The sequence below is a fragment of the Varroa jacobsoni genome, unplaced genomic scaffold (assembly GCF_002532875.2).
Source record: "Varroa jacobsoni isolate VJ856 unplaced genomic scaffold, vjacob_1.0 scaffold_1237, whole genome shotgun sequence".
In the NCBI taxonomy this organism is placed as follows: domain Eukaryota; kingdom Metazoa; phylum Arthropoda; class Arachnida; order Mesostigmata; family Varroidae; genus Varroa; species Varroa jacobsoni.
Window position 1 is genome coordinate 236486 of NW_019214139.1, and position 66923 is coordinate 303408.

The 66923-nt window shown below is 42.1% G+C and overlaps 1 protein-coding gene and 2 long non-coding RNA genes across 12 annotated transcripts; 1 reads left to right on the forward strand and 2 right to left on the reverse strand.

Moving 5' to 3' along the window:
• Window positions 1–9572: 9572 nt before the first annotated feature.
• LOC111267899 (uncharacterized) lies at window positions 9573–15809 on the reverse strand. 4 transcript variants are annotated; one of them, XR_002684903.2, is made up of 4 exons: window positions 14537–15809; window positions 13765–13857; window positions 10945–10987; window positions 9573–10034 (listed from the first exon to the last, which is right to left on the reverse strand). It is a non-coding gene; the product is annotated as an uncharacterized LOC111267899 (long non-coding RNA). The 4 variants fall into 4 exon arrangements; XR_002684904.2 differs by having other exon boundaries at window positions 13765–13840; window positions 14537–15799; XR_002684902.2 differs by having other exon boundaries at window positions 14042–15799.
• A 909-nt stretch (window positions 15810–16718) lies between these two features.
• LOC111267897 (calmodulin) lies at window positions 16719–59394 on the forward strand. Of its 7 annotated transcripts, XM_086971492.1 has the most exons (6): window positions 16741–16874; window positions 32508–32620; window positions 33400–33574; window positions 42571–42688; window positions 51380–51504; window positions 54540–59394. In XM_086971492.1, the coding sequence occupies exons 3-6, from the start codon at window positions 33505–33507 to the stop codon at window positions 54566–54568; spliced, it is 342 nt and encodes a 113-aa protein (XP_086827618.1). In that variant the 5' UTR covers window positions 16741–16874; window positions 32508–32620; window positions 33400–33504; the 3' UTR covers window positions 54569–59394. The 7 variants fall into 7 exon arrangements, with proteins under 7 accessions (XP_022702203.1, XP_086827618.1, XP_086827619.1 ...); XM_022846468.2 differs by lacking the exon at window positions 32508–32620 and having other exon boundaries at window positions 16719–16874; XM_086971493.1 differs by lacking the exons at window positions 16741–16874; window positions 32508–32620 and adding an exon at window positions 25425–25442.
• On the reverse strand, window positions 43318–44487 carry LOC147752473 (uncharacterized). Its single transcript, XR_015313994.1, has 2 exons — window positions 43767–44487; window positions 43318–43528 (listed from the first exon to the last, which is right to left on the reverse strand). It is a non-coding gene; the product is annotated as an uncharacterized LOC147752473 (long non-coding RNA).
• Window positions 59395–66923: the final 7529 nt, after the last annotated feature.

Consider the following 66923-nt stretch of genomic DNA (forward strand, 5'->3'; position numbering starts at 1 on the left):
CTCCGCAGTCACCAAGTGATCCGTTTGGATACTGGCGCCATACCTCACCGAGGTGCTCAGGTCCCTTGCGTCTGTTATCCTTGACAGCGATCCACCGAGTGAGGCGACACCTGGCGGATGTGTAAACACACTCAGGAATCTTGAGGTTTTGCTCAATCGCTCGAGAAGTTAGCTGGAACGCGACGTGTTCGCGGACGGGCCGTTAAGCTAGAGGCACGCACGATGCGTATCCTATCTTTGGTAGAGTCCTGTCCAAACGGTTGGTAGGCTCAAGAGGCGTGCATATTAATTGGGGAAAAAAAATTAACAGAGAAAAAAGAGGTGGAGTATTGGGGCAGGTAGTAGATAATTAGAGATAGTAACTGAACAAGTCGTTCAACCGATTATTTGATGATTATTAGATAGGGCGGTCGGTGTACGAAAGAAATGTTGCATCAGCTGTATATAATACAAGGCCCATGGGCACCTGGGGCTTCGAAGAGACAAAGGGCAATTAGACCACCTCTTTGTGCCTGCAAAGCAAAAAAAGGGACACTTTTTAGGGTAGCATCACGAATACTTTTATTTTTGCATTTTGGAATTACTTACGTAATACCAAACTTCAAAATATTGTGCCACAACGTCTCGCAGATTTGCTATATAGGAGCGTACTTAAATCTATCTTGTACATTACCTATATCTATTTAATAATTATCGTAGGCAGTGCTCAATGTTGCCACTTAAACTATTTTTGCTCAGCACTACATATCTGTTGCTTTAAACGAGGCAAACTGAATTGTAGGTGTTACAAAATGTGGTAACAACAAAAGCACAAAAACTGCTAATGCAGATTCGCCATTAGAAAGGACCCACATGAACATACACAGAAATTGCATTATCTAAATTGCCGAATGTAAAGCAAGCAAATTCAGTTCATAAGTAAATTTGTAATATATAATAATGATTTCGTTTTTTCCAGTTCCCCAGGTGATTTAACTGTTGCTTCTATATATTTTAAGGTCTGTCGCTACATACAGACACATATACATATGTGGCACAAATTAAGTTGAAAATGAAGATATTTCTAGTGGCAAATTAAATTTTTACCGGCAATTATGCTGATAATTGTGCTTCTTATTCGGATGAAGTTTAGTACATATTCGTCTCTAGTTGTATAAATATCTGTGTATAATAAGAGGAAGCTTGCATTGGCAAGACGATGTATATATGTATATGTCGCAAGGCAAGATCAGAATGCGATCCCGCATGCCTTAGACTAGGCGAGCAGAATCAATCTATCCGTCTAATTTCGTCTATCACACCTAAAATAAAGTTCAGTGGGTGAGAGCATCTATGTAGGCCCTATCACCCTTCTTTACTTCAGCGGATGAATCTGTCCCTGCGTGCCAACTTCGAGGGCCTAACGTAAAAAGGACGTTGACATATTCTAATAAAAAAAAACCAGACATGCGCGTCCCTGCGCGTCAACATAAACTTCTGGCAAACACATATTTATATATTGGGATAAGAGGGCCTGTGCGAACTATGACTGAAGAGGTACTTTTTTTTTTTTTTTTTTTTGGGTCCATGTACACATGCCTAACATTGAGGTCATAAAACTGGGACCTCGAAGATCAATGCCGACTAAGTTACACTCATATACGGGCCGTACTTTTACTCGCATGGCGTGTAACGATTCACATATCAGTCACGAGGGGTAATATTATTTCGATTACAATTACTAACACCGTCGTTATCTCCTGACTCCGTCATTGGTAGGTTTCCCCTGAACAAAAAAACGAGTTAACACAGATCGGTCAAGGCTTTATCTGTCGTTCGTTGAAACGCCATACAATGGTTTACGTATAGCTTCACTCTCTGTTTTACAGCATCACTAGAACTAGTCCCACTGTAAAGAAGCTAAGCACTGTACAAGACATGTTCCTGGATAATTTTAGTTGAGCAGGAGCAAACAGTAGGGATGGACCTCGTGTGCTCAACTTTTAAAAATTGGGGAAAAATAGAAAAACCAAAAACCGGATATCGGTGGTGCCAACAGTAGCCAAAATATCATGAGAATTCATGGTATCGGTACCAGATTTATTCGCTATAGAATACTGCTGAAAACAGTAATCAAAACGCGGTACGAATCTGCTCCAGTGAAACAAATTTAATTAGATGTTGAGTCACATGAGGAAAAGGCGTAGTAGCTTATGTTTAGGGCTCAAACTGTTAAAAGTCATAGTTCATATAGATTTTTGTAGGGTATACCTACACGCACATTTTGTATTTGTTATTAATCCTCGCTTCGATTGTTGGACACGTATGTGAAGTTTTTTTTGTTATAAAATAGACTATCGACACCAAACGGGTAGTTTTCCGAAATAGCTTATAGATATTGGGTATAGTACAAACGAAGCGCTAATAGATTAATATCAGATAGCGCCAAGTTATTATCTTGTTCGTATGCGTATACGTTCGGGAATGACTGATTCTTTACCAATATATAGTTAAATACTAAAAAAACTCGTAACAGTGATCGCTGCAGGATGATTACTAACAGATTCCCTATTACGCCTTCGAGATGGTGCACTTAAGCGACCGCTGTTGCTTGAAGGTAGATCGATGCTATTCATTTTATTAGACTATGGGTAACCTGAATCGATCTTGCCGAATCTAAATGACAGGTTTAGACCTAAGGTGACAAAACTGCGTGCAATCCGAAGTAAATCGGAGAAGCGTTTAAACTCAATGATAAATAAAGTAACCATTTAAAGAAGATGTAGATACGATGGTCGATAACAGGCAGAACATTGCCCCAAACTAATTTACGTAACATTTTCATTGAGCTCTACATCATATTTATTACATTTTTAATTCTTTATGATAAGGTGATAGGATAAGCATATGTTATTTCTGCAAGTTAAGCGCAAATATGCCATTACATGGTTGAGTGCGCATGGGTGACCTAAGCTCATGTAGAACAGAAACGAACGAACTGGATATAGCCGAGCGAGCCGTGAAATAGTAGCCACTGCGTTTCCTGATTTAGCAACAAAGAAATATATAGCCCCGATCTTCCTCTATGACAGAGCTGTCAAGAAAGTTTTAACATAATGCTCACCTAATCGAACCACACTAGAATCGGTTTGTAAATGCCTCGAGTTCACCCAAAGATCTGCAACTAGCGATTACATATAACTTGTAATTTAACGATAAAATGATCCACTAGTAACTGCTTTTGCATTGTTCAAACATATCATTGTTACCGGCTAAGGCCCTACTGCTTAAGGAATAAAAACAACGGAATGCTATATTCAAAGCGATCGGCCAGCAGTGGAATCATAATCGATGCCTTACAAACACTGGACGATTCTATGCATCAAGTAAAAAGAACCCATGTTCACATTTACAACATTATCCTGTGATCTAAAACTATATTATGCATACAATACTGTCCTTAACCACTGTTTAATCAGATTTGCAGAAGCAATAAAAGCGCTATTCCCTTGAAGTCAGATAATAAAACGAGATCAGTTTATGTGAGGCCGTTGACGACCTGTTTTATTCTTGTTATATCATAAGCCCTGACACGAGTTGCGTCCCCAATCGGCCCAACCTCTAGAATTCGTGAATACAAACCTATGCCCCTCCACGTCGTAGTAACATTAACCTTGTAGGAAGAGTGTGACCTTGACGTTCGAAACAGTTTTCCCGGGGGTTGTCTTTAAAAGCTTCTGAAAATTCAACCGGTTTAACTGGTAGTTTTAGGATCGGCGCTCGTAGCCTCTTGTAGGAAAAGCAAACTGCCCTCTTTGTGAAGCTAGAAGTTCGGCGACGCCTGTCGCTGTAACCTTTCGTTCATTTGTTTATAACCTGCATGAACCAGCCACAAATCGCGCATGCTCTTGTTTGAGTCGACTCGCTAGAAATCGCCGGTAGGGGATGGCTGGAAACCAACAACGTCATGCATAACCGATGATAGAAATTGCTCTGGATGCTTAATATAATCGCGTGGTCGTTTCGGCTCTCGCTACTGTTGTTTTTGTTGAACGTAGTCATCTGTGCTTGACGCTGCATGGAATACACCATAAAAACACACGCCAATCACGTCATGTGACTCAATATAACTAGTTCTCAATATCTCATTTGGATCATAAACTATTATTATATGCCACTATACTTATAACTTAATATAATGTTCGCATAATTGTATATATAGTATACATAATCGCTGTCTATTCATAATGTTATCCTTTAGATACGCCATGTCAAGTAAATATTCTTAGTTTCGAAGTAAAGTACTGAAAAAGTTTTGAAAAGGGATCATCTGCCTTGCTGCTTGACTGAATGTAAATATATATATCCGTACATTAAATGAGCAAATTTCCGCCACAAAAATTCATCGAATACTGACACCTACGCGTTCGTATATGGGATCGAGAAACTCTACTGTATAGCGAAACATTTTCTTATCAGAATTTATAATGTGTTTCTTCTAAAATGATGCCTTACTTGTTTCTAAGAATATTAGTAATCAATAAGTAAAGAATTATCCCTTGAAGTTATTTACTTACAGGGCCTCAAGATACGTTGGTCTCTCTATCGTGTCCATGCAAAAGCGTTTTTCTTCTAACGTAACTTACTCAGTAATTGCACAGGTACTACAGTATACACTTGCCGCATATAAGAAACATTTATGCGTTGTGTCACACAAAGTAGTATAGCATATCGGTATAAAGCATAATCTCTCAGAAAATTCTGATAAGAATAACCGGCTCCATAGTCTGCTGAAGAAATCGTTACTCGCGAGATGATTAAGGCCGACGAGATATTATAGATTTGATAGTAAACTAGCCTTTTGGTTATTGCGCAACATGCTTCTTCTAGTTTGGTCCCAATAAGTGTTAGTAAAGGGCAAAAACGGCTTGCAAATATTGCTCTCTAGGGCCCAGTAGGCTGTCATAGAAACGTGCCACTCCAGAGAAATACATTACCTGTAAAAACTTATACTAGCGACATATCGGCATCTAAATAATGAAAGCGATTTTGAAATTGAGGCCTCGAATAGCTTTGTATAAGAAGGCATAATAGCAATAATAAGGAGGATCTAAATACCCTCAATCTATAATCGCTTTTGTGCAACAAGAAGAACAACGATTAAGAATATGCATGCGCCTGTCATACAAGACGCGACAATGACTCATATTTCTTTTCTGAGAAGACTCAAGTTTGAAAAGAAGTAGCTGATAGGACAATGAACTACAGCACTTATATGGACCAAATAACAAGGATGCACAGTTTGCATCTTTAAGTCAAGTTTTTTAAAGGTAGGGTTTCTTTTTTGGCTGCGATGCTTCGAAAGAAAACACGCCAATGTTTCATGCATTTAATTCGACATCACATATTGCGTAATCAATCATTTTGTATACTATATCTACAACATTTGTCTGCAACATATTTGTGACAGGGTCTGTTCAATGACGAGTCCGATTAAAATTGAGCGTAAATTTGTTAAAAGCTTGTCTTTGTGCAAACAATTTACAGCAGCGCCGATTGCAGCGCCACGAGTTTGCAGCGGCTTCATGATTGTAATTTTACATGACCTTTATTTGTTATTTGATACTATATATTACATAAAAACAATGATTTTACGTTATATCTAATTAGAAATTATATAATAAAAATGTGAAAGACAGAGAGCAGAAGGTCAAAACAAAATATTTTACTATCGTGTGGCCACGTCGTTGTATAACCTATGTTAAGAGCCTAGTTTCTATTCTTATTTGCTACTTTATTTACCCTTTGATTTTGCCCAGTCGTAAGCTATTGCATCATTTGCCTGTTGTTCAATGCCATGTCTTGCGGTTCCTAAAATTGAGCTTGATTTAACGGTCTGAAAAGATTTCTATGGGCCGTCTACAAATTATTTAGTGCATCCAAGAGCCTACTGGGTGTCACTCGGTCAGTAGGAGCCATTCGTCAGAAAACGATTTCTCTCCTTCCTTTTAGAATCACCCAAACACGAGCATACCTTCTACAAATCCCATGAAACTTGTCCACTGAAGTGTCCATTTTCTACGTACAGTCTGTTGTAGTAGGTACTGAATGTCTTCGGTTTCATCCTTTAAACGAACAGTTTAAAACGATTCCTTCAAACTTCTCTTCGATGCAATTTACAGATTTCCCCTGTGAGTCGAGTTGTAGAACCTGTGAAAGGTCGGTACATTTTGAGTGCATGATGGCGTAATATTAAAAATAACCAACACCGCTACCGTGCGGTAAATGAAATTAGGTTAGGCTGAATTGTAATAACTTTGAAGAACGTGAACACATGATAAGGAGATGAATGTACCTTCAGCCGCTTCTTGTTAAGACACAAGGTGACAAGGCGTTCACCAAGAATAACAAGCCAAATAAGCAATATGTAGAATAACTGCATTAACGATATTCGTACAAGAACGTATATTAACCATTATATATTTATTTATTTAAGCTTCTGATGGGTTTTTCTTAAAATCATCGTATGTTCCCACAATGTAGCATAATAGATGTTATCACTACAGATATGATTATGAAGCAAAATCAAAATTCCGAATCCGAACGATTAGTTGTTCCAAAAACGTACGCAATTTAAAGAGTCTCGAGCTTTGTCTTCTACAAATAGTAAGCTTAGCAATCCCCGCAAAAAATGTAAATCCCTACAAAGAAGGCGAATCGATTGAAACGTTCCTTAAATTTACAAAAAAAAAGCTAAGTAAATTGAACTATCCGCAAAATGACATTAAAAAACCACGGATTTCGATGTTTTTGCTTTTACGTTTTATTTCTTACCAAAATGATTGGCACGGTGAGATGGCTGCCGACATAGGTTGTGTAGTCACTAAAAGAAATATATAAAAAGTCTTTTTACTGAAACATTTATGAAACAGATGAGTTTCCTAAGTGTGTGTCTTGATAAGGGTCTTTGCAGCTCAAGACCCTCATTACTGGAACCTCCGAAAAATCATTCCGAAGATGGTGAGTCAACTTTACGTTAGAAAACTTACTTACCGCTCGTTCGTCTTCCAAGTAAATGCTGAACTGGAACGATAATTTCAGTAGGATCAGGCGGCCTTATTAATGAATTATATTCTTTCCGTTCTAATTTACTAACTTCCGTTCTAACTAATTAAATATCGTACATTTTGTACGTATAACTGTTAGACGCACTTCACATGAGCTGACTGACCCAGTTGCCTTTAATGGTTGCTCATGCCGCTCAAAGACTTCAGATTGATCACTTAAACTTGAACGTGTCTACTAGATACATCTAGCACCGATCACGGCCTTTTTTATAATTAGTACTCAAGCTATTAGACATAACTTGAGACTTGTCTTGTTGTTCCTTTCTCCATCGATTTTTTCTCCATCGAACTTACTAAATACGGAAATGCCAAGATTTGAACCAGCTCTGGCCACATGATCATGGTTACCGTGGCAACGCACCTAAGGCGTAGTTTGACTACGATAACGGCATTGAAACTGTATTCGGAAAAACGAAAACGAAAGGTATCAATGGGCATCTACGCTGATTGACTGAGCCTGTGAACGAAGCAATACTAGGGGTTTAATAAGTTGCTAGCCTTGCCCGTATTGACTTATACACCGTACCGCGCCAATGAAAATAACCGAAAATAAAATATGAATGTTATTACGAAGACTCTATATTATCTTTGTTTCATGACTTCATTTGGGCATTTTGCTTATTCTAAAGTAGCGTGTTTGAGACAAAAGCCGTCATCGAGTTGCAGACTTTTGCTGAGTTTTTATTAACTTACTTTTTATTGCTGTGATAGTTGTTTTTAATGGTTCAGACGAACCATTTTGTTTTGTTATGAAGAATTGAAGACCAATAGTAACAGGTGAGAAGTCTTTTTTTTTGTCATGTTGCGAACGATGCCTGACTAGTGCAAACGATTTCTTGGGTCCAAATGGCTTTGATAGATTATAATTTCGGTCCATTTTCTGTGCCGTATTTATGCTAACCTACCAGTGAAGATTCTGAATTAATCCTTTATGTCGACATTATATATATTTATATATATGTTTAGAAGGTGTCTTAAACAATCAAGGTTAAGAGCAAAAGTATATACTGAAAGTAACTCAGTCGACCAAATGAAAGAAAGGCATGGGTTCTTCAATTTTCGCTCTTCTTATTTTAAGCTTCAAGTCTAGTTAGAAGACTTATTATTCCCAAAAAGTTGATGCTGCTGAGATGAAATACATCCGATATCTCACAACCGAATTATAAAGCCCAAAAAGTCCAATTTGATACGAGAACTGTCTACACTAATTAAAAAGCTTTGCCCAATTTGGTTTGAAACGATCTAACTTAGAGATTACTTCTTTTAGTTTGGAAGTGATTTAATTTCAAACAGAACGCATTGATGGATTTTCAAATTAAACCAATTTCGTGTCGAAGAAAACATGTCTAGACTATATGCAGGACTTCTAGTGAATGACGTCCTCCTTAGCGTTTCATGTCATTGCTTGAAAAAAATCAGAAAGAACATGTTATTATATAAGTAAAAGGAAACTGAAATCTAATACTACAAAGTGCTATGTGACTGGTTGTAGAATACTCAAAAGCATTTCAATACCAGCGGTATCACATTGTCCAGACTCATAGACGTTGCCTTAAGCCTCAGTCTGACTAAGTATATCTATAAATCTAACTCCAATATTCATTATATATCTAAGTAAAAACGGTTTGGAGTTTTTCAGTTTTTAGTTCTGGCGGAGAATCGTCCAGCGCGGAAAGTAGACTGGATGATAGTCGATAAGCTGATAAGGAAACAATTTTTCTTCACGATGAACATGTTGTTTTTGTAGAAATTGGCTCTGTTCTATTACCAAGAAAAACGTTTGCCCGCTACGACAAACAGCCAAGCAAAGCTTGTCGCAATTACTGTTTCGTTCTGTAGATTTGTCATAGCACAATATGTGATTAAACTTATCGTCGAATATTTTTTACTGTGCAATCGCATAATTTAATTAAGGAAGCCGTTTTATCAATAGATATTCAAGAAGTAGCAATGGTGCTCACCAGAACCTCGAGCTTTCTTTGAACCGTACAAGCATACTGAGGCATTACAGTTTGCATCTGAATTACTTTAAATATCTCATTAATAGACCGTTTCCAATAACAACAAGCACCTTTATATACAACTATTCAAAATATAATGCATGTTTGCACTCATGGATTCTCGGAATCGGTAGTTTATCTGCGAGTCTATGCGCATTACATCAAATTCAACTACACCTAGAAATGTGCGTATTTAGTCAAACCTGTCTTTCTCAGGAGAAAAATGCGCGGATTCTGTTTATGGCCTCGCATCTACGTATTTTCCACGGTAGTGTGGGACTTCGCTCAGCATTTTTTTACCTGCATGGTCATCCGTAAGTAAACATTTATCAGCTGAACATGCGACGCATATGGTTCAGAATGTAGTCTGTTTTTAATTCAAACCTAAATTGTTGGGCCCCTCGTCTTAATTCAGTAAATCTTACATTTACAATAAACAAAATATTGTAAGTAGTAATGGTCTGAATTCTGAAATGATCAAATAAATTTTTTTTTATTTCGAACGTGCACGCTACAGTTACTATGTTAACATTTGTTCATGTGTTTTTCTGCACATGTACGTTTTTACAATTAGAAATGCATTCTTCTCGGTTTATTTGGGCCACTATCTCTCAGCTTGTTGAGCACGTTTAAAGTACGCGGTGTTTATCCAGTTAGTAACAGGTTTCCAATCTCCACGCAAACTGAAACCTAGTTTCGTATAAGCAATTCGGCTGACGTGTAGATAGGCATATGTAGGTCAATGCAAAGATTGTTTCGTCTTCAACTTATATATGCCTACAGCTAAGACAAAGGTGCTATATGAGAAGTGTCAATAAAAGTTACTGAAAAACGAAGATAGATTGCGTTGACTCAACTTATGTACACCGCTTAGTAAGGTATCAGTTCTTCATGTACTTGCTACCCTTTACGTCTGGCGTCATCTTTTCTGAAACAGCAACTAAAGTAGTTAATTCCATGCCCGCTCCTGTGAATTAAACACTAAAAAGTAACGTGACTTTCTGTATCGGAGATTTCTAATTGTTTCCATCCTCCTCCCATGTAGCGGTAGCGTAGTTTTACTGTAGGATATAATAATGGCGTTGGGTTCATTAAAAAACGAGGGAACAAATTGTGAGTCCCAGGAAAAAAAATACGTATAATATAGCTGTGAGTACAGACACGAATATGGATATAAGTGGCGAGAAACCATCATTTTATGAATGTTATCGGAGAGTTTCGTACAAGTCTACATATGAGAGGAGAAACTATTGGCCGATCCTCTAAATCTCTAAAATTGATCGATGATTTAGAGGAGCTACTTGCAAAGAGGAATCAGGAAGATCAAAACCACTGGAGCGTCCACCATGTAAGACTAGATTTTTGGATTTTTTAGATTTTAGGGAGGCCTTCTGCGCATCATGATGGAGCACTTTGTTTCTGTGAAAGTGCATCCATAGAGATTGAATAATCTTCCTTAATGAGCTTTGGTCAGATGGATAACAAAACATTGCACATGGTTTTACTTTGTAGTCTAACGTGAAGTAGCGACTGACAATTCGAGCCATATCTTGCGCCATATTTTTCTCACATTCTTTCACAATGAGACAGATTTTTACTCCAGCTTAATATATTATAAAGTGTACTTGATTGCCAGTCCCAGGTTGACATATAGCATCTGGCTGTTTATTGTTATGTCTCCTACCTGTAACGCGATAACAAGGATAATTCGAAGCAGGGATAAATACCTAGCTTACTAAGGCATCGTACGATCATCTCGCGACACATTTTTCATTACTTGAAACAATCTTGAATATGTACACCATCTACCAATACAAATCCAAAGCAAGCACACTTACTACAGCCTGAGGCACTTCCGAGGGTGATGTGTCTGAGAAGCATCTGAAAGGAAAACGCTTTATAAGGACAGTAGTGTATATACGTCGTGTGTATACGTCGTACTGAGCTAAAATAAACATTTCGTAGAATCATCACATAATGAGCATATTAACGCATAACATAAGAATAGAGTAATAATTACAATCTACTAGCAGTAGACATATCCTTATATCATGAAGGAACAAATCTTACCTAAAGGTTTTAAACTAAACATGCAGTGCAAAAACGTCTTTAAGGGTCCCTGAAAAAAGTTGCCAGTTAAGCGAATTTACTCAGTAGCTACTCGTAAGTATAGTTGGACTAACGGCTTTAAAATAGCTAATTCCCTCCTGCGAGTAAAAAAGTTATTCTTACAGTGTTGACGAATTAACTAAAGTTTCTCAACCCTTTAAGGGAATATCATCGGCAAAAAGTAAAGAAATACAAATTTTTCTATATCTGCCAGTGCCGATGTTTCTGAATAGAATCAGTGCAGCATCTGTGAAAATCGATTAATTAGTTTTAAGGTCACATGTGTTAATAGTAGAAGTGCGCATTATTTTTTTTAATCTTTTGGCGTTTGGCGAACATTTGCCGTAATTGATACAATAAGTTCGTGTGGAGCTCCAACAGCATGTTATGTTAAGGCTCGATTGATTAGTCGATCGATTGGCTGGCTGGCTGGTTGATGGTTCGGAATCCGGTCGGCGAAAACGTCGTGTGTGCAACTGATAAATTCTAATGGCTTATCAATTTGTGCATAGCTACGTGGATAAGCGCCATGCATTACCTTTGCTTAAAGGGGAGCTCGAGCTCATGATTTTGGCATCACACCAACCATTTTCCTTCTATAATGGTTTGATTTTGCTTGCGTCGTAGAAAAAGTCGCTGTCGAATGTCAATGCAAGTGTTGAACGGGTGACGTGTGTTGGTTAACATTGAAAATAAACGTTGAAAATGCCGTATCCGTACTTTTTTATTCTGTACTAATCACTGCATATTTAAAACTCTTTTTTCAAAACTACGTGTACATACAGCAATACAATTGTGCTAAGTCCATGAATGACACAGTGTGTGTTTGCTTGCTATGTTTAAAATACAAAAAATAGACCAGGTTCACAACTTCACCAAAGCACCTGAATGCCTTCGCATATCTCAACGAAGTTTGCAATCGACACGCTACACTAAATTACGCTTTACGAAATATTAAAGCAGTCGAAATTATTGATTTCGAATTTATAAATGGACAAAAGAGCCAGCCATCTTATAATAGAAAAATATACGAAAATAGCAAAATGAAACTGAAACAAACGCCAAACACCCGGTCAGCTGGTCTAAAGCCTTAACATTCTACATAGCTGCTCTGGGTGACTATTACACCCCTAAAAAATAACGTAGTGTAAACAAAAGTTATTGTAATTATAGACAGATAACACACTATAATCTTATATAATGATATTGCTTGGCCATTATGTAAATTATGGAAATTGTTTACTTCAGTTTCAAAGAACTTTTAATCAATATAGGATTAATACATTATTCGAATGATAGATCTTGCACCGCCGTTAACATAAGCGCGCTTGGTATCTAACTTGTCGAAAAAACGCTTGGTTCGATATACGTACAGAATTCCGACGCTCCTTTGAGTGAAATGTCCACGTTATCCTATCGACCCTTTGGCGCTGCTTAAGTAACACCATGGGGTCCTTTGTTTCTTTGCTCACTCACAGACATATGACATTCACGTATGATCTACGTCTACCTCAAAAGATTCCTCAATAAAATCTTCTTATTTTTTGTTTTTTTTTTTACTTCCTTCTCAATTAGATATCATTAGCATAACGGTGTAAGTTAACCCGTTTCCCAAGTTGTATGCCATTGACTGCAGTTTGCTTAAAATTTCTATTTTTTTAATGTATCGATCTATAGCACCATGAAGTCGTATATTTCCTGTTACTTCTCTTTCCTGAATATGCGTTATGTGTATAAATAATATATATATTTATATATATAAATGGTGATTTGGGGTTCGTGCATTAAAAAAGAAAAAAGAATTTAAAAATGAACATCAAAAAAGCAGTCGCAGCAGACAACAACTATTGGCAGAAATCTATAGCGGGAGAAGGCTATCATTATATGTTTCTGTTTGATTTACAAATTTTATTAATTCATTCCTGCGTTACCTCCTAGAATGCTAACATTACATTTCGCATTTAGCGAATAAACTCTAGACTGACGCATACAAAGTGGGGCCGAATCCTTCGACAGGCAGGATTCATCTGTCAGAAAAACAATTGCCAGTAAATTTTTTTAGAATTTGCTTGAACCCCTATGCCTTAAACGCACCGTATATATCATTAACAGCCGGCCTATTTTCATTAACCGCTTTGATAGAAGAATAGAGCGGCGTTGGCTAGTCAGTTGGTAAAAGTTGTTAATTACTAATTACTAAGCCTTGCGCCATTAAACCGCAAACCTGTTGCCGACTGAGCAATACATCTATGCGAAAAATTTCTGCGCGCTAAATTAGACATGGTGTTGATATAATCGAGCCCATTTCTCTCGTAGGCTAAAAACAATAGTTTCAAGAAAGACAGATAGACTTATCCATAATTAGTTAAGGTGGCGTCAACTCCGACTTGTTCTGATTGCTCCGTTGCTCTGCCACTTTTATATCCCTACAAGATGCTCTCCTGCTAAAAATATTCTCCTGCTCAATGCAACTAGGACTTCCTACCTTTCGAAATAGTCTTAGAGCAACTGCTAACTAGAATTCCATCTAGACCCCGAGTTTCACCTACCAGCTTCTTCGGATACGTCAACGCACAACTAGTTCATTCATCTCTGGTTCGTTTTCCTTTTCTCCTCACAAGTATCCTGCAATGTAAAAAGCTCTAGACCATACACAGCTATTTTAAGTTTATGTTTAGTTCTGTATTAACAGTAAACCGACTGTTATAATTAATGGGTTATAGTAACAAGACTTGATAGAAGCTGAATTCGCTACGAAGGCAAACAGCATCCCTAGCCAATTTTTGTCTGTCTCTCAAGCCAAGTCAAAACACAAATTGCACGTACATCATAGGGGCGAATTCTTTAGCGCGTTAATTCATTCTGCGTTCTTCATTCACTGGGGCGTCAGCTGCGACAGCAACACTCGCTGCTGTTACTGCTACTGTTACGATGATAGCGCACCGGTGATTCAACTAGGGAGATATCAACGGTTTACAGGCCACAATGTCATTGTATGGCTGGTCTGTTTTGCTCCATGACACAGCGGACAATCCTTTAAGGAGGTTTCGCGACAACGGCCATAGCAGCACGCGAGAAATGCACGGTCTTCTGTACACTTAGACCCTGCTGACGCGTGCTTATATGTGTGGATGCTGCAATGACAATATGTAGGAGCATGCAGTGGACTTGCCAAACGAGTGCCTCTCGCCAGTGAGTGAAGTGGCGGCAGCTGAGCTTGTTTGGTAGTTTAGTAAGCAACGCCCTGACTTTTCCTTTGTTGCCTATAGCTAGTGCCTTCCCTCCCTGTGCACTTGATTTGCAGGCTGTCCAGATGCTTACCTGGAGTTGTACCGTTCTACTGTGGCTAGTACCGGATTAGTAGTGCTGCTTCTTTGCTATTTCCGCCATCGACAGGCATTGTGTGGCTATGGTTGATGATGCAGTAGGTTCAGGCTCGCCATAGGGGTGCTGGAGGTTTAGGGGGATGCGTACGCTCGCCAGAGAGGAGGTATTGCCGGGGAAAGATGCTTCGTCATTAATCCCAGAATTCATTAGCAAGGACTCGTGTGAGAAAAAAAAACCGTAAAGACGTAGAGATCCAGTCCAATTGCGTTAGGCAGTTATTTGCTGTTCCAGAGAAACGTCCCTGTGAGAGTGCCAAGCGAACGTTGGAAGTGACTGAGGGCAAGGCGACGGGAGCCCAATAAGAGAAAGGATGAGGGATTCGGGAACTTACACCGTGATAGCAGCATCAATAACAGCAGCTGCAACCATGCGACCACAGCGGCCCAGTGCTGTTAGTTCTAATTGCTACTGGCACATCCCCCTCGTCTTCTATCTACACACATGCATTCATGTACACACACTAAGCCATACATCCAGTCAGAGACGACCGAACCGAAGGCTACGCTTAGTCAGCACGGTCCATTCACACGTAAACTCACACTCATACTTGGTCGAGTACATAGACTCATGCAGAAATATACAGGGCGTAAGGGGTGCCCAGTGGGGCCCGCCGTAACCCGCTGCTGTGTACTTCCCATCTTGTCTCTCTTTTTTCTGTGTTTGTCCCGTCTGTTTGCTTGAGTGAACGTTGGCAACATCGAAATGTCACATGTACATGCACCTCCTTGAGCACAGCGTGGCATGGCCACTCATGGCCATGTGCCAGTTCCTAAGTGCGCAGAGGCCTATGTCCCTGTCCACGGGTAGGTTGCCTTGGGGTCTTAGCCTCCATTAGGTACGCAGCGTGTGTAGCCTTGCTCCCAATATGACTGTGTACTTGGTCGTGTGACCGCGTGCGCAGGCACTCCTCTCCGTGCAGGCCCGTCGCTACTGCCGCCGTCGTCCCATCGGCGACCAAAGCCCGACTTCGCCGTTGTAGGTTTGCGGCTCAAATGGTGGCTTTGGTGACAGCTCTGCTTGGCGGCACGGTGTCCGCTAACGGCGAGGACCTCCGCTGCCGCTGGCGAGCTTCTCGCCGCCACGGCCACTGCCGACTACACGAGGGCCGTCAACACTCCGCCACAGTAATCTTGCGTATCATCAGAGCTTTTGCTGTCAGTTCTGCTGTTCTGACTGTTTGCTGCTGCTGCCGCTACTGCCACAGCTGATGGCGGAAGTATAAAGTCGTTGCTGCGCTGTTCGTTCGTCCTTTGCTTGCCCTCCTATTTGCCCGTCGTTCGTTTTCTCTCTGTAGCAGCCAGCGCGCCGACGCCATCGCTACTTCTGCTGCTGTAGTGGCGGGCCGGCTGCCAGCCGCCGTGTCCTAACCTTCTTGTTGATTCTTGCTACGGCCGGCAACCCGGCGGCGGTTCCTGGTTCTTGCTGTTGCCAGCAGATGACGGTAGCAGCCGGTAACGAGGGGCAGCAGTCAGCACACACGAGTCCGGCGAGAAGACATAGAGAAGCAGAGAGAACAGCAGCCGCCATTCGCCAGTTCGCATAGCTTCAGCCTAACGCAATAGCAGTCCACCCGCCCGCTGCCGCCGCCGCTGCCGCTCCCTCTTCCATCAGCACTACGGCTAGAAGCAGCAGCATCGTTAGCCGTCTCAACAGCTCCTATAGCCAGAGCGACGGACGGACAGACAGACAGACGGACGGACGGACGGGCGGACGGACGGACGGACGGACAGCCAGCGAGCACCACACCACTCTGCTCCCTGTGTGCTGCCCATGGCGGCGGCGGCAACTGCGGCGGCTGCTACTCCGCTCGCGACTGTGTGCATTGTCGATCGTTTGGCTCGCCATACACTCACTCCGGGGCTCATCTGTTCCATTGCCAACCGCCATAACCGTTGCCAACCCTATGGCATCACTGAGTGTCGACACAGGCACCGATCACCCGCACAGCCAGTGGCTCTGCTGGCCGACACGAGTCGCCGCCGCTGCTGCTGCCGTGGCCGTAGCCGAAGATCGAGGCTACTGAACGAGAAGCCACGAGGGGATGAGAACTTACGCACGACATTTCCGTCACGGATAGCCCCCTTCGAATCCCCTCCCCCTGCACCTTGCCGCGCCAGGCGCCTGTCGTGCCCAGAGGGCGCTGCGGCGGCCACTGCAGTTCGGCTCGGGTACTAGCTGATCGGTCGGTGTGTATTGTTGGCTATTGGCAAAGACCGTTGTTGAGTGGGCTCGCTGCACTGAGCGTTTAAATCTGGTGAAATCGTTGGCAATGGTAAGTGAAATCGTGCTCGGAGCTTATTATATGAAGTGCGTGACCCCTGCTGAATCTTCTTGAAGTGATTTCCACTCTAGGATAATGCTCGGCCGTTGAGAAAACAACGAGATGATTGCGTCTAATTTCTACTACCTTACGTTTCCCCTTAGAATCACTGTCAGCTGTCATTATGAGCTGTCATCCCATAGGCTGTTGCGACTGCTGCCAAAAACTGCTGGAGGAGCTGATGGTAGCATTACAGCAGAAAAATGCACCATACAATGTTGAGGCGGTGTTAAGGTTCGATTCTACATTACGCGACTAGGGACTCTACTGGTACCCATGACGGCTGCTATGACGACAAAAGCACCGAGGCCGCAACAAAAAATCAGCGTTCAATCCGCAAGAAATGTGATTTACGTTGTGTTTTACGTTACCAATCTGGGCTACTAAACTAATCGTACTCGTATTGTAGTGACATCTACATTGATCTATCGAACGGTGGCCGATTTTTGCTGCAATGCTTTTGAGCTGGACGGCTGATTGGCAAGCTAGGTGGTTGGGTTTACCACTACCACCATTATTACTACTTCTCAATTATTGTTGCGGCTGCTACCGAGTGCGTCCGTGTGTTCGATCCCAACGCTTCACGGATTAGCAACAACGGCTACAGTAGCAGCGACTGCCGAGGCCGATAATGGCCGCTAAACGATGACGAAGTAACTAACGACAACAACAACAACAGCCGTAGTAAACGCCACTGTAGTAGGATGAGCTCGGTCAGTGAGGCTGCGACGGAGGGAAGAAGCGGATGGCTTGAAAAAACACCTTGAAATGTTCATTCATTGAATATAATACTAAAAGCAGTAGCGGTCGATATGGGGAATTCACAGCAGCGAAGCCAAAGCTGTGGTAACTCCACAAGGCCGCCATCCTTTACTCCGTATGAAATGCTGTGGAGCAGACAATCAGTAATTCAGTCACTCAGTGTCTATCCCTTTCGCTCTCGTCTCGATGAATCCGATCGCCCGTGCCATTGTCGATTGGAGTCCTTCACAAATAATAGCTTGTTGCGCGTAGTTTACTGGTTGTTCGCTGTTGGCTGCGAGCTGGTAGTAGTTAGGTGTTTTGGTCGTCGAAGCTGGGCCCATTGGCACACCCAGGGAGAACCAGCATCATTTCAGTAGGAACTGCTTTAGCATGTAAAAGAGGCTGAGTCCGACAGACAAAGGCGACACAGTCGCCGTGTCAACACTATCGGCAGCAGCAGCAGTTCTGAGATCCAGCTCGACAGATCCCAGCCCCTCCCTATGTACGTATGGCCTCACTACGAGTAAGAAGGCTGTTACGAGCACTGTTAGGAGTATTACACTAAATACAATAGATAATACATTGTGTGCGAGTAGAAGAATAATTACCGGGATCTCTGACCGTTTTATTCTGATTTGCATAAACCTTCTGTCCCAATCTGAATATATCTTTCCGTCTGAGTGTCGAAGCCTGGACAGACTCGTAACCAGAAAGGCATACATAGAGAGATATAACCTTGATCATTTTTCACACTGTTGCCACATGTTTGTTGCCCTCGTGTTACTACCACTTCTGGACCAGAGTCATGTGCCCGTTTATTTCGTTAGTTAGCTGGTGGTGTGTGGCGTAAGAAGTGTCCGTCTGTTCATTATGCATATTGGTTCGTGTTCTTTGCTCGGATTTGTACGGCGATTTAATGGCTGGATTCCGATCGCTTAAGTCGAATCGGTCTACCATATTGGATAATTGAAACCCAGGGCGTTTTTTGGTGCTGATCAATGTATTACGCGATGGCCACAACAGTAGCAGGCGAAATATACTGTTTACCTCGACTATATAATACAACGTTTGTGGGCATCACTTAGTAAATGGTGATATACTTGTACTGACGTAGTCACGAAACTTGAGATTTTTTTGTGTAGGGTTGGCCAACTCGCAAGATTCTAAACATATATATTATATATATGTTTAGAATCTTGCGAATAGACTCTCTCTAGAATAAATATGTATAATGGTACCATAAGCGTCCGCTAAGGCCCTCTGTTTTTCTTTTTCTCTATTTCCCGTTCTCGGCAGTGCTAGGTCTTGTCCTGTGATATATGTATAGCATATGCACGATGACACCTGTTCTAGTGCTGCAGTTCGCCTCTGTTTGTTCGTAGTGCATGCCTATAATATGATCGTGATTCGTACGGTTGCTGCTACTGCATAGGACGTCCCGGGGACCGTCGCCCCTGCTAATCCCCACCTCCCCATGAGCATCATCCTAATATCCGTACCGCCGCGGCCAAGCCGCAATCTAGAAATAATTCTGTTTCTGCAAAGTGTGTGCCGATTCCAGAAGGGAGCAATAACGATGGAAGCGGGATTTCACCGGCTAACGGAACCAAGCGCGATCAACGTGGCTGAGCCATAGGGGCATGAACCCGATGGGAATTTTTAAAATTTACCGCCATCTGATTCGACCGGACATGACGGTCCGGAAACTATGTGATCGAAGCGATCTGTAGTATTAATGAGTGAGGTAACTGTGCAGATTCTGATATCTGAGTTTGCCAAATTGGCACCTGCTTTTACAACTCCACCTTCACTATAACTACAGCTATTATTATTTTTCTGCTACTACCAACTACCAGCCGAATCCGTGTCCAACAACTAGCTGTACCAATTTATCCCTGTCTGTAATAGATTTAGACGAAGTCGAAGTTCGTTCTCGACGTCGCCGCCGCAAATTGTCGACAAACAGAAAAGATGACAAAGCAGTCATGGAAAAAGCAAGACATTTTGTTGCTATGCTGTTGCTGTTCTTGACTATCAATCAGGAAGCTGGGTTTTTGTTACAAGCCGTGTAACACCACAGTTAATTCGTTTTTCTTCGTTGTGTATTTGTTTTCTCGTTATGTAGTTATATGAAGGGTTGGCTAAGCCTCTTCCGGCCGTTCCTGCCGCACTGACAGGGGCAGACTATAATCAGTAGCTGCAGCAATTGGCTCAACAACTTTAGTCTGCTGCGTATTTTCGCTGTTTACCTGTCTGCTCGAAGCGTGTACCCCTTCTTTTTTGTCAAATCACATTGCTCCTGGGCTTGAATCCCACTGGCATTGCTGCTGCTAATATATACACCATACGTATCAGCTCTACTATCGGTAACAGTAGACTACTACGGAACTGTCTGATGGGGTGGTTATGCACGATGGAACAGCCGCAATCAACTAGTGTATCCTGCGTTCTCTTTTTTCGTACTTTAGCGCATAGATGTATAGTAATAATAATAATGCTATAATGAGTTCTATTGGCTTAGTCTTTTTATCATGTGGACGATCGTGGGCCGTTCTGTTTTATCTACGATCAACGCTGCAACTGGTACCGCCTTTGCTCCTGTGTTACAGTTGGGCCACCTTCTCCCTGCTGGTCTGTATTCTTAATACACAAACCTAACCGTCCATCGGAGATGCACGTGGATTGGCGTGTAAGGCCGCGTACACATACATGATCGTACCCTCATATGTGAATCGGTCGCCCCCTTATCCGTCTGTCTGGCCCTTTGTTCTTCACTTAGTTATTGAATCCGTCAAGTGGTTTGCCAGTATTATCCAGTTGCATTCTTGTTACTTCATTGTCGTTTTAACGGTGGCGGCGGCATGGGGTTGCTAACAGCAAGCAGAGTTGAAACGCATCCAAGTTGCTCTGCGCAAACAACACTGACTACACCAGCCACAGTAGCAAGGAAAATTCGAAAGTTAAGCACCCCATTATTTCACACCCCATCTATGAATGTGAGTGTGTGTGTGCGTGTACACGTGTCAGTCACTAGCGCACTCACTCAGACATAGTTCGCCTCTCAATCCATGCTACGTTGTACACGGAAATACGTTAGCATAATATTAAATTGTACGGTGCCACAGGGACTGGACGAAATAGGTTATATTGGCCTGTATTCGGTGGCGCCTGACGTGAAACTCGAAGCAATTAGGTCGGTCTCCATTAGGTCAAGCCGTGGTTGCCTTCTTCACTAGCCTGTCTGCTGTACATCCTGCTACTGTTGCGCACGCATCGCCCTGATACCGTACAGTGTCATTCTTTTCGAATGGTAAGGGAATCCGGGGGAGTAGAACGATGGGGTTAAAGCTAAAGGTACCTGCTTTTCTCGTGTCGTTACTGCTGCTGATATAAATTATAGCAACAATAACTTGCACGTAAAAATTGTTTAGTGCTTCTATGTAGCACCGACCGTAATGGATAGCTGCCCGGCCCATTGAACTGTGGCTCGTCTAATCTGGTGTCGTCAGTTTCAGCTGCTGACATTGTCAACCCAAGTCATAACAGTTATCTTAATAACGTAGAGAAGTAGCAAGAACAATCATAGATCATAGTAATAGTAATAATCGTAGTTGTACCTCCCCGTTCCATTCGTTCGGTTGTCTGATTCATCACTTGATTCATTTATCACGCATCGTTGTCATTTATCATAGCCGACCACAGCCCCATTGTTGATCACAACAGTTGTCGCTCTTGACGCTTTTGCCGATGATAAATATCATTTCGTACACTTACTCACCATACGTCACCGATTCACTACACCCAGTGATCTGGCAAAGACTATTTTTGCTGGCATTATTACTGTAACATTTATTGTTTACACACGAAAGTGGGTCAGAGCGGGGTGTAGAATTTTCTTTTTGTTTTGACCTGCGATGTTAGGTCTACAGCGGGTCGAAGCTGACACTGGTAGGCATCTGCTGTTGCTGGGCGCCGTGTAGCAGCCTAAATTTATCGAGCGGCTATTTCGACTAATACTGAATTTTGGCGCTGATGATCGTGGCGATGTCGACGATGTTGTTGACGACTATTTCATGCTGCCTCCATCTGCCAGCAGTTCAACAACGTTAGCCTATCTGTTAATCGGATTGACTGCCTTCAGTCGAATCGCTTGTTTTCTTCAGCCTGCCAAGGTGTGTGGGCGGGCATTGACGTGTCAACTCACTAGCAGAATCAGCAGGAGCTGGTATGCGTTGTAGGATTGCGCGTAGAAGAAATTAATGCGGATGGATGCTACAAAGCCGCAGAAGAAGCAATCAACGGGCTGAGTGATTCTCGTCACATCCTGGCGCTGGTTGGCGGCAACAGTACTGTTCCAACGGCCGTGGAGTCACTCATGACTTAGAATTAAGTCATACTCTCACCCATCCAGCCACACGATGACTATTCGCCCTAACTGGTTTATGGCTTTTTGATTCAGTTATTGCTGTTGTTGCAGTGAAGGGGGTGAGAACCTTATTTCCAAGAGGCTTACTAGAACCTGAAATGTTTCTAGATAAGTAGATGAATCATCTGGCTGGCTGCTAATGTGGATATGGTGTCTGAAGCCGCGCTGTTGCGTAATAGTAGCCCTTTGACTGGGATAGTCGTTTCTTGCCCTGTTGGTAATGCCAATGGCTTTGAGGATTCTTGTGCCGGTTCTGTTTGATAACTGCGCCTCAGTCGGCATCAGCACCGCAGAACCAATTAGCGCTGTCATAGGTTGGACACGTGTCTGTTCAGCCGCCTGTTTGACTGCTCTGTGATCGGTTGGGCTGTCATTCCTATGGTTGTTTTCTGCGGCTTCTTGTATTGCAGCAAAAGCAGAAAAGCCTTCACGGGACTTATTGATTCCATATGCTAATCGCATACGATGTACACTCACGGGCGATCTGATCTAGTCCCAACTAGACACCCAAACAAGTCATGCTTTTTTTCGCCTTGACTACTCTGTGGCTTTTTAGAACCGTGATGTCGATCTTCTATATGTGACAGTATGAGTTTATGGATATTCTGCGCTGCCCGTTGGTAGATGGTTCGGACCGAGTTGCCTTCTCCTGTTCACTCGCCTATCTACTGCGAAAGAAGAAATGCTGCTGCTATCGCTGTTCGGTGACTTCTGTAAGCAAGGCTACCTTTGCTATTGCTACCCTCACGTTTTTTCGTATGAATTTCAGCTTTCCTGATCATTGGGGACCTATTCATGTCCTCTATTTTTTAGAAAGGGACAGAAACGCAGCAGAGGTAGGAGGGTGACTGCTGTACCGCTCTTTCTCGTTTGGTCCCTTCATGACGGCTGACGTGGCGTAACGATGCGCGTCCTTAACGTGTAAGGCGTTCATTGTTTTCTGTGCTCCTTCGAGGGCACTTCTGCGCTATTGGTATTTCCTTTGTATACTGTAGAACAAGCTACAGGTCAGAGACTGACGATCAATCGGGCGAAAAAATCGGGAATAGCTTTTTTATCTTCGTGTAGCGCACGTGCTGTGCCCTCTAGACTGCCGTATACTGTGTGCTGTACTGTAACGAACATGAAAGGAAAATGCCTGCCTCGTCGGTGATCGTGACTTCAATGGAGCCCCCACGCCCTTCCAGGACTCTGTCTGTTTCCCAGTTTGTTAGTTTTTCGCCGACCAAACTCGGGCGAACCCAATCAGTCCAACCTAACGGTCATTCGGCTTCCCAGCTTCCCCTGACAGTTCCTTGGCGGCAAAATACCCAGATGTCCTGATCTGCTAGTTTGGCCTGACCTGACCAGACCCGATTACCTCTACTGCGACCGCTGCGAATGCCGGAGCTATCGCATCGCTCCGTGCTGCATAGTGATGTGCTGCTCGTATGAACACTGGCGTAACTTCCCAGAAAGGGAGTTGCGTGGGAAGTTAGGCGAATTCTACCGGGAGCTGGTGATGTGATCACATGCCTCCAGTGTTGACGTAGCTGTTGTAGTCACTCCCTGGTTTTCTTGACTTTTATAGAGCGAACAGAATTGAGTCAGGCGTAATCGGGGTGAGGTATCCAAGATTCAGCGGAATCAGCAGCTACTCTACTGTCGTTAGAAGGGGGTTGACAGAGCTGCTGATGCTCCCGGTACTGCACGAGATTGAGGACAAGAAAAAGGAAGAGGAAAAAGAGCTCTACCACCTCTATAACCATATGGAAGCGTTGTAGAAACTTTCATGAACAAGAGTGGCAGTTGCAATACCAGGAATTGCTGCGGTAGCGCTTAAAGCTAAAGTTGGGAAAAGGTAGGCTGATACAAAGGGCGGGTGAAACGAGTTAAAATTAAATTAAAATCAGGTGGCCTCTAAACATGGGGACAGAAGAGAGGGGAGATCAGGCTGGGCAACAAATAAAGCTCGTTGAATTTTTCAATGTGCGCATCGTCTGCTGACTCAAGACGATACAATAATGATTTCCTGGCGAAATGCTTGCGTTATCGTTTCCACCTGACGCATTCGTGGCGAAACAGAAAGGAAGCTTGCTTGGGAAGGCAGTTTAAATAAGATGAAAACATAAGATTTTCGAAAAATTGGCACTTTTGACAAGTGTTGTACTGTATTCAAGCTTTTGCGATATATGTCATTTAGCTAATTTTCAGCCTAAGCAGAATCTTTCAGGTAAACTATTGCATGTAGCATCATGTTTCAATCTTTGCGTGATTACACTGGGTACAAATCAGTTCGCAAGTATTTCACATTGGTAACGGTGATCGACCATGTGGATACTGGTTAATCCGTGCGCTGAGGTGGTTCAAATTTGCCTAATTGTGACATTAGTCACAATTGTACGTTCGGCAGAGCAAGTTACTCCATTTGATACCCTGGTGAGCTGATTAGATTGGCAAGGTTGCGACTCAATGTATATTCTAAGTGCAATTACCAGTTGTGTAGTCATGGAATTTTGGAGGCTTGACGTCTTCGCCTAGTTTTTTTTTTAATTTTCAATGCTACTGTTCGTATATCTTCTTATAATATCTTCGTTAGCCAATCGATCTGGTTTATCCTATTCGTGCTAGCGATGTTTACAACAACGGCGAGCCATGGCTGCGTTCCTTCTTGGTTGTCACTGTTCAGACATTAAACTGCTTGTATCCACCGAAATAATGCTAGTCACCCGCCCGTTGCAAAGGCTTCACTGGCAGTCGTGCCCCTTGTCTTCTATGGCCACGGAATCTAAATATGGTCCCCACAGACGCAGCTTCCCTATAGTTTCGCCCACGCTTTCGTCCATAAAGGACGATAATACCAGCTATCATGGATTGCTCGTGCACACACCATGCCACATCTTGCCTTTTCCTCCATGAAGAGAAGAAAGCTAAAGAGAGGCCCCTACATAGATTGATACGGTCTCTAACTGAATGTGAGTAAGGTACCGGGACGTAGCGTAGGGTAAGTAACATGACGTCGTGCACACAGTGACACGTTTGTGGCCAACGGTTCCACTACGGACAGCAGCAAATGAGCTTTCGTCGGTATTGTCACTGCTGCCAGTAGAACAGCATGGTACAGTGAAGCAACACAATCCACCAACGCCATAATGAAGTCGTGTTACTGTTCAACAAATAATAATTTATCTAACTTAGAGCACAATAGCTAAGGCTTTTGATATCCGTTTAGGTTTTCTTGATGACAAGATCTACCTTAATCTTCTGATGAAACGGCAGCGTATAGCATGTACATTTGACGAATTCCAAGCTTCGATGATATTAACTGATGTGGTGAAAAGTGACATTACTATCCCGAACAGATGTTATAAGTGAGTATACGTACCCATCAGGGGCGCACTTTATTATATTGGTTAATTATCAATATGTGCTGAACGAATCTATGATAAAAGCCTGGTTGGTAAGGTTGTGAGGGGATGATTAGTAGGTATGCATGTAATATTCATTAATATATTATAGCAAAATCAGTAGCCTTCATGGCTAACAATTAGAGTACAACTGGAATGATCCGTCTTGTGGCTGAAACTCTAAATAGTTCTTTTTATTTTACTAAACGTCTTAAGGGATTGATGCCATCGTGGTCGTCGACGTCATCTTTACGTTGTTGCCTCTAATGATGCAAGAGTTTGTTCTTCCTCATACCTTCTCAACTCTTCATAGACTTCTTCCATAAAAGTCGACTTTTCGAGAGGGTAACTACGACCTTATAGTTTTTATCGTGCAGTCCTCGTTGTTCAACGGCTTCTGCTCGAGAGACCTTTAATCGTCTTTCACGTTCGTTCCTCATTTCCAGCTTCTTTCCAAACAATAGTCCCCCAGCAGCAGCACAAGTCATAATTTTTAGATCCCTGCTGGTAAATATCAATCTTAACTATACCGGCGCTGCAACACCGAATTGCCAGGTTCGCATTAGTACGCAACGTACAATGTACACGATTGAATTGGTAAACAGGTGGAAAGAATTGGCTTCTGCTTATAGAGTAGATCGTTAATTTTGACCTGTAGACTTTCGCGGTGCCGGTTAAAGCTGGCTTTGGGCTTAGGCCAAAGAGACGTCGAACACACTCGCTTGTATAAAAAAAAAGCCGGTATACTTTCTGCATATAACTATGCTGTTCTATGGTAGACCGAACACTGCCAAACCGAAATCTCTCGCTCTGCTACTTGGCGAGCGTCGTTTTTTCTTTGAATCATTGCTTGTCAGTTACTGACGGATATGGGTACTAGGCTGCAGTTGCATTATTTCGCAGGTCCTTGACGCTACGTGTCTAGATAGACTTGGTGGAATTTGACCTACAACTGAGGCGCGAAAAGTGGCCAAGCTTACTGCATTATATATTGAGGCAGCTACCACAGTTATTGTTGTCTATTGACTTATTACCATGCGATTTTCCAGACGGTCGTTTATTTCCGCAATGTTTTTAGCCGGCCAGTTCACTTAGTAGCAAATAAACGGCAAATGAACAAGTCAACAGTCGGCAAAAACGATCGATTCTAGGCAATGCAGAATTCCGCAGTAACGGTGGAATTAGCACTGCAATCTATTTCTTCTTCATACTTACCTTCCCCATGTTACGCGGACGGAATCAGGGCAAGTATAAAAAGAGAATGGAAAAAGAGAGAAAAAGAGAAGGAGCAAGCAGAATAAATCAAAAAGCTAGAACATCCTACTTCTGGTGAATTTATTCTGTTGTATATTATAATATTGCGAATCTTCTTCTGTTTCAATCTACCGTCTAGAAACGCAGGACAAAACAAAACAACTCCGTCAAGCAGCTCGTTTTTGACAGAACACGCAGATGCTGCGAGTCATATACGTGCGCTCTGTTGCAGTGACTCGCAAATACTAAGCAATTTTGCGGTCGCGACCGGGAGTTGCTCATGCGTTATGTCAATCAATGCAACTTCACGGACTCCTCCTGTACCCAACACTCGGAAAAGTCTTTTTTTCCGGCGAAAAACTCTGCCACTCGTCAGACACCGTATGCCGTTATGCTTGTCTATTTCTCAATGGCATTTTTGTCGAATGGCTTGCTGACTGACTAACTGCATTACAGGCGATTGCAGGTATTAGACTGGATTCATTTGTCTTACGTAACCTTATCTGTCAACAGTCTGACCAGTACATGCGGCTCATTTTGTGTATCGAATATTGGTATCGGTTTGACTTCGAGCGGAAAATCCGATTGTAACAATAGACTGGGTAGACAAGACAAACCTCACCGGGCAGAATTGGGTGATGCTGTTGCTGCTAATGATGGTAGTTATAGGTGGCGAGTTTGACGACTGTACTAGCTGCTCCAGCGGTCGAGACATATATATGGTACGTCTGCAGCACGAGCACACGAAAAACGAGACGAGCTGCTCAATGAACAGGAAAACGAGGACAAAGATGGGAGAAACCAGCGTGAAGAATCGTCATTAGGCTGCAGATGGAATGGGCATTGGTTTTCAACGCCTTCTTCGAACCCTTCTAGCAAGCTTCTTTCGTTTTATAGCCCTACAGAACAGACGTATACACGTTCTTCCATAGACAGCCGCAGGTATAGCTACGGAATCACATGGCATCTTTTAGTTGTTCTTCTTGTCAGCATCCAGTAGACGTTGTCTGCGCACTCGCATTGGATTTTTCTGCGTGACTGGTTTCCTTCGTGACCAGACAATTTAGAGGGGGAAGATATGAACTTTCGTTAGACTTTAATACTGACTGTCGCTCATCACTCATGGCTTCTCTTCGGTTGACCGACCACCAACGTATTTTACGAACTGTTTTGCGCGGGCTTCGTGTGATAGGTCAGAGTTCTGCCGTCAGAGTCTGTGGGTCCGACTTTGTCGACTTTGGTCTCCTTCATGGCATCTTCTCTGTAGTCTGCGATTACCTTCACTTGGCGTCAGCCGTTAGTCGTATTTTCCCTCCTGCCTTTTCATACGCGTACGCGTCTCTCTCTACGTTGACCTGTCTCCGTCAACGCGTGTATGTACTTCCTTCTCTCAGTGTCTTTGTGTATCCGAGTCAATTTACTTCGCATGTACTCCTACATCTGTAAATATTCGATGTATTTACATACAACCACATGTTATGAGTGCGCCGCAAAGCTGCTGCTGATCCTGCTGTCTCAACTTTTGTATCCATTTGCCATTCGTGTCGTCGCTTTGTTAGTTGTGGCGCGCTCATTTGAAATCCAGCGTAAAGGGAAACGATCCAGGGCAACACTTCACCCATCGGTCGATCGCGTAATTCGCCCGTTTTTTTAACTCTGCTGCGCATATTGAAGCGATGCGGTTATAGGATGTCTACGTTTTTCGTCCAGTACTGCAACATCAGACCTTACAACATCCTTCAGAAGTAAGCCGTCAACTCGATGACCGCGCATCGCTTCAGCTACTGGGGTCCCGACGACGAAACAACACCTGCAGCAGCTAGCAGTAGCAATCTTCAAGCGGGGTTGCATTCGCCAGTTAGCATTTTATAGGTTTCACTGAAGGCCGGTTGACTGACTTAGTGACTGTTTTCGAATAGATGTATGGGTATTGCGGCGGGCACAAACGGTGCTGGTCTCAACCAAAGCGAGGGCTTTACATAGACCGACTCAGTACACTGAACAAAGTGGCTACGCCATTGCCATCCCAGTACCACCATTATAGCGTACCATCCATGGCAGAACAGAGTGAGTGAGTTAGCTGGGACCAGCTGGCTTCCTGGTGGGATGGATGGTTGACTGGGTAGAGTGGACCTGTCGTGGATGGCATTTAGATGAGGAGGTAATGCTGCCCGGGGTGTGGTCCTGCAGTTGGCATTGAGGCAACTGTTGCCGGCTCTTCCATCGTGGTCGCTCTGGTCGTTCCAACCGCTGCCTATTTCACAAGAGTTAGACGCCACCATCAATAGCATACTGAGTAGCCAACGTACTGAGTCTTCGTTGCGCGTGTAGGTGTGTGTCTGTATGGCCAGACAGTTTGGACAGTAGGACAAGGCATACGATCACTTTGGCGGAGTCTACTGCCTGTTCACAAACCCATCATAACGGGATAGCGGGAAACCCAGGGATTCTCGGCGGCTTGTGCTAGTCGCCCCGCCCGTCGATCTGACTGTGGCCAGCGTTCGAGCCTCCAGGTAGTGCTGGCAACGCGGAGTAGAATTACATTAAATCGCGCCAAGTCAGCCCCACCCACGGAGACAGGCGGGCAGCACAACCATCGCGTTCAACATAGACTACTAGTCATTTCCATATAGCAGATTCCCTTTCGGCGTAGACACATACACACGGGCACAGGCAGGTACACGAACAAAGAAACAGGCACACGGGCCTTCGGCGATTCCACACAGACAGGCAACAACAGAACGTCACACACACACAGACACTCATATGGAGAAATGGTCACAGCCTCATCATTTGTATCCTCGTCCGTCGGCCACGACAGGCGGGTACAGTTGAGCGAGCTCGGCATGCTGCTACTACTGCTGGTGTAGCCAGCGGAATTCTGCTGCTGTTTACTCAGAAAAGCCCCTCCCTTAGTTTTCCGACTGTCACCAGTATGAGCTAGAAGGGCCAGCGCCAAGAAGACTGAGATGGCTCTTTTCAACTCATTCTGGGCCTGTTATATGGGTTGCTGTGGGTCTTGGCACCGTTGGAGGACGCGTAGCTGACATTGCGAAAAAATCAATATGGATAAAAAAGCTAAAAAGGAGACTACAAATAAGCAGAGGGAAAAGAAGAATGAAACCAGCATGGGGCGAATAGGCCAGGAGTTGATTTACCCCGATGCTTCGCCGCTCACTGGTCCAGACGATCCTAACAAGTCGCCTTTGTCGGAAGAACAATAGCGTAGAAGGCGTTGTCGTAGTTGGATTGGTGACGAAATTTGAAAGATGCTTTGACCATGATCAGGATTAATGATGGATACCATGGTTCGCGTAATCACAGCGACGGAAGGGTTCGATCGATGCCACAGCCCAGCAGCCCACGTCAGGCCACAGCTAAAGGCCGTTGCTATTGGGCTAAACTCGCTTGTATACTGGTCTGCTATATGACGGCTTAGCGTAAAACAATATGATTCATTCAGGCTAACTACGCAGACTTGTTTTTGAAGTCACGGCCATCGACACACTAACTTCAACCACGACTAAGACTCGACCGTTATGAGATACGAACGTCATCCACAAATAGACTAAGCTAACAGGCCAGAGAAAACTATTCTTTATTCAGTTCTTGTGTCAAGTGAGTTCGTACGTCAAGACAATTTTATAGTATAGAGAGGTTACATAAAACCCCCATTGCCGAGCTTCCTCTTTGTGCGGCACTTTAACTCGTGATCCCCCGTGAATCAATCGAGAAAGACAAAATTGCATTCCACTACAGAAACGAGTTCAGACTATAATAGCGATTGTTTTATAAACAAACTGGATAGCACGTTAAAAAGAAGCAAAACAATTGATTATAGCATAAACAGTACGTCTTATTCTATGTTACTTGTAACGCTTCGAAACCATTTGGCGAACAATTCTCGGAAAAATGCGAAGACTAGATGCACCCTTTCTCACAAACGGGCACAGCCGCTGAAAAAAAAGTCAAATTCATTACATCTCGATTACGTACACAAATTCCTGGGCTGTGTATGCAGTACTGCGGCTTATGTTGAGCGTATTATCAATATTAGAATACAATTTTTATCGGTCTCGGTGCCAGCCACAGAGCAAGCATCCCTATTTTGCGTCGAGGTCCATTTCTGGTGGTTTTATGATGGGTGACCTGAGTCACCGGCAGCAACAATAGGACCAAATGCAGAATGTGAAGGCCACAATGTGTAAAGCGATTTTTGTGTATTATCGTATCCTGCATTCCTTGACCCCATCAAATGCCTCATCGACTTGAATCACTGCAGACTCGCTAGTTGAAAGATGACTTCTGCGAAGTTCCCAATAGCCTTTTCATAACTCAATGAACTTAGGTTTTTAGCCACAGACTTTTAGAGACAACAGACCTTTAGACACTTTAACAGCCAGCGTTACCCAGTGGTCACCGACACACGTAGCTTTTTTCATTTCTGACAAATTCGTATGTTTATGATACTGTATAGATTGTTCTGTTTAGTGATAGGTATTGAAAAGGTATTCCTATAATAATCTACTTAGAAATTTCCTTTCTAACAATGCACGATACCAACTGTGTGTACTTACCTGCGCTTAATCAAATTAATTTACCCTGTATATTAATTGCACGTTGCACGTCGCCTTACGAGACTGATTGGCGTCAACAATTCTACGTTAATGTCTGTAATGCGGACCGCTCGAGTGCCAAGCCAATGCAGGGAACCCACCGTAGCGTGCTCGCCATGAACCTGCTGACTGCCTCGAACGGAGCAAAAGTGGCAGACATTAGTAGCGTCTTAGACGGCTGACTGCAACGGCTCAGATAACGTCAGTTAATCCAAACCCAGAAACCTGATTGAAGCGACTTCGATGTAGGTCGAATTACCACATTTTATTAAGTCGTGCTATTAATGGCATCAATCTACTGTAACTCTGGTAAAGCAGATGTCTGGGAAACAGGTATCGAAAAAGGTATAATCGTCATGCATATGGATGTTCTATGAGTACATAAACAACTTCTGGCGAATACTGTTGGGGACGTTGTTTACCTATTTAGCATATATTCGTTAAGCTAGAAAAAAACAAGCGTCATGTCTAGCGCTGTACAGGAATTGGTGACATTTGCCGGTCCGCTGTAGACATTCTGTATACGTTCCATAATGGTAGCTCGTATATTTAATGCAAGATGTTTACTGACTAGTTTAAACAGAAGCATTTCTGCTATCATGTTTGACAAAATGTGATATTTCTCTATTTGTCGGCCAAACTTTATCCTTAAAAAAGTTACTTCACTGTCAGATGCCTCGTTTAACGCAGCAACATGTACGATTCGACTTAATACACTCGTGCAAACGACAGCTATTAACACCTCTGTATAACCATTCAGATAAGAAAAGCACGTCGAACAGGAAGCCTCATGTGCCTGACGCTTTGTTGAACGCTTATTGTCCTTCGATATCGGAGCTGTAGAATTTCAGTGGATTTCGCGCGGTTGAACAAATCGTTAGACCGGCCATCTCGTCGTCATTGAGTCTAGGCAGACTTCGAAAAAATTCGGGCCACTTACCAGCCCTCAGCTGCATGCAACATGAACCGTCATATCGACGATATACCTAAAAGTGCGTTTCTGGTGGACGCATATATGGGTTTTTGGCTAGCTTCTATACCGAAGCGATGGACAAACACCAAATGGCAATAATAGTATTTAAGGAAAATCGTAGGACGATTAATTATTCTCTCGTTATTAAGAATTTTTTGCATTATTGATTTGACCTCGGTGCGCAAGGCTATCGCACGACAGTTTTAAATCATTCTGTGGGTAAAGTTCACGGTGACGGTCAACCCCATTATTTAAATACCGCCTCTGGTGGAGAATGCCTGCATACGGATAATCGACAGGTGAGTACTTTATCTGCTTCGTGTGTAGGTCACACCAAAGCGGCTGATAAAAGTAGGTTCGTAGACAATAGACATATTTGGGTGTGTACAATTAAACCGGATCGAACCCTTTACAGAAACTGAGTAAGGTGTGCTAAAGGCACGAAACGTTTTTAGTGAGATATGACGCCAGCTAAAGATATTTTGCGGCTCTTGTGAAAATCGGGGCCGAATCTCCTAGACAACGATTCTAACGATAAAATAGAGTGCGAAGTGTGAAGTTCGTAACACTGCTAACTCGCACTCAGTGTGCCTATGCGCATATGTTAATTTAATTATTGAAGTGAGGTCTAGTCTGGGGGGCCACTTCCAGCTACTTGTACGTTAGGTACAGATTCTCGCAAATGTTAAGCACGTCAAACATGACATGCCCAGCAGCTGTGTGGAACGCGCGCTGATGAATGATTATGTCGAATCAAGCCAAAGTTGGCTGATGATATGACGCACTCTACCCTAGGCATTAGGGAACTCATTTTAACGAGGGGTTCACACGGAATGGATCGCAGTAAATGCCCGTTACAATAGCAGCCGTACATTCTGTAACGCACAAGCAGCATTTCATGTTTCTAGATGCTCATGCTGCGTAAAAATAGAATTCTGTAAAAGACATGCATAATTACATCACTTAGCGTATTGTATGCTGGACTATTCTAAATGACTCATTCTAAATATCCATTTCTAAAATGAGAACTACAAAGACCCACTCTTTGTCGCTGTCTACTATGAACGATATGCTTTAGGCGGATCAGCTGACCGAGGAGCAAATCGCCGAATTCAAGGAGGCTTTCAGCCTGTTCGATAAAGACGGTGATGGCACAATTACGACCAAGGAACTAGGGACCGTCATGCGGTCCCTCGGCCAGAACCCTACTGAGGCTGAGCTTCAAGACATGATCAACGAGGTCGACGCTGACGGTGAGTTCTCGAAGTACATTACACATTGAAATAATCACTTTTCCGTACATCAACTAATCAGAAACAGTTGGGTGTTAATAAGAACTAATTGCTTGGCGAACGATGTATTCAGATTTTGTATTAATCTAATAATAAATAATGTAAAGGTTGAGTGGGTAAGGCCTGTGTTCACTCAACTTGTATGTACTTCGCTTGTAATTTTTTTTCTCTACAAAATATTTAGCATCAAAAACGAATAAGCCTAAATGCGCATAATCTATTTTACTTATGAATTACTCTCACCAGTATGATTGCCACTGCTTCATAGTATTCTATCTTTGTATAGCACGATATCGGAATTTGCCCTCTCGGCTGTACTTTGTAAGTGTTTCTCGTTGTTTGACACGTTTAGAGCCATTCTTCAGCCGTACCCGGTGAAATAATAGCACGAGTTTTGAAAGAGCAGAGGATGCAAGCAGATATTTCCTTATTCATTCACTCTTCTCCACGATTTATGACGTGCTTCGCTCGCTGCCGGTGAACCGTAGTGCTTTTCCCACTAAGCGCCCATGCTTCATATGAAGCCCTGACGATTTTCAAAGCTACTACCAGTAGCTAGCAATGGTAGCAAACAACTCGCATATTCTCTATCCCTCATATTTTTCTTTCTAGCTATTCATAAACAGAACCAGCTATAGGTTTCGTCGTTGAGTCATAAAACGTCGGAAGTCGCGAGTTTCGTGTCCCCTATGGATCCGCGCCCACGTGATGTAGATCCGAACGCAGTTGTCTAGACAGAGAGTCCAGGGTAGTTCCGTCACTCCATTCAATAGCACCACCACCAACAACGACGGCACCTGGCTGCTCACTGCCACTCTCCAGTCTGTTTCCCCATAGTGGCCACCCCATAGCAGCTTGCCCCTATTTTAGTTCCTGAACGAATTTTTCTACGCCATACACTCCATAGAGCCCTCGCACTTCGTCGATCGGGCCTGGTTGCTGCTGTGCCTACTATGTGCGAGAGAGGTCTAGTGTAACCACACTTGACAGGCAATAATAGCCCGCTGCTTCTGAAGAAAGCTGCACTTAGAATGTAGGTGAAACATGGAAGGGGTCAGCGTCACGGAAGAGTACTAATGATAGAACAAACCCTTAAATGATTTTATATTTCCCCGTTTTTATCTGCCCGGATTAAACCACTGTATTTTTATAATATCAAACTCGTAATAGACATATGTCAGCTGGGTCGGTGAAGTTTGTAGGCAAGCAAATCACGAAACTCAAGGGCCGTAAATATTGAAGAGTTGCGAGATAGACAATGTTTACTCGCTTCAAAATAAGATTTTTGTCATAGTCAGGTGGAGGTTTGCTAGAGCTAGATGCGAAAATTGGATCATAGTATACACGTCGTTTAAAATTTGACAAAAAAATCAGAAAGAGAACGGATGAGGTAAAAAACATAACTGCAATGCAATACGTTTGAGCGTATTTTTTTGTCCATATGTGTAACTTTTGCCGTTATGTTAGATCCTAAAGATGAGTATGTCGGCCACTAAGACGTAGTATTTCGAGTTGCTTCATTTTACTTTTGCCACGACGATGCAATCCAGAATATTTATTTCGTATATGATGAGAACTCTATTATGAGTTATAATATTAACAATAGAGTTCTCACCATATACGAAATAAATATTTAAATAAATAATAAAGAAATAAATAGAAAAAAATATAAGAAATAAATAAAATACAATAAAAAAATCTTATACATCTGTCTTTAAAGTTGGATTAAAACAACCCTTGCTGGGTCGAAGATGAAGCACATTTAGGATCCGATTCTGAAACTACCAAGCAACTCATTAGTAGGTCTTTCAATTATGAAGTTCTCGTTATTTGAACCGCATTTATTCCGAATTATTTATTTGGTAGCTTTTTGCCTTCGATGAATGAGAAAAGAATATCGAACATGCCGTTGGCGTACCTATATTCAAAGCGTATATATATATATATATATATATACGTATATATCCCTTTTTCGACAATTCCACCTTTTTCGGAATTATTGACTCCCTGATACGAATGCGTTATACAGAATAATTCTATTTAAATCGACATGTTGACCCCTCCGTTTAAACTCTTCATCGCTATTTACAACAAGTAGCTTGCCCGTTACCAACGATCGCTGACTAAGGCTAGCCTCTTTGATACGAACTTATCGCTGTGAGATCCGAGCATGTTTTTCACGAACAGATGCGCCCGTCCTTCCTCAAAAAAAGCTTATTCATGAAGCACAGAAGACATAACGCTCGAAGGTCTAAACAGCTTTGTCGTGCTGCGAATGCTGAGTAGGAAAGCTTCGGTGATAAATAATGAGACACAATCTACAGGCGCTTGTGCAAATTTAAGACGCAACTGCTATTCAAGCAATAACATTAGGGGTCGTTTTATTGCAACACAGACCTTCCTAAACACACAGCCCCGAGTAACAAATAACAACTGATGCCGCACATTGTCTGCTGGCGAAGGTCGCTATCGGCCCTGACCGTTATACTAACACTTGTATTAATATTCGATGACCAGGATAGTTCCGAAATCTGGGTATTGAAAATATAGGTGACAGTATGGCAGCAGGATCGGACAGCTATTTACACGTTTGATGGCCGTAGTGTCTAATCGCGTCGCGATCAAGGGAAAATCAAACTCGTAACAGGCGCATTGTTCGACTAAACGGACAAGAAGAACGCAGAACTTGCTAAAGCTGTCCCGGCAGCGTTGTGTCACGCAGAACATAATGCTCCTAGTAAGGGATCACAATTGGGCAGGTACTATGCTAGGCGACGCGCTGCTGATTGAAGAATTTTCACATTTATCTTACTAAGGAACACAATTCCAAGGATCAGAAACTTCATTGAGGCGAGTTATCTGTATAGCTGCAATAACTGCATGAATTCTCTCTATTGATTTCGTCAGGGCTTTAAGCACACGAGGCTTTTTGTGACGAAACAGGAGAAAGTTAGTCACTGTCGTCAAACTGGTTAATTAGATTATTGGACAAGCTAACTAGCTCTAACGTAATTACACGATGTAAGTCTCTACCGCATTAGACTATGCTACGGTAAGGTTGCGAAACCTGAAACTCACTCACTTAATCGCCTGACGATTTTGCTTAGTCCCAAAGTTCTGAATGCCCCCGGTGTACCGCTAGTGTCATTTGAAGACATTCAGGTGTTGTAACTTTTTCGTTATTTAGAGCTTTTGCAGCGTTTGTTTTTCCATGAACGGTATCAACTCGACTGCTATACATTTTCTCTTTCCTGTATTTTTGCTGATGAACTTTTTTCAGTTAGCCAACGGTGGTCATGTTAATTTATTGAGTAACAACAATAATAATACTACAATGAGAAATGACTTGAAAGCCGTACGATAGCGTTCTTAACGTGCCGTTCGCTGACACTCCTGTATATCTACAGTCAACAGTATCACCAACAGATATTAACATTACTTGTCATGGTGGCTGGTTTAGTCTCGTACAGTGCAGCCTGATTAGAGCCAAACAGAAAGCTAAAATACTGCCTAAGAACGACGTTCATAGCAGAAGCAGGAGCGCAAATATGAAAGTTACTGGAAGATACTGATAACAACGCTAGCCGAATCGAGTGGTAACTGGTCGAAGTTAGTCGTAGTTAGCAGCGTGCTGGTTTGAGCTTATTGTCGTCATTTTGCCGGCTAACCTTCTATTCTTTCGCGTCCTTCACCTGCAGTTGCCACTGGCTCAACCAGCGCTGCTGAGTTGTCCTACTCTTCCTGACAAACAAACAATGAAGATAGTCTTCTTTTGCCTGTCCCTTCTTCTGACCTCTAGCCCCTATCCGTAAGGTCTTTCCCTTCATCGACTTCTTCTTCGTGCTAGTGCAGTCGCACGTCTTCTGCCAGTGGAGTCAGCCTGAATTCCGATACAGTTAGAACAGCAAGGGTGCCACGTAGAAGGGGCTAATAACTTTAAGCTATTTAACCTAAATGCGATGCGTCCTAACGGGTCTGTGAAGAAAAGGCCGGGCTCCATGGGCTGTACGTGGTGCTAATACTATTATGACTGCTGCTACAGTCTTCGGCTGGAATATGGCCATAGGAGGTGTGCAGCGGAGGGTGCTGGAAGTACAACTGCTGCTGGCGTAGCTCGTTTTTTTGCGGTATCAGGATCACGTGTACGTAATGGCTAAGCGTTAATTTAGGCGTGTAAAGCGCCCAACCGAGGTTCAACCCGTCCAGAATGGATGTCGGCAATATCTCGCTGGCTTGCTCTCTCCTACTGCAGAGGCTGCTGTCGTAATTGCTCTAGCTCGACGATGGTTGCTGATCTTCGTTCATGCGCACACCACAGAGTCCCCCGCACCATCGCGCCCAACCCAGTGAACACGTACTGTTGGTCCGCGTGCCAGAAGCTCTAAACGCAGAAGGTAGGTTGCCCCGGAGAGCAAACACCCCGTAGTGTATGAGCGAATGGGGCGCGCAGCTTTTACTTAAAGCAGCGCCAACAGTTTGTATCGCGTCGCGGTGTCTAGTCTTAGTAGCAATGGTAGTAGGGGTTCGTTCATTGATATACAACAGGAATCGCCACTTCCAGCGTCTGCAATGGCTAGTGAAGCTTCTAAACGGTCGCACAGCTAGTATTACATGTACGTATTGCGGTCTCCGTAGCGAGGAGAGCGGTGACAACTAAAGGCCTTACTTTTACTCTATCAACACACTTGCCTTCCCTCCGACGGTTTACCATATATGTGTATAATGCACAACTTTAACAACAGAAACAGCAGCTGGAGCAGAGTACTCCTTTGGGATTTGTAGCTTGCTGGGCTGCTTCGATAACTCTTTGCATGGCTATGACTGACCTTGCTGCTAAGCCTGAACCTGTAGCACCGTCCTGAAACGCCAGTTGGAACGGCACCCGCACGTATACAAGCACAAAAAGGGTCATCAAAGCGCAAGAAGAAAAGACACAAAGGGTTAGAGCATCCACTTTTACCTCTCGCAGCAGACCTTATCTCCCCCGTTGCCATCTTTGCTACGTCTGGTGCTAAGTCTGCCAGCACTGCGCACCCCGAAACAGTGTCTACTACCGACGTTCGTGCGCAATGTGTGGGGGAGGCGCTGCCGTCACTTTAATTTAACATTTTATCCCGATTTTGCTCGGCCGCGTACAGTGTAGGGAGCCAACACCGCGTTTGTCTGTGAGAACGATGTGAAGCAGACATGAGTCCGCATCACATCAACACCAATATAAAGTCACCAACAACACAAACTCGCCCCAGCTATGGTGACGTTCAAACTGCAACAGTAGCAGCAATCTAGTAGTTCAGCTGGCCAATTTATCAGCCGTTAGTCAACCTCAAGGCTAGACAGAGCCAGTCAACCGCGTAAACAGCTACCTATCCGACCCAGTCGTTACTTGCGCGTTAGGCATTTACAACACCCCAGCAATGGCCGCCGTCTGTTACTGCTGAAACGGCCACACTAAAGCAAAACGTCAGACCGGTTAGTGTGGTAATTTTTTAAAATAGGAGAACGAGTAAGAGGTGGAGTAGTAGAATTGTGGGAGAGTGCCATTCGTGAGTTTAAATTGCAGGATGGTGTTTTTCGTCCTGCTTTGCATGTCTGCTTTAATAACTTGGCTGGCTCGCTTACCTCTTTTGAAGCTCCTGGGCGTACATCTCTCAACCAGCCAGTCATTTCTTCCATAAACTATGATAATGCTAACGTAACAACTAACTCGCTGAAGAACTTTGTTTAGTTTGCTAGTCTTTTGGGGATTGCTGACAAAGGCTCTGGGAGACGTACAGCCATTGTAAGGCGCAAAGACGGTGCACGATAAAAACATGAAGGACCAAGACATAGTGGACAAGTAGATGACAAAACCCCAACGTTTTTGACGTCCGCGCTACCGTTTGGCGCCTCGGCTAAGGCGAACAAAACAGTGCAGAAAAGTAAGATAAAAACCAATTTCTGTAGAGGAAATAGCAGCAGCGGTTACAGTAGTAGTGACAAGAAGAAAAGGAACATAATTAGAAGAGCCCATTTACGCTTATTGGCCTAAGCAATGGATTGGTGGAGCTTGGTGACAGTTGAAGGTCGCAAAGGAACATACGCCCTTGAAAAGTAGGTACGTCCAGAAAGATCCTAGTATCGGTTGGAAAAGTGGGGAGCAGGGCTAAGTGTAGACCTCTGCCTTACGTTTTGCACGGGGTCCATGTAAAGGTACAAGATCGTTGGCGGCCTTTGTGGCCACCGTTGCTGTTACTGCAGTCACCTACCCGTTTGTCTAATGTTTGTTAATGGCATTCCCACTTACTCGGTGAGCTGACGGTAGCTGGTCCAACTGTGGGTGTTGAAAGCAATGTTTTGCGTGGTTGGTTCTCCTGCTTTTCTCGTTCGCCGGCTAGAGTCATAAATTAGTATATTTGGCTGAGTGATATAAAGTGCTGCTATACAATAAGAGAAACAAACGGGAGGTGCGAAGGCATTCAGTGGCGTTGAGTACCAATGCCACGCGGTGCCTATGGGGATTAGTCCTATGTCGGCCTGAAGATACTTAGAAGACAGCTCGGTCAACTGAATTTTTACGTCATTCATAGCTGAAATGTTCAAACCACATTCGTGGTCAACCCGAACACCCATATATGGAAATTCCGCCCGGCATCTTTGGGTGGGTCAGGTGGAAAGCCGATTCGACGCGGGTACACTAATGAAAGTACGATGAGTCTATAGCATTCGCCTCCTGTGAAACCTCCTTAATATGCTTGCGTTTGCCTAATGAGTTGATTTGTTGATGTGGGTGTTGACTACCGACCTGGGTTGCTTCGGGTCGCGACGCAGTGATGTTAACTTGGATAGTGGGGTCACCAAAAGGAGAGCCCTTACAGCAGCGGAGAAGATGCAACTTACCAAAAACGGCCTAACTCATTGCATTTGCTTTGGTTTCGCACACCTCTGCTAGTTCCTGCGCATGCACGATGGGTGTGGGGTGACACTAAATTGGCAAGTATTGCCTACAATGGCGTACCACACGCGCGTGGAGTGGTCCTGTATAAAAGAATTCAGTCCAATGGAAATGCCTACCATACAGCGTAATATCTAGCAAAAAAGACAATCAAAATAGCATCACCGTACAGTTTGTATGCAGGAGTGGCGGCGGTAGGGGCACTCAGAATACACTGCATGCAGAGTGCTTTCCATGCAGCAGAAGCAAAATGCTGTTGGCAGATGAACAAGCCGTTGTCCTTGAGTCGCCCGAAGGTCGCGCGCCGTATGCTTCATCTTACTATTCAGTAAACAGCGGAACATCCAAAGAGGAGAACGTTAAGCCGCAAAGGTGAAACATAACTTAGAGGAACAAATCGAGCCGACACGCAAACGCAGCTCGTTTTGTGTAAGGAGGCTGTCTGTCCATGCACTAACCATTCACTTCGCGTATATAACATACAAGTATGATGTGTTGTCGTCTACACTGAAATGTTGGATTGACGCGACGCATTACTCTTGTCGACTAGTAACTATCATTTAATAAGAACTCTTGCAGTCGACCTTGAAGAAGTCAGATGAAAAAAGCGCGACTGCACTCAATCGTGGCCTCTTTTGAATTCATTTAGACCATTTAGACAAGTTTTCATTGGTATCGACGAAAATTACCCCATGGTAAATGGTATCAGAATAAACATAGTCGATTGAAATGTCTGTAAAAGCGAAATCAATGAAGAAGAAGTTTTTGCCCGCTCAAGGATCTCATCGACACACGCGACAAGGCCATGGTTCAAAACCGAAAATTTCCAATTCCTACGACTATTATAGTGAATTATTGCACTGCCGCAATACTGCTTGGTAGTTTGTTTGGTTCGTGTTTCTATTGCCCATTGCATCGCCCGCCACTATGCTTCAAACGTTGCTAAAACAACTTATACGAGGTGGTCAACAAACCGACAACGCACTGATAACAGGCTTAAATGGTAGGCGCGTCAGCTGCTAATTTGGCTATTATTTACGACGACTACGCGCTCAGAGTTACGAGCGCCGATTGCAGTTTGTCTTTTTCCTTTAAGGTTCAGCCTAGTCAAGCCATTGAATGAATACTCGTATTCTGCGTGATGCTGCGTCATTCTGGTAATTGCCTTGAGGCCCATTGCAAACGTAGTTTACAACGAGAAATACTGAGCTAATGGCGTACCTGCAGTTGTAACTAGCTTAATAGATGGTGAAAAATGGAAGTAGGGAGTTAGCGACGTGAACAGTTTTTTTTTATTAACTAAAACATTATTTTGGATGCAGCAGGGTCTCAGATCTGCTTCTCTGACTGCTTCCGACCTCAATGTAGCGGTAACAGTCGCGGCAGGCCGAGTTAACGTTTCTTCTGATGATAACGTGGATGAGAAGCAACAGAGGGTCTCCCTAAGTTTTTCATGGTGATTAAAACACAGTCTTAGCCATATGCGGAGGGATAAAGCGTGCTGCTGGTGGTCGTCTTGAACGTGTCTATCAAAGCTAATTTAATCTACTGAGTTTTTTTCCCAAAATAAATGTCGGCAAAACGATAACACTGCTGAACAGTAGAGTGAATAACCAGCAACCACTGCGGGGTGATGAAGCCCCTAGACTAGTCCGAGAACTGTCTGAATCTTATTTCCTGTGTATGGTCCAGCCGCAAGCAGTGCTATCCGATAAGTATTCCGCAATCAGTGCAAAGCTATTTAAGAGGGGTATGATTAGATTTTGTTGTTTTTGCGTCCTTCATAAGTAGTTCTTTTTGTAGTTTTTTTGTAGAAAACTTGCTGAAGCGCCTTGTCGTATTTTACTTAGAGTGTAGATATGCCATTTTTGTTTAGACAATGCTGGTAAGTTATCGGGTAGACCTGCTCAGGTAACAATTGGTATAATATAAGTACAAAATGCTGCGATTTGATTTAAAAGTAATTTACGTAGTTCCTTGCAGTACTAAATGTTTCCTCCTTCTTTTTACTGCATTTGCGTTTCAGGTAACGGCACTATTGACTTTCCAGAGTTTCTCACGATGATGGCGCGTAAAATGAAGGACACCGACTCCGAGGAGGAGATCCGGGAAGCTTTTAGGGTTTTTGATAAAGACGGAAATGGGTAAGTTTTAATATCACCCTATGACACCTGAGTGTACAGCTCAACCGACCAAGCCATTCGCGGATAGCTCTCGATATGCTGCTCTAATAACCTTCCTATCGAGACCTCCTAGTCGTTGGCCCATCCCGGCTTGGGTGCTACCCTCCTCTATTTCTGTGCTTTGAAAAGAGCAGTATATGTGAGTGGGTGCACCGTTGTGAACTACGGGTTATGTCGAAAAGTCACTCAAATGCTGTGCAAAGCCTTACTTTGGTCTTGACTTGTGACTGTCAACTAAGGTCCCTGTAAATACCAGTTAAAGGCGCTCCAAAGTGCTTTCCGTTCCTTTTTCTTAAAAGAGAAGCAAAAGACAGCTTTTTGCTACTCGACTGCCACTACTTAAAGTGCGTCTTTAATACTAAACGTATACAGACATATGTGTGATCCAGGTGATGCTTCATACACTGAAAAGGATAAGTCGTGCTTAGAAAGAACATTTATTTTCGCTGCTAATATTACAAAAGTCACATTGATTTGTTGACCGGTAATACTAATTATCTAAAAGGCTATCTTATGCTCGACGCTTATTTTATGTGCATCCAGGCTTAAAATTTTTGACAAAATCTCAAAGATTCAAGATGGCTGACGATAGGCGAGAGTTCGCAATTTCTTTTCTCGGACATTTAATGGTTTATTTCACCCCATTAGCGTAAGGTGCATGTTTCAAGCTCAAATGCCGTCCATAAGCTGCTTCGATAACTTGTTGAACCCAGTAGAAGGCGAAGTCAATAGTAGATGTTGCAAATGTGTTCTTTTTGTCACCTGAAACATTCACCGTTGGGGCTCCGATTCGACATAAAGCTTTGTTCACCACACAACGAAATTGTAAAGGAATTAATTCGCCTTCCAAACTAACGGTAGGTGAAGTGAATGGAAAAAGAAAATTCGAAAGAAAAACATTATTACTGTTTGACTAACCAAGTGCAAGACACTTACATTGTAATCTCGTATCTGTTATTTCTGTTGCTATCCTTACATACTTCCATACTGCATAATATTTTTTTTATGTCATTCGGCCGTAATCCTGAAGTATCCTTACCCCCTAAAGGTGACCTTGCTCTTTTCGTCAAAGTTGAATAAGCCTTTGGCGACGATGCTACATCGATAGCAAGATGATTATATTGACATGTCAGTAGCGACTCTTTTCTGCTACCACCACTGTTATTTCTCGCACTGTTGCTATATTTATGCGATGATGACGACGCTTGGCTGTAGTCACTACAAAAGGCGTGTACCGGTCAGCCTTTCACGGGCTGGTGCGGTTTTTCCTGTATTTAGTTGACTGGTTAGTGGATAAGTGTAGCCCAGTGTAGCAGTTTTAACAGAGATAGTCCCGGTAAGTAGTGTCGCTTGTTGTATCATGAAAATAATTCGGCTGCATTGCATCACTGCGCGGTTCGTCACCTTCTACAGAGACATCAGCGGCTAATGGGCGGATCGTTGTTGTCTGCTACTAATATTACGTCGGCTGCTATAGCCACTATTTATGTGTGGCGATGTCCAGAGGACCGCTGCAAGGTGCATCCATTCTGCTAGTACTAGTAGTAGTGGGTCCGGCCGTGCTATAGTGCAATCGAGTCGGGGCTAGGTCATGATGATAAAAATAAAATGTGGACGAATGTGTTGTCGAAGCCGGCATAAGTTTTGCTGATTTCCTTAATAAACTAGAGGCTATACGGACCAAAACTCAATCGTGGCTGCAGCAATGATCGGCCTTGACCGTATCAAAGTGGTGCTGCGGCGATATTGATGTCGTTCGGCTGGCTTAAACACCTAACATCCGTTCGTGTCGTTGTTTCCATAACTAGTGCTGACGTAGCCAGCTTCGTTTAGACCCACATTTGTTCCTTGCTTTCTCACACACAGTGTGAAGTTATCGTTGGCGGTCCTTTGGCGTTTCTGGGCTAAAGGAGGAGTCACTGACTTTTAGTACGATGAGGGGTGGCTTAGCAGCGAGCACGTTGCCGTGTCAAGTGGTTGTTAAGCCAGCACACGACGCCCACATGATTCGAAGGCAGGGTAATTTAATACAATAATAATTGTAAAAATAACTGCACTTTAAAGGGCATGTGTGACCGCTGACACAATTGTCTTGGTGGAGAACTTGTTTTATTTCTCAGAACTGTATAATGTTGAACGCGGCGGTGGCAGCTGAGCAACGTTAAGGTATTCACGTAACTCTTATTTTGTTGTCGTGGGAGAGTCCCCTCTCACTGAGCTTCACTTATGAGTTGACTAATCGTCCAGACTGAAAGGGATGACCAGTATGCTTGAGTATACGTTGGCACATAACAAGCAGCTACGAATGAAGACAGAACAGAATCGACAGTGGAAACAAAAATAAATGGCTTCATTACAGCGCACCGCTAACTGGAGTCGTCGGATTTTTCAAGCGAACAAGAAGCGTTCCTCGTTCTTTTTGTACGATCCACTGTAGCATTAATGCGAAGTTGAAACCAGAGCCAAGTTTTGTGCCATGCGCTGGAGCAGAAATGCATTTTGCACCCTCGAGGGTGCGGCTCTTCTCCGTTGTTACAATTTAGGAGACCGATTTCGATTCTTAGCAATTTTTATTTTTTTCTTGCTTTCTTCTATATCGAGTTTACTTTCAACTCGTGTGGACAGGCGGTTACAGTCAGCTAGCTGCCCACGCGAATGCAGCGTTTTTAAGGTTTCATCGTTACTATTACCGTTCTAGGCAAAGTTAATAGACCCGGGTTTATGAGGGGCTGGCAGAAGCAGATGTACAGAAATGACAACAGACTTTTCGATAGTGGACGAAGCATTAGAGACAGCGAGGCTTATCAAATTTCCTTCCTATTTCTAAAGTAGTACGACATACAGCAGAAGCGTTAATACGGCGGTCGGGGCAGTGGTCACTTCTCTTTTTACTCTCACATCTGCTTCTAAGCTGAAATCCAAAGCACGCTACCGGCGAGCTGGTCAACAAAACTGGCTAAACGAAGTAAAACAAAAGGCCATACGGCTAGGGCGCATAGACCGCTTAAGTTGGGATCGATAGGACGGATTGCATGACTTAGACGCTATTAGGTAGATAGCGGCATTCATTGGATATAACGCTTTGCGTCGACTCAACGGATTCACGGTCGTTGTCATGATCCAAGAAGAAACCCAGATTCCGTTTAAATATCTAATATTACCGCATTTTCCTAAAATATTTTCCGGATATCGACATCGTACTATCTTTATATGTGGGTAGTCGGAAAAACTACCGTGTGTGAGTTTGCCTTGGTTTGTAATGCGACTTGGTTAGAGGAAGGTGGCAATTAAGTCCTATGGTGCGATGCTTCTCCTGCTTATTTTCTCGCTCACATATATATATATATATATATATATATCACTTTCTCTATCAAAGAGAGAGGAAAGGAAATCTAGTTATAACCATTCATATTTTAGAAGGTTGTGGCTGTGATGATAATGTCACTGATGACCTTCAACGTCATGATTGTGTTAATCAATCGTGGTAGCAGGCAACCCATTTTTTATAGTGCGAGACTCATTGTTCGTTGAAAAGAAAAGCAAGTTGTCTCTTTCTTTTCCAATGCTAGCACCGTTCTAGCTAGTAAACCCAGTTAGCAGCTGGACTTCATTCATCGGCTCGTCCTTTTGTTGTGGATCCACTGCGGTTGACTGTGAAGGCGTTGTTGTCATGCTACTATTCTGTCATTGACGTTGTGGCAACGCTAATCGTCGATATTATTCTCGACGCGGGATATGTTCTGTGGATTGGTGCTTGATTGCGTTGCTCAACCGTTCCCGCGGCGGTGGCTAATGTTGCTGCGGCTGTTGCCGTGAATCCACTGCTACTTTCGCGTTACTGCTATCGTCAAATGCAAATAAGATGATACATTTTAATGTCATAAATTACTATCATTGTTTAGAAGAGCATAAAGCTGGCCCTTATCGGTCCTGCTGCTAAGCCTGATAGTGTCGCTGTCATAGACACTGCTAGTTCTTCGTTACTATATCGTTGTCATCGTATCTTTCCAGTCCGACGAGTTGATATGGAGATTACCACCCATTGTTCATATGAGGCTTGTTGTTCATTTCTGGTTGCCTGTTTGGCGCGGAAGGCGCCTTTGCGACTGATAACGATCGATTTATATGAATTGAATAGCTGCGACCCTTAGGTCCTTAGCGGTGACGTCGAAATAGGTCGGCCGAGGCGGTGATAAAGGCGGCATCAGTTGCAGCGCGACCTTGCATATTTTGCAACAAATAGCGGCCTATGCAGAACTCAGGCCACTGCTTGCTCTCGCCGGCTCTTCAGCGTTGTAAACGTCGTATCGTCCTTATAGCAGCAGTAGTAGTAATATTCACTTATGAGCTACGGAAGTGTACTTAAAACAATGAATAGATGTTAAAAGCAAGTTGTTTGAGAACAGCTGGGTAGTAGCTAAGCCTCAAGCAAATAAAGATGACGCCAGGTTGTCCTGATACGTCTTGCCAACTTATATGGATGACGAAGAAAGGAGTATGAAGAGCCTGGAACGGGCCTGTTTACGTTGAAAGTACTGTTAAACGCATTAGCCTATATGCTATACGTATGTACGGTGGTATTAGCACATCCTGCATCATGTGTAGATTAGTATGTTTTCCTTACCGTGTGAAGGTCTAAGGAATAGCCGCGGAGATGTAGACTACAGGTTAGGTTAGTGTAGACGTCGAAGATGATCATTGGAGATGATTGCTATCGTAATTTCGTCTTTTTGTTCCGCCTCCAATTGCGGTGGTGGCTAGAGCTCGTATCAGAGGATCGCGTGCATCAGATCGGACAAAATAAAAGGGGATTTGTTGTTGTGTTGTGGATTATTGCTATAAATACCTAATACTATTATTATCCTGTGTATCAGTTGACGCAGAGGGGGCGGAAATGATTTATGGTATATTTCCATGAGTACGATTAGCGCAATAGATGGATGCACAGGTATAAATGCGTTTTCCTTGCTTAAAAAATCTTTGAAAAATACTACAGCGAAGCCATGGCTGATTGAAAGTATAACTGATCAATCTAAGGTATCGCGGAAAGTGATACGAGCCGGAAGGTACCGTGCTCGGTGGTCACGGACTGAAATTATTCTATTTTATATTTTTTAAAACAATTTGCAAAAAAGAATATTTTAGTAGTGCTTTAAATACAGAAGAACAATTTCTATGAAAATGTTTCGTCTTGTTGCAGATATATTCCGTTACGGGAAATCCACCATATTAGTACATTCAAGTGTAAATCTTGGAACTTTACTTATTTTGCTTTTATTTTGTGCGTAGTATTGGTCTATTTTTCAAGAAAATTTAAATAGTCCTATTACGCACGGGCAGCATTAGGACAAGGGCTGTTTCATATAGGCCGAGTATGGAGCTTAGCCCCGAATTGGACTTAGCTTCGCGGAGACCACTACTTGTTCATTTTTAATCTCCTCGTTAACGATCAGTCTGAACGAAGGCGACCCTATACGTAACATTATTATAGTTTCTAATTTTGATTTTGTCCTCTACGTATGTGTCTGGCCTACCTCTTGAAATTATTTCTATAACAGACATGTTCCATTATCACTACACTGACTGAATAAGAATTAGTGATACATACAATTATTAGCTGTACATGTAAAGTGCTACAGTTGTATTTGGCAAGGTTAAGAAATAGAAACGAGAAATCTCCAATTGGTGTTTTCCAGGATTTACGATTGAGGTGGGAACGACATAAGCTACACATATCGGCTGGCACTAACTGCGCCTATTTTGATCTGCAGTAATGCGTATTTGCACCAGCAGTCATGCTAGTAACACCAACTAATGTTAGTTGTCATTTTTGGGTTCTTTTTTTGTTTTCCAGTGATCTTTTGAACAACAATGTGACATTGTTTCAATAGCTTCTCATTTGCCACCGCATAGCTCGATCTGCCTCTAGGGCAGTCAAATACGATTGCTGCTGCTGTTGAGGCCTTATCAGTGCTGTGGCACCTATATCTTGAACGGAATTGGCGGCTTGTGTGTCTAAACTGCTCAGTTGTTATTTTGGCACGTTTATAGGCGTAACTCGTGTTATGACCCGGGCACTTTTTTTAGCTAACTTCCGTTATCAAATGCGTATGCAGTCAAACAACTCGTTGTTCTATGCCCATTCAACTACCGATAGTATGACCGCAAACATTTGGCAAACCGTTCTGAAGCGTTGAAGGACAAAAGAATAATGATGATGATAATGCGGTCTTAAATGCAGATACTACTAATTTGTAACTAGTAAGATTTTAACATTAGTATTTAGGCGCTACATATATTCTAAATAGGGTGAATCTCTTCGGTTAATGATTTGTGTACAATATAATTATTATTGAAAACTGTTTCCCGTCCGATTCTATTCCGGCCGATAAGGTGAGGTGATTGCCGTAATTGAACTCCGTAATGTAGGTGAAATCATAACCAAATATCTAGGAGGATATCATAACCAAATATCTAGGATAAATATTTAGGAGGGCGAAGGTTAAACAAATATTTTTTTCCGTTTGTGGACTGAGCAGGCATTCTCAGTGTTTGCTCCGATGAAAGCCACTGATACAAGCGTGATACTTCATATAAAAATTAAACATTTTCTATTATTCTGATCGAATGTCTCCTTTTACAATGGACCGGAGCATTTAAAATTTAGCTTTAATTTTTTAAATTAAACCTCCTACAATTATATTTACAATATGCGGACTTGGATTTCCTAACGATGAAAATACACTATAAAATCTTCTTTATTTCACATTTTATTTTGCGATTGCTTTAAGTAGATTCGACTCGAATGGAAGAGGGGACTGTATGCTTAGAACCGGCGTCATCGCTGGTGTTGATCAGACGCACCAAAAGAACGCTTACAAACTATATAAATTCATTAATTCAAACAAAGTAGCAAGGGAAGATTAGCATTAATAATGTTGTCATTAATCATTATTATTATTAAAAAAATCGTGGCGACTCCGCAATGGCGAGCTTCTTACGGATGTAACATTTTGTGCTTGTCCAATAAAGGGATGAGAAGATGTTTGTTTCGCTCACTGCTTTCATTCTTCCGGTTCGAGATCGATGTGACGATTCGCTTTCAGAATGAGATGCTAATCTATAGTTAAACGATAGAAACGATGTGATGAGTCAGATATAGTGCCTGTCGGCGTGAGTGATGTTGCCGGGAACACCAATCTGATCTATTGGCGTGATCTAATGGTGCGCAAGCGAATTTTCGACAGAAGATACAACGTCGCAGCCACCGTTGCAGGCGGGGTCCGTAAGAGAGTTATTGACACCGGTGGCTTTTGAAGGCCGAACGATGAGATTACTTAAGCAGTAGACGTAGGTAGAACCATCATTTGTTTATGATACTCGTACATGCAAGGGTACACGATTCGGTCACACAGAAAATGCATAGTCTACCTTCTCAATTAACCTAAAGACCAAGGAACTTGGAGCAGAGGACTTCAGGTTATAGGCGCGACAGGGACCGCCAAGGACCGACATAAAAACTGATCTGATTCGCCCAACGGTGAAGAACGGGTTGATCCACGAAATACGTATACAACCAGCAAATAATAGAAAAGTTGAAAGAGTGGCACTGGACATAGCCCGGTTTCAGTGTTGTCCCTACATCCAAAGACAAAGCCGATGTTGCGGTCGAAGATAGTAATAGAAGCCACATCTGAGCATTGATGTGGCCAGGCTATAGCTTGCCATAGTGCGCAAGTCTTCCGTCTGCCGAACATGCGCAGAATGCTTGTTTCACCCTTTTCGCCTCGGTTCCTTTTGACCGCAACTGATGAACTTCAATTTTCTATTAAAACTAATATTTTTACGCAATTTGGCTCTGAGTGCTGTTGAGATAAGGGGTGATGCGGTGGTCACGCCAGTTCAGTAACAAAATGTTCAGTTGAACATTGTAAAATAATATTTCTGTTATAATATGTCTGCTCGGTTCAGCTGCCGTTCCTGTAAGGGGCTTTGGCTTCAGGAGCTCCCGCTGTTCCCGACAATAATCTGGAGCTTAACGTATAGTTGCTGGAATAGTTGTTCGTACGGAGCCTTTTACCAAAAGTTCGTACGTTCCGCTTAATTTTAGAGTATTCTTACTATTAAGATTAACATCCTATGACGACAGTAACGGAAAATTGATGATCTGCTTGATGAAAGCAAGCTACAGCTCTGCCAGAGCTTTTAACTGTTTTTGGTTATCACTGCGAAAAACATTACTTTGCCAATGAATCGGGAAACGTCTTCTTTTCAGCTTTTACTATATATCGTCTTAATACGATTTTGTTTGTGTTAGCTATGCGCAGGCTTTAAAGGTGATTCCTCTTTTGGCAGTTTATTTCACATCTTTGTCCTAATCACTTACATAGGTAATAATTAATAAACCCTTTGGGTAATAATTAATAAACCCTTTGTGATATATGAACACCTATGCGTAATGGCTATATAATAATAACTTAGCCTGCTTTACTGTTATCATTAAGTTTTGGAAAAGAATTAAAGTCAAAAGGGCCACGCGATAAATAGGTACAGCACCAACTTGTTCATATAAGATTACGGGCTTTTTCGGGTACTTATTATTACAAATGCTCATACAAATGATGATTATTTGCAAATGTTTTTGTTTTTTAGCTTCATTTCGGCTGCAGAGCTGAGGCACGTAATGACCAACCTTGGCGAAAAGCTCACGGACGAGGAAGTGGACGAGATGATCCGCGAGGCGGATATCGACGGCGACGGACAGGTCAACTACGAGGGTACGTTAATAGCCCACCGGAATGTATTCGTACATGATAACCGAGTGATCGAGGCATCTACGGTCTTTCTCAAGTCCGTAGCATTTTACACTAATACCCAACTGTTATTGAATTCATGTTAGGCAACGTGTCCCATGTGTTGGTAAAGTACACCGTAAACGTTCTATTCTAGTTTTAAAAAGTACGAGGTAACGTGCCCGAACCGTCGTAGATCGAATTTCCCTAGTAATTATTGCCGGCGGATTCTCCGATCTGCTGACTCCATATTCCATATCTGAGACTCCGTATTCCAGAATGATTCGTGAGGCCATCAATCCGGCTTCATATTCTCGAAGTGATATTTATCCTCAAATATCTTTTAGTATTTAACTATTCAACTACGGTATGACTACGTGTTGTTGACTAGTTAGAGATTGACAGTCGGGCATTTGGTCGAGGGACCTCGACACTGAATTATATATAGTACCATTTAACTTTAATGCTCTCCGTCGAAGTACATCAATTCTACCGGATTGAATCAGCTTTACCAAAAACGTAATAAACCCGCAAGGGTCTAATAAGTTTCTAAATAGATCCGATCTATATCTAAGTAAGATCGTTGAGAATTTATGAAACGACGATGGCAAAAACTCTGCCTCTGCCCAACAGTAGTTTGAAACGCTTCTAGTCGAGGTCTTCTGCCTTTGGCAATTCACTTTAACACTTCCAGCAACCGATTGGCCACGAGGATGCTGATTGACGAGCAGCCTTTGTTTTGTCACAGTGCCTATTGTTACTACGCTTACTTTTGCCGTTGCCGCTGCAGCTGATGATGTTTAACTGTCGTTGCTGCTGGTGCTGCTGGTATTCAAGACACCGATGTTTCTGCTATTTCGATTGACGACCGTATTTTGGTGAAGGGTGGTAGGGCCTTCTATTTTTCTCGCCAGCTTTTCGACGAACTTTTGTTTCGTTGCAATGCAACGAAACAAAAGTTTGTTGGCGGGAGGGGCAAGTTTGGCTTTACACTACAGCAAAAGAGCTCTCTACGCTGCTACGTATGCCATATTACGCCACACATTTGTTAGATACCCGTTTGGTTGGACTATTCCATCTCCCGCATCTGGCCTATTCCTACGTCTTTGTAAAGAAAAATAGGTGACCAAATTGCTTGGCTTGTTCATAGCTTGTGATCGACGCGCGTTTGGTGAACGGGGACCTGCCACTTGCTGACTCCTGGATGTTGTTGTCTAGTGTCGTAATGGATCCATTGCCGCCACCGTCGTTACGTATTCTGTGGTCGTCGCCGTTTCTCCAGCAAATCGGCCATTCTTTTCCCTGGTTCGCTTGCCGATTGTGTCATCTATCACTAGTTGTTCACCTCAACGTCAGTATCACTGTACAAGTGGGAAAGAACAATAGATAACGCTTTCGTCCTAGTGAATGCGAAAACTGAGCAGCGATAGCGATTTCGGTTAGCACCGCATCAGTCGCTCCTAAACTACTCAGATTATACCACCGCAACGGACGCAGCTGCCGAACTTGCTTCACTAATGTACTTTACTGTAACCGATCAGTCTGGGCCTATTGGAAACTGTTACACCTACCGATGGGCTGGCGGGTCAACTCAATTCAGCACAGAGGCCGCTGTAACCTCCTAAAACACTCGCTCCTTGAAATAAGCCACCATCATGCGAGTAAATGCGCGTACAGGCTACATATGGTGTGCCCGGCTTCATCGCCATTTGACATTGAAACTGTAATACATGCCGCGAATCCGGTAACTCAATGGCACCGACGTACGAGGTCCCTGGCAAGAGACAGTTCGGAGCCAGGCAAACAGCCCTTCAGCGAGGTAGTGATTCTGCAAGTAGAAGACAAACCTCTTCAGTAGAAGTTAGAACTTACATACGCATGTGTGCTTGTGGGCTTGACGACGTCTGAAATGGATATCCTAGCCACTATCAGAATGCAGTTGTAAGCAAGGAGCGCTGGTCTTTCGCTTACTGCTACTATTGGCGAACAATCATCTATGGGAGACACATGTTGTGAGAAAGCTAGTGGTGGTACGTGACCCTTTTTACCCATAGCCAGCGTAAAATGTCGCGATACCGATTATAACAGGAGTCATTTACGGGATCATTAACAGGACCCAAAAGGAGTTTGAGGGATCCGAGGTGACCGAAGGCCTCCATCAGTACAGCGATCTCAGCAAAGGTTGCCGAGGCGAAGTTCAGCCTAAGTTAAAGGGAGGCGCCAACAGAGTGTGTTGTGGGCTGCGCTTCACGAGATTCTGGGTGGGATAGGTGGCACTTGGGTAAACACTGCTGTGTGCAATTATAAATGTGACAAATTACACTTGTGGCCGCAGTGGCCTTCCGGTTCACTATATACTGATACACCCTTGCCATACGCGGCAGAATCGAGACAAAATGGAGGGTCTGATGGGTCGACAAACCTTGAGCGAAAATACGGGCATGTAGAAAGCGTTTTGAAAAGACTTCGCATGAAGTACGCTGCAGAGACGGTAAAATTACAGGTATTTCTTAGTCACGTGCATGGGTGACAACCGGTTAATTATTTGAAATTCGTTTTTCCCCAAATCAGCTGGTCGATAAAGCCAGCACCCAGAGCCATACATGGAAACCCTCTCAAATCGATGCGATCCATGGTTTATCGACCAGTTAGTGGCTTGGATAGTACTACTGTGTTAAGAGGATCCACAATAAATATTCTAACCTTTGCGTTCATAGGCGTACGAAATAATATTTATGCATACAAACATGATCGCTTTTAGCATACAAACGTTACTGTACTAATGATTAGTATGTATTACTTTATTATTATTATTAAGTATTATGTATTAATTAGAATTCGACTACGAGCAAGTAGCGTAATTACCTCGTTCATTCACTGTAGAACAGCCATAATTGATCATAATAGTAAACACTATTTAATTCAGCTTACTAGGAAAAACTATTGTTACTCCTGTTATCTTGTGTCCCCTTCAGACTAACGTGGTATTCCTCTATTTTTTTTATCATCAACATTTACAGAGTTCGTCACGATGATGACATCAAAATGAAGGGCTCACTATTGCGCGGGAAAAGCAGCCCAACAAAGAAACCTAGAGTGCGAAAGCGAGAACGTTAAACACGATGATATGCTAATGATAATACATACGACTAGAGGACAGAAAGACAGACAGACAGACTGAGCAGACGAACGGGCAAGTTGAAGAAAAGCCGAGTTGAACTGGCTAACCGTTGGGTACTCATTCATATTCGATAGTTACAGACAACAACATGAAAAACGACAGCAACAATCCGCAACAAACACACGGAGATTGCACACAATGAGGGTAAACTGAACATGGTGCAGCGGAAGTTGGATGGCAGCGGTACACAGTGCTGCTACTGCTGCTGCTGCAAATGCTAACACTCAATAATGATAATAATAATTATAATTATAGAAATATGATTATGTTGTCCAAAAGAGAAACAAACAACACAAACAAAGCTATTAAAAATCTGAATAAAAGCTAAGAAGAAATCAAGTAGCAGTCGACATGGGGAGTGGCAAACGATAAGAGTCCACAGAAAACTGAAGCGGCCAGAAGAAAACACGAGGCAAAAGGCAATGTATTCATTAAGACGAGGGGCAAGCGGAAGGAGAAGAGGTGGCAACAAGAAAATGAAGTGAACTGAAACAGGAGAATTCAGACAGATAGAAAGTGCGCAAGTAAACGGGATAGTGACGAGCAAAAGGTATCAAGGTGATGAAGATGACGAATGTCGGCTGTTGAAGATGGTAAAATGAAATGGAAGCTACATCCTCGCCCAGAAACACAAACAATACTAATGTCAAACGGTGTCAACTCTATCTAGTTTAACAAACAAGTCATCATTTTTCATCAATCCAAATTTAACACAGATGCTTCACATACACTTACACACACATACACAGGTGCACGCGCATACATACACAGAAAACAGTAACAATGGCAACGATAACAGCAAAAACAATCAAAACAGACTATTACCACAGAGATATGATTGCGATAATGCTACTGATATGACCCCCAGGAAAAGAGGGCAAGGCGGAAAAGAAATTCGAAAAAACGAATGCAAAAAATACGAGGGGAAGCGGATACAAATCACAAAAAATGATGATCGTTGACTGAAGCAAAAAAACAAAGCAGGACATTGCAAGGGTTGGTCAGCTGGTGTATAATCGACGGAATAGATTATTTAAAATTGAAGACGTCGTTTATTGTGATTAAATAATTTACGTCTTATTTGTCGCCTTTACTACAACAACAACAAAACGGGCTGGAGAGTGGCTCGCTCCAGAAGCGGAATCGCAAAAACAGCAAACTAACAACAACAACAACAAACACCAACGAAGTTGGGAAAAATCCGTCTCGTATAAATCATCCATTAATATTTACTATAACCATCGTAGGAGTCAATTATGATTGTTATTATAGCTGATTTAATGAATAGCGAAAAAGCAACGGAAGAAGCAGTAAAAGGAGGCAAGTGAGCACCAAAGTCACGAGGGTGAAGAGGAGTTGACATACGGAAAGAAAAAAGCGGACGATTAGAGGATGTAGGTTCCGATTATGATAAGGTGATGCTAATTAATCATATTATCACTACAGTACATTGTCATAATTATGAACAAGAGACCAAATTTTTCTCAAAATGATGATTGCAATAACAATTATAATATGATAGTAATAATAATTATGACGCCAATGTCATCAAAACAACAGCAAGAGGTAAAACCCCTATACAATAGCAATGCTGAAATGGCAAATGACGAAAACCAAAAACCCCATAGTGATAATGATAAAATAAATCCTTGTTGTTGCCTGTAACAGCGATAATCCAACATCTGTCACATTTTTTTTTTGTAAGTTAGGAGAAAAATGATGAAAATTGCAGTCGGCTGAAAATTGTTGTTGCGCGTACGTGGACGGGCGCAGTACGATCATGTGTGCTCGCGATGATTCGTCGTTAACGAAAAAAGTTCATATAGGAAAGTAAACACAAAACGCTGAATCATACTTTCAACACAAATAAACAAAACCACTAAACGATACAATTCCGCGAAGAAGATATCTCGACATTTGTTAGATAAATAATCGATGATAGATAGGCAAAAAACCGACAAGGAGATGGAAATCAATGGCCATCTTCTTTTCATTCCACTTGAAGCCGGCCAATTTTCGGCCTACAGCTCTTCTTGCAAAATAGTGCAACAATATGGAACTCATCGTGAAACATGGATTTCCCGTTTCATACTATACTAGTACTACGACAGCATAGCGTTTACGAATGACAACAATGTTGGTAAATATTGTAGTATGAGAAAAACAGGTGTCGTGTAGTTAAGCGATTGTGATTAATAACAGTGGTTGAATATGACGAAAAAGCAAACAGAAACCGAAGTCAGGAAGAGTAATCAATGTCGCCCCCATTGCGTATGCGTGCGAGCAATTTATACATTATTATTATAATTCTGACAATGACAGCGTCGTTACACCGAGTCTAATCATTCCATCCCATTTGGCTTTACTACTATCGTATCATGACTGTTATTATTGTTATTATTATTACAGTTTCGATATGCGGTTACCGCGTGTTATTATACATGCTACATACTATAAACATACAACAATGACAAAATATATTTGAATATTTGAAATAAATGAAATCTCTCTGTCACTGTGCACAGTCAAGTCACTCTCTACTGCCTGATTCTGACTCAATTAGCCTAATCTATGTTTTGTTCTCCTGCGTGCCTGTCCCCGTAATGAGTTGGACGTCTGATGCCTGAATGGCCGTATAATTGTTGATTGGTCTTCAGGGTTCGTTCCTTCTCTAAGCGGGGTCTCCTTGCGCAATACCACCCGATTACAAACAGAAATAAAGAACAATGAAGAAATAAAGATGAACGAAATGGAAAGATGAACTACTACTACTACTACAGTACCAACTCTAATAATAATAATACTATAACATGTCGATACCGGCAACACGCATGAACAGACATCAACCTGCAGCAGCAACAATGACAACAGCAACGTCTGCTGAATGAGCAGCAGCAACAGCAACAGCTTAAAAAGATGGCGCGCAACGTCGTAGTTGAAATCAAAGCAGACGAAAAAACAAAACAGACTTGAGCGCGGATGATGGTGGTGATGATGATCATCGTCATAATACAATGCTTTCTTGCCAAGTAGTCAATACCATACCGCTACTACTAGGAGAAGTACTGCACCGCTACAACCTTTATTATGAGTACATCTCTAATGGAACTTCTTCTTTTTGTATGACTATGGCTAGCGTCATTTAGAAGATAAGTACGAGAGTGCTGATGATAGGAGAAATGATGTTAGGAATAACTGTCAAGACCGATTAATGCAAAACTCGCCAGTGTTCTGCGACGACGACGTGTCGAAGAGGAAGGCAACATCATCTGGCAGGGGAACCCTAGGCAGCCGACAACAAATACGAAGAACTCAACCTGTATACGAGCAAAATTCCAGTGTCACCCGTGATATACGTGATTACGCTAGCTCAAATTGGCTATGTCAGTTGTCACAACATTAATAGCCAGTAGGAGTGATATGACAAAAACAACAAGAACTGCATGAACGAAACGTGTAAATTGCCAGCTCACTCTATTCTGTTCATTTACTTATATGTATATGTTTATCGTTGTTTAATAGATAGGTATATAAACATTTATTAATACATAATATATACGCAGTAACGTTTTCGGACCTCTTTAGGTGATTCTGCTTCTAGCTGGATAAACAATACAGAGCAATCTAGGGAAGATGGCGTTGCGGCGCGAAGGAAGTGGGTAAGGGTGACGAAAAATAGGGATTTAATATAAGTTTAAAGTTTATTTTCGGATTTTTGTTTTGGAGCTGTGAACAAATGGCCCTTTACGGTGCGTCGTTATTTTCATTTAATTTTTTCAGCCGAGGGAAGATCATTTTAACAGAACTATTGATGCTTCAATATTTAACGGAAGAATGACTGCTGAAAATATAATTCTATACGTATACGCGACCTAGAAGACACCTGTGCTCCGGAAGCTCTTCAGAAATAACTTAATACCAACCCGTTAGTGCTTGATTCACATCGATGGGCGACTGTTAAGCCAAATCTCTCTCCTTTGCAATTATTTATGAATGAACAGTAACATAAAAATTGTCTGTGGATTTATGTTCAAGTAAATCTTGTACAGTGCTAATAAAGAAACGGTAACGATTACCTAAGCAAGCCACACAGTGAACACTAATAAGCGTAACAGTGGGCTTAATTTAGAAAATGCTAGATAGATGACTAGCTGACAAAGTATTACCTAGCATAATGAATACTCTAATGATAAAGGATTCGGCCAAAAAACGTAAAAGCGAGGCAATGTTAAAAATCAAAATAGCACTTCTATTTGGACACGGTAGAGCAGCTTTGCCAAAGACATCAAAAACTGGTGATAAAGGGATATGGAAACTGAATAGGGTCGCCTAAGAGGGACCCCTGCCTCTGGGCCACCGTCGTAAGTCATTCTAGATAAAGAAAGAAAAGACACCATACAGCAAAAAAATACAAGAAAAACTAAAAAATGATAGACGATGAAGAATCAAAAGTCAGCAAAAGAAGACAAAAATTGTTCACAATAACAACAATAGCAACACCAACAACAACGACAACAACGACAGCGACAAACTGTAATGTATAAACATGATCGATCATTCCTTACAAACAGCTTATGAACAGTAAACAACTTGAAAAAACACAAAAGCATCATTACAAAAACGAACAACAACCTTACTATGAAACAACAACGCTTACTACCAATAAATTGTCCATCATTCTAATCGGCAAAAAACTGCAGTGTATTTTCTTATTCTATAGATAACTAGCATTAAGGATATACAATTATCCAAAAAAAACTCTTATTCTAAGGTAAACTGCCAGAACAGAGCGAGCGACAAGTGTATGTTGAAGCACACTCATTACGTCTCACATCTGTGAGGAAAGACAGCACAATTAACTGGTGCGACTATTGTCTTCGTACGATCGAGCGCTTGACCGATCTTAACCATCGTATGACGGCAGCAGCGCCATGTCTCTTGCAAACCGTGCGTCAGATATTTAAAAGGACGAGTTTCTAGTGATTTTTACCCTCTACATATGTTACCTAACACATTAGCTGAACTTATGTGCACTTATATTATTCACTTATCTTATTATTATGCTACAAGGGGATCTAGTATAACTTGGATGGACAAGGTTAATCTGATATGGTACCCATTAGCCTTACTACTATTAAGATGTACATTTTTGTTCCTTGAGTGTTGCGTTTGAGGATTACTTTTAATTTTCTACGGGCACAGTTGGACCGTATTTATGACAAACACGTTACATGAAGGAAACAAACAGTCGAACTACAAAGCCGCAGGCTCCTAGTGTGATCCAATTTCGCTACCATGTTATATAACGATGAGTGTTTTTTTTCTAACTTATTGTGCGACAGGCAGAAGACCTAAACACTTCTTTGAGTCGGCGCATGATGTGAAAAACGTCATATATATATAAGGTGCGACATCCTAATTTGGACTACTTTCGGCTAGTTCTTTGCCGTAGCGGGCATGCGTCCATCTGTTGTTCTTGATGCCAGAGGAAAGCAATGCGCTACTTTTAAAATTTGAGCGAAGATTATGTATTATTTAATCCTCTCGCACTAGATGAACATCACTTCGATAGTAAACGTCACAATAAGACGGACTCGAGAATTGATCAATCTAAAGGTGTATTTTTGGCAATGTTTTTGTAAGGAAGTTAACGAAGAAATTTGGTATGAATAGAACTATCATGTCGCTGATTGTTCGCGAAGAACATCAGATAGATGCTCTTTGATATTTTCAAACGGTTTTTGCCCTATGAAAACATCATTGATGTACTATAAAGACATCGGCAAACATTTTCAATCTGCTGACAAATGATGTGATATGCAAAAGTGGCATATCGTCATTTAGCGATGGCAGACGTGATAGCTTGTTGTAATTGGATTTCAGCGTGTTTACTATTTACATTTCGTACTAATATCTCATACTGTATGCAGTCGGCAGCTTCTGTCTCACCATTTAACACGACTGTCGCCGATGCTGAACAGCTAAGCGGTGGTGTTCCAAGTATTTTCTTCAAAAAATGCGCCAAAAAAAATGAAACCAAAAGAACCTCTTTGCTGTTGTTCTTTTCACTGGTAACCCAAATGTGTCGATAGAGAAATCGGCAATCGTCTTCAAACCGCTGACAATGTGACACAGTTCCGAATATCAGTACTTCATAGTACCCCCGCTGGCAGCGATAACTGCCACCGCCACTCCTTGGGGCATGATTCCGTCGGAGTTTTTCGCTGCTTCAGCTATGGATGGATCCTGCTGCCATAAATTAGTGATTTTTCACAGAGACCTGAAACATTTCTTATTTCCTATATTTCTCCAATCAGTAATTTTACGATTTTTTAGACGTCCTCTATGGGATTGAGGCCTGCCGAACTGGCAGCCTATGGTATTATCTGAACATTATTGGCAGTGGGTAGCCTAGAGACACTCTGATCTCTGTGATAAGGCTCTTTATCGTGCGTCATCAGGGTATGATATTTACCGTTTCCGCAGAATCTTGTTGTCGATAACGTCAGCATTCCTGCTGCCCTAGTATTATCTGCACGATGTGTATTATCCCAATGCCTTTACCGAGATTTATATACCAAATGATGACAGTTTTCAGAAAATCGTTCGTCAACTCGTCTTAAGGCATGATAGGTGTTTTTTTTGGATAACTTCAAAGTGAGATTCATCTAAGAAACAGTTTTTTTTCCCAATTCTCGATGGTCCAGTTTTTTACGCGCTATGAGGACGAGCATGTTTTATTCGAACATTCAACTGATTAATTAATGAGTTCGTGATTAAGTACACGGTTGTCTCGCACACTAACAAACATGGAACATGCAGTTTCGCGTTGTATGCATTTTTTGACGAAATACTCTGCTAGTTAGTGTTTTGTGCTTCTTAGTGACGTGTTTTCTATCTAATTTCAACACTTCTATACAACACGTATAAAAACACTTATCAATGTTATACCGTTTGTGAGCGATTTGAGAGTGTTCGCCGTTGCCGTTATCGACATATGGGGTACCACTGTAGAGTAGAACAGTGTCGCTTCGATACGGTGAAACCCGTTTGGAAATATCTCGCTTTAGTGCTGCACTTAGCGTTAGAAGTTTAAACTATTTGATTGAGCTGAACTGAGTCCGCTTGATGGCCCTCATCATAAGGATCCATTCAAACCGAAACTTCTTTCTTCAAGTTCTTGCCAAGAGTAAAAAAAATTTCAACGACATTTTTGGTGTAATTTTGGCTAAAATGGTCACTCTTGACAAGCTCGTTTACGAAAGGTAACCTCCGCTCACTTTAGTTACAAATTCGATTAAAGACCCTACTTAATTCATTATTTCAAAATATGCCTTCTTTTATCCCGAAAGAACTTTTCAATAGTAACCGTGCATCAAGCTATACCGGCGAATCTAGCGAAGTATCACTCAAACGCGCTGTACAAAGAGCACAAGTCTCAAAAGAGCTAGCTGTTAGATCTCATAAAACCGATAGCTAATGGCTTTTATTTTCTCAGTCTCATCTACATGCTCCTTGGAATGAGTTTTTCGCTAGTAGCACCAGTTTTAGATAAGCAAAATTGTTGCGAAAATCTGCGTCAAGTTGACTGACCTTGTGTTTATAATGACCTTATTTACATAAATTCAAGATCAATCCTTGAATCAATTAAGAAAATTGTTGAGGTCGTAGAGCTCAACGACGGATGTATTTTTTATAATAGCGCTATGGAGGGTCAGCATTTATCTTACTGCTAAAAACCAAAATGTTAAAAAAAAAGGATTTTGCGAATACCATCTCGTGATGTATGTGATTGTATGATAAACGTTACCTTAATTAAATAAGTGAGAACATAGACTCGAAAGGAGTCTGCTTTTTTTATTGCAGCTGGGTTGACCAAAACAACTAACAGTAACAATAGCTCAAATAATGGATAACTTCAATCCATGACTTTCAATGACGATTCATTGTTTAGCAAAAATCAAAAAGCCTCAAAATCGTCTACATGCCTGGGACACCAAGAGTATCTGCGTGTAGCCACAGGAAGGTCAGTAAAGTGTGCGAGATGTCGCTACAAACCTCAGTTATATAAGCTAATGTAATCAAATTTTCCCAATGCAATTACGAATTTCAGAAGTGGTTTATTTTAAATTAGGTTATCCATTGATATCATTAATTATCAAAATCAGCGTTAACCATAACACAAGTTTGATACCGACGAAATGGAATGAGACTTCTTTTTTAATAATGTTATATATTTCCGAGGCTGTTTTCGCTGTTGAATATGGTCCGGCCGATGAAGCCATCTAATTCGATACATTTTGACATTGTTGAATGCACCTATTATAAATGCGAGAGCCGGAGATCGTCGGATCATCTAAAGAGTCCATTGCTTGATCACTGCAGCTGCCCGACCTAGCAAGTTCTGCTATATACATACAACTGAAAAGCGTACTTCTTCAAATATCTGGGTCAGTATAAATCGGCTGAAAATATTCGATATCTCTGAAAAACTTATACGGTCCTTCCTGGTTACTACTGACACTTGCATTACAATTAATTTGTCCTTTATCAAGTACCTGTCGAGACATTAAAGGGAAATCTAGCTCAAATATTGAATCCGAAAAACTCTGTCGAAAAATTCAATTCTTCGTTAAAAAGGTGGTAAGGTGTTTCGTCTCCCACATAATAAACCTTTTGCCATTTCATCCATCCCATTGGCGTTTACATAGGACCAGATTAAAAAAGGAAAAATTTAGCTTTACGTAGATCCTCCTATACCTTAGGTCATAAGAGAAAGTGTCTAAGTAATTTCATCTTAGTGGAAAAAATCAACTGCGATAAATTAAACCTTTTCATTACCTTCTTTGTAACTACTGGCTATTTTAAATCAACTGATCTAAATCAACTAAAATAACTATTTAATGAAAGTCTATACTTCTTTTTTCAGCATATACGTCCTCCACCTTTTAATCGAAATATTATTATTTTTCGGATCACCTACTTTCGGAGAAATTATATCTGTCAATTATTTTTTTCCTGCTAATTTATAGCGGTGGATCAAACATTGACAAGGTCCAAGGTTGTTTACCCTTTTAACCCACGACTTTCGCCTTGTCATTGTAGAATCGCAAAAAGCAGATGAGTCAGGGAGAGGATGTCTTGTGAGACAGACCTTTGTCAAAAGGTCCAAAAGAAATCACGCAAGTTCTTGGTTTAGCAGTTCTGTCTGGACAGCTTTGTCACAGTTTGTTCTTCCTGGAAGTTAACATTATTACCCATAACTAGCATGCCAACAAGGCTACTCTTGAAAAAACATTGTAGAATTGCAAAGGTTACTGGTCTAACACTATGATATTTAACATAATAATCGTACAAGTAATTAACTAAATACTACTTTTAATCTATTCAATGTGTAATAACAACAAAGTTTTTCAAACAAACGTATAAATTCATAGCTTCAAACACAGTGAATACGAATCAGCAGAAAGCATATGTTTATTGGCTAACATCAATCGGTGCCACTAAAAACTAATAACCTATTAACAGTAGATGAAGCAGGCGGCTAGAGATTGGGAGGAATTAAATATGATATGAACCATGTTGTGAGACAGTGGAAGCATGATTATCAGAAATACAATTACTTAACATGACAATTATTTAATGACCGATTCATCAATAAGGACTCACAACCTATACAAACAATTCGAATCCGATTCATCTCGAGAAAGTCGAACACTTTCTGCTTTTGAAAATTCATTCCCTGAGCGATAAAAGACATGTTGTCCCTATAGAGTATCTGGAATTCTTGTACATTGAACTAAAGTTTAATGCGTATCTATTTAAATGAGGGTCGAGTGACGATAACAGCAAGAGCAAAAAAACATTTCTATCTCATCACAATTACGTACGTTACGAAGTGCTAGTGGATTGTACTCGCCGTATCTACATATGATGACTATCCTGATAAGGCTAATCTTCTTCAATCCAGCATTAAGATTAACTTGGCAGCATCAGTAATTTGACTCTTTGTAGTATTTCTTACCTTTGACGATTTCATTGGCCATCCTATTCATCCACCGATTTTATATTTATAAAAATTTCCCGATAACAATTACGTGTAGGCGCCTTGTTTGCCACTATTGCTACTTGTGTTTGCAAAGGATCTATTTTATTAAATATGCTTCCGAGCGCGTTCTAGTGTACCGAAAACTACACTACCAGAGCTGATATGGAGTGCACTCACGAATGACTTTGTTACTCGAAAATGAGGTCGTTCGTATATTTCGTTTGCAACTGGTGCCGACGATACCTCTTGTCGCTTTGGAGATCCCTCAGGAATGCAAAGGAAATGATAGCTTTTTCAGACTCAGCATATCGCATTTTGTCTGTGAGTTGGAGCATAAGCCCCCTCGTTTAAAGCAACGGGGCTTGTAACGGCTGTTTTCGATACACTGCTTGCAAAGATTATTATCCGTCCAAGATTAAACTGTTCTATATTCTGCTTGTGTACGCATACAAAACGGATTTAAATCCGATTAGCGACCCTTTAGATCCGGACACCAGCTCATTCATGGAATCATCAGGAAATATGAGGATTTCGGTAAGATTAAAGTTTATTTTTTAGGCTGTCTCCATTGCGCAGTCCGAGATAAAAACTCGATGTGCACGTATGTGCTATAGTAGTATATATAATTACATCGCATCAGTATGCATAGTTGATCATATCAAACCCTGAACAGCTGCGTACAGCCATCTGGGAAGAACCGAACTGAATAATAAAATAATGTGAACTTATTTGAAAGTGTTGTTCACTACAATAAACAGGTTAATGCTGCTTCAGCGGGTAATTGAGTGCATCAATAATAGCTTTGTCGTTACTGAACGTTACAAAATGAGTTTATATATCACATCATATAGCAATTAGCGAAAGGAGAAACATTGGTAGGTTGAGGAGTTGAAAGCCAGCCTCTAGCCGAGTGTAAAATTTTGACTTCTGTTTTGATTAAATCATAGTACAGCAGCTGGTTTTTTAACTGTTTAAACTTGTTAAAAAAAAAAAACTGTTAAAAAGTCGCGAAAACGCTAATGCCACCTGAAAATAGGATAGTGCGGGACATCCTCTATCACTAAAGAGACGTACGTCTCGACCCCCAAAAGAATGAAGCCTTAGAACTGGTTTGGCATTACCTCAGTCAGTCAAAACGTTCATTCTTCCTCGTCGGCATCCGTCACAATGACCTGCTATCGCCAGCCTGAATACCTTCGAGGCTGCTACTTAGCATTGCGCCGGGTATCCTGCTTCTCGCTACCCATCATCCCTTAATGACTATTCCCCTATTCGTCACCTAGAGACTCGCCCGGTAGGGGTCCAGCAACCCTTACCCTTTACGGCGTTGAGAGCTCCCACCTCATTCGTTGGTCGGATACATATAGCAGCTGTGTGTACACCTGTGATGACCAGAGATGGCAACATAGAAGTAGCGTATAATGATTCTTCTTTGTGATTTCACTACTAACCCAGTGATAGTATTTGATATGGCAATGATACCTAACTAGTGTGCAAAGTTAATGCAGTTAGTTATACAGTAGCTTTAAATAGGACACAATCATTTTTTGAAACCTTCACGTTTTGTTCTGAGATATTTTGATATAACTGTTGTATCTTCCATTGTCCCAGCGTGCAATTACGTGTAGACACAAGATAATCAACGAAATAGAAAATTCCGACGTTCGAATCCCATTTTGCGAATTACCGTACTTCTTCAAGATTATCAAATATATATTTGTTGACGCGGTGGTCATGGTTCGGTTATCCTATTGCTCAAATATTCATGGTCGTAACTAATAGTTAAAAATTTCCAATTTTCTTTATAAAAATATTTAAAAAAACTAAAATATACTTCGTTATATATACAGTTCAATGAGACGCTGCTATTTACTTTTTGAATGTTTCTTTATGTTGAATGACGCAACCAAGAGCAATTAAAATGTCAAATTTTCGCGGAACGTACAGTTTTTATTTTTCGAAAATATTAAAAATCATGTATAGCGTATGCCAAAAGGCGTTTTCTACAACAGAAGGGCTGAAGAAGGGTCAACCAGCGTATTTTCGGATTTTTCCAACAAAAAAATTACGCCATGCTTATGTTCACCAGTGTACCTGGTTTAGATCATGTGGCAGAGTAGCGAAAAGGAATCTGAGTGATATGATGTTTACAATATAATTCATATATACTATTAT

Bases quoted from the DNA above. Each gene is read 5' to 3' on its own strand.
- LOC111267897 (XM_022846468.2), top strand. The intron at 33,575-42,570 runs GTGAGTTCTCGA...TTTGCGTTTCAG, and splicing joins CAACGAGGTCGACGCTGACG to GTAACGGCACTATTGACTTT. The intron at 51,505-54,539 runs GTACGTTAATAG...CAACATTTACAG, and splicing joins CGGACAGGTCAACTACGAGG to AGTTCGTCACGATGATGACA.